General features: G+C 37.0%; 1 long non-coding RNA gene across 1 annotated transcript; it reads right to left on the bottom strand.

Moving 5' to 3' along the window:
• Window positions 1-23,660: 23,660 nt before the first annotated feature.
• LOC116668174 lies at window positions 23,661-38,012 on the bottom strand. The gene is made up of 3 exons (XR_004325242.1): window positions 38,002-38,012; window positions 24,248-24,254; window positions 23,661-23,740 (listed from the first exon to the last, which is right to left on the bottom strand). It is a non-coding gene; the product is annotated as an uncharacterized LOC116668174 (long non-coding RNA).
• Window positions 38,013-72,089: the final 34,077 nt, after the last annotated feature.

The following is a 72,089-nucleotide window of genomic DNA, read 5'->3' as shown; positions in this document are numbered from 1 at the left end:
TGCCAAGAAAATATATTCCCCCGTCTTAAGAGCTGCCTTCTCTGTGAAGTCTTCCCTGTTCACTTCAGTGTTCCTGGCAGAACATTTGACTTGATCTTTTGTATTCCAAAGAGAAGGGAATAGCAAGGTGAGGAGAAAGGTTTCAGTTTCAGGAGCCTGAGAATCCTGTGTTCAAATGATGTCTTTGTCACTTAATAAAGTACACTTTAGCCATCGAACGTAATCTCTCTGAGCTTTAATTGTCTCTTTGGTAAAATGCAGAAAATAACCTATATTTTGTACACTACGTGGTTATGAAGATTAGCAAGATGTGTATATCAGGTGTTTAACAGTATGTGACACACAGAGTCACTTTGTTGATGGCAGGTGTTAGCTCCTGTACTTACCTCTGTATCAGCCTGTCTTGCCAGACCAGGAGTGTCGTGAGAACAGTGATGCGTTTTGAGAATGGAGATCATTTCGCCCACATTGTCTTGTAAAGTGCTCAGAAAGTCATTGTTTAATAGATAATACATCAACTCCGGCTGTTTACAAGTCATGCAGGCTTTCTCTAACATCCGTTACCCACCTGCCAGTAAGCCCTCGGATTTCTCTGCCTGTCACTTCTCATTGAATAGTGACCCAAAGCTTGCAGCCAGTAAAGTGGACTGTTATCTGAATTGGTGTTGGAGGATTAAGGATTTAACTATGGCAAATGAGATACGGACGGAGGATCCTGCGCTCCAGAAGTACAGAAGAAATATCGTTATATTCAACCTGGAAGAAATGAATTCAAATCAAACATTTTTAGCAATGACCTCGGAGTGACCCTTAAAATTAGAGTGCATTTATCTTTGCTTTGAATCTGTTCTTGCACGTGGGTGTGTGTAAATAGTTCTCAGCAATATAGCTGTTAAGGAGTAGCGTTTTTTTTCCCCTGTACATAAATGTGTTTGCCCTTTTAGAGAACATGAGGAGAGTGACAGTAAAAGGAATTGTAATATCAGGCTAAATTCAAACGTAAAAGGTGCAGGGTCTTCATTTAATAGTCAATAAATTTAAAGGGACAAAACCCACTTTGGGTACCTTTGTGTTTTAATCAATAAAATGCCTCTTTCCCTTATGAGGCAGTGTCAGTTGCAGTCAGCCATTGTCAACAACTAATTTGCTCTATCAGTGAAGCAAATCATTACTGAGCACATGGCACCCTGTTGCAGTTCTCCGTTCTGTCCTGAGCAACAGACAGACAAGAAGAAAAAAAAAAATCTTTTATTTTATGCTAGGAATTAAAAACCAACAAGATATAAAGGAAAGTGAATTTTCAAGCTAACATAAAAGACTCGTTTTTATCTTTTCCTAAAACCAGAGGACATTATCTATCTATAGTATACACTGTCTCTAATTATGCCTTTTAAAACCCACTCATTATATACAGAAGGCCAATAGATTTGTGACAGCCATCACCTTGGCAAATACAGCGAGCAGAGGCAGAAATGGCAGACATAGCCAACCTAGAAGAAGGAAAGAAAATAAGAGGGTGTTTTCCTTCAAAGCCAGTTAGAATCAAGAAGGTTGGGAAAAAATTGAGAAAGACTGGGAATCTTTCCCCTCATCGCTCGTATAATCAGCATAAAACAGCGCCGGCCACATCATCGGTACTCGATAAACAGTGACTCAGCAACTTATCCGGAGAGAGAAACCTGAAATCTCCAGCTACTGGAAGTCTGTTCTCGAGAACAGAAGGGCTTTTAACTGAGGGCGGAAAGCCCTAGGGTCCATGGGAGGCCAAGAAGGCAGCTGGATGGAGGCCACACAGATTCTTCAAACCGTTGTACTTATTAGTCACCTAGGCAGGGCAGAGCTCAGAAAAGCAGAACTGGGAAAGGCAGTCAGCTGAGAAAAGAGACTGGCCGGCGCTTTTACATTCCTGCATGGAAGGGTTGCTTTCTTGGCGTGAGAATCTTCCAGGTCTGGAGGGCAGGAGACTTCCCAGCTGTCAAAACCCCGTCTTCACTTTCCTGGTGGAGGGCCAAACCAGAAGTGTCAGCCAGGAAGAGCTGGCTGCTACAGGGCAACTGGCGTTACTCCTCGGCTGCCTGGGTCTGGAGCATCCTGGAAAGAACCTGCCTCGGCAAGGTCACTGGGGACCAGCACAAATCCAGGTGGTGTTCTGAAAACCCCGGGAGCTCCAGGCGCCAGAGAGACTGAGCGGCCTCCATGGGCGAGGCAGATGGAGCTGCAGAGATAAGGGGCGAGAAAGAGAAGAAAGCTGGGCTGCTTTTCATGTGCTTTCACTGGCACTGAAAGGAAGGTATTTCTTCTTGGAAGCCAGACCCAGAGCAACCTCTGCTGCTATGGGAACAGCTGTGGTCGCTCTTTGGGGATGGCGAGATTCCAGAATTCAGGGCTGGCAATCCGAGAAACCTCTCTAGTTTCTGGCTCTGATCTGATCATCACACTAAAACTGAATGTTTAACTGGAGTAAATAACACTTCCAAGTCTGTTGTTTCAGGCGCAGCTTGTCCCTACTAAGTTTAAAGCTATAAGACCAACTTCCACGCTCGTAGTTTCCTCATAACCAAAAGCAATACAAATACAGATTTAAAAATCCTTGTGGAGATTTTCATCTCAGCGCACTGGGACTTGGGGATTTACACATATAATTCCCATTAATACTAATAGGCGTTAGAGTCTGCACACCGATTCCCTTGTGTCGCAATGAGAACATAACCATATGGATACTAATAAATACATTTTTAATTCTGATTTTATGCAGATTTAACATAGTATTTTATACAACACTTAGCAAACTCTTTGGAGACAAAGACTGTCTCAATTAATTCTCCCCAACAGAGACAAACACATTCATACAAACTATTATTTCTGTAAGAATATTGATTTCTTTTGTACAGACGAGAAGTTTTGGCTAAATTATTAGTAGCATATAATATGCAGTGCTAAGATTTTTCAAGTGCAAAATATTCTTTGTTTGCAACCATACTTTCTTTACTTGTAACAATGTCATGACCCATCAGAGATTTTTTTTTTCCAGGTGATAGTTTAAAACTGAGTAGTGATTCCTTCTTTTTACAGTGTTTTAGTGCCACCTCCTGGACAAATCTTTAAAAGCACGAGTTTCAGAAATTGAATGAACCTGCTTTTTCCAAGCCAAGAAATGATTAGCTGAAGGACCCTACCAACAGTTACCAAGGAAAGTAAAAGATTTTTTTAATGAAGAAGAATAAACAGAAGAAGAAGAAAAAAAGAGAACTAGTCAAAGATAAAAAGGCTTTTGTTTGTTGTTGGTTTGTAAGGATAAAGGAAGAACAAAATCGGAAGGAATCAACCAGAGGAAGAACGAACAGATGTGAGACTGATGCAAACGTGGGGTTTTTGTTGTTGTTGTCGAACTTAGAATTTCACATATTTTTGATGGACACATTTTTTTAGAAAATCCCAAGATAATTAAAAAAAGTTAAGTTTATTGTGTATCCATAAAAATGATGTATTCAGGATGAATTGCCTCAAAAATCACAGATAAATGGACAAGGTCATTCATTTAGAATTTACAAAGAAGCGTTCTAATGTAAGTAACAAGGAGTTGTAAAATTTAAACAGATTTAAACAATAATCAGACTGACTTTAGAAACAAAATTCTCTCACAGAAATACAATCACAAGAGCACATATGGTGTTTGAGAAAGAAAATTAAATTTTAAAAATTTAATTACCTTGAACTCGATCTAGAATAAAATGCAAAGCCACAGTCCTCAGTAGAAGCAAGAGTTGATTCATCTGAGTTTAACAGCTGCTAACAAAGTGCGTGGAGTATCTAAAGTCACGATTGCTGGAAGGTCACGCCATGTCAGGTGAGTGTTATGAACAAAATAGCGACTCAACATTGGGACATAATGGCTTATAAGGCCTCCCAGCCCCGCCCCCCTACCCACTACTTCCTTAGAGAAAAAAGGATGGAAATCACGTCTTTATTTAGAGATCTCATTTAAGGAAACAGTCTGTTAGAAATACAGCTCTACTTCAAACAAGAAGTGCTTATTAAATTTGAATATTAGGATCTGGGACAGCGGATTTTAAAAATGTAATGGAGCCCACTGAGCCTCATCACACGAAGCTTAATGATAATTGCGGAAAGATAATTAGAATTTTTTTAATCTCCTCATTTTAATCAATCACAGGTTTATTAGGGGTTTTTTTGTTTTTTGTGTTTTTTTTAATACAGTATTTTTCTGTCCCTAGGACCAGAAAGAGGAAATGGAAGAAGATAGGCTTGAAACGTGAAGTGTTTGAATTTTTTTTTCAGCCAATAACCTTGAAAAGACAGTCTCCTTGAGCAAATCAACACTTCGAAAATGAAACATTTCTTATTTGAATCGATCATTGGTTGTTTTACTTCCAGATCTTAACGTGCTATAGAATCATTCCACACATATATACCCAAACACATGCCCAGAGACACACGAAAGGATCTCTTAATTCTGTCCTCAATCTAAGGCAAAGTTTAGGTTGGCGCCCTTGTCTGCTCTTCCAGATTCCAGCCAGATGATTATTTGTGCTTCGCAGTATGTGCAACAATGGCAGGCTAAGGGTTTATATATTCTATTGTATCATATTGAGATGACTTATTTTTGCCACAGTTAGAAAAGCTGTTGGAGAAGAATAAAAGCTGTTTCTATAAATACCACCAAAGAAGATAGTTAAAGTGAATACATTTTTCCCCCTTAAACCAGGATTTCAATCATTTTTATGTCTATTCCACAAGAAGAGCCCTAATGTTATGTAGCTCGTTCCTCATTCTCAGGTGCTATAATAGTATCTTCTTGATGCACATGCCCAGCTCCTATTAAATACTAACGGTGGCTCCACACGGACACCCCGAGGACAGGGCAGCCCTGGGCAGCCTTTGCTCCGCATGTCGGAGTTTGAGGAGATGCTTTTCTCCATGGGCTTTAGCCGTGCATTAAAATGGATTATATTTCCACTAACGCACCTCATGAAAACAGATTGGTCTGTCTTCAAATTATCTGGATGAAGAACAAGGAGTGGGACTTCGGGCCATCGCCGGTTACAGAGAAGATAAGAACAGCTGATGAAACCCAGAGGGTGTGTCCACATTATCCGTTTCTATCACTACGCGTTACGCAGCCCTATTGCGGGTAAGAGAGTGTGATTATATATTTTTGCTTAGCCTTGTGATCCAACAGGTACAAAGAAAGCCGTATGAACAGATAAGGCCTGAATGATAATATCTGAGCTCCATCTCGCTTCCTCTTCCATGTCATCTAGCATATCTTTCCAGTGCTCCCACAAGCATTTCTGAAAATGACTGGCAATGTGGAGATCAAGGAAGATCCTCCCAGCTGTCTCCATATCCACGTGTAAGCAAAATCACAATAGGATGATATTACACTGAATTAAATGAATGATTGATTTTCACTCTATTTTGCTGTATCCGAAGATCATTCTACCTCCAGTGTTGTCTTGAAATTAAAGAAATTCTCCCAAAATATGCTGTTTTATTTCCTTTTAAATAAGTTATATTTAGGATCTCTTTTAAGGTGTATGAAAGACTAATAAAAAGTTATCCCAGCTACAGAAAGGTGGAAGATTCATGAAGAAACAACCCACTGTTTTGAGGACTCTGAATATGAGCTGATTCTTGAAGGAATTTTTTTTATGTGAAAAGAATTACATATGTACTCATACAGGAAGTCTTAAAGGCTTCAAAGGGAAGTAAAGAAACAATATTTTTGATATCATTTGTAACACAGAATATTTACTGTTTTCTCTATATCGGTCCCAAAACACTATCTTAACCTCAAGGGCATTTTGTTCCTACAGAGTCACAAATTGTGAATTATAGTCATGTTGCAAACTGATGAATTTAAAATAGCCTTTCTTTGAAGAGAAAAAAATCGTCATTTTTATACAACTTTATAAAATGCTCGTAAAAAGTGAAAACTTTCCTTTAATTATTCTTCCTATAGTAATATTTCTCAGTGATACTGGATGGAAATTAATAGCACAGAAGTTATACAAAAGAGACTGTCTATTAATTAACAAATCAAAATCTAGAAATAAACCAAATGTCCTTCAGCTGGTGGATGGAATAACAAACCTTGGTACAGAGTATTATACTGTAGAATACTACTCAGACATAAATATGAACAAACTCTTGTTATGTACAGTAAATCAGATGACTCTCAAAGACTGAAAAGAGAAGCCAATCTTAAATGGTTACATGCTGAATGATTACATGGCACTTTTAAAGAGACAAAATGGTAGTGGTGGAGAAAAGATCAGTGGTTGCCAATGGCAACAGATGAAGGGAGGGGATGTCTATAAAGTGAGAGCATGATGGAGGTGTTTGGGATGATGCACCTGTTTTGTATCCAGGTATTGAAACCATACATATCTGAACATTCACATGACTGTAAGCCAAGATAAAAAGTCAATTTTCCTTTACGGTAATTCAAGAACATTACTATATGTACTATTACATAAAGAAAACTGGAATTTAAAATTGATAAGAAACAACAATGCATGTATGTAATTTTGTTTCTAATGACTTTTTCTTCATTTATTTTATCCACTTAATTCATTCCTTCAACAAATGATTATTGAGAATCTGTTGTATCTTATTATTATGCATGTGGATTGGCAAGCTGTCAGTCATAGCTCTCCTTTTGTAGAAATTCACTATTTGTTGATTCTACTTCCTCACCTCTCACTTCTCTTAACCCATCTAATCAAGATATTACCTCCACCATTCCCTTGAAACTGTACTTACGAAAGGCATCAATGACCCTCATATTGTGAAATCCAGGCTTCAACTTTCATTGGCACCTTTTGGCACATTACCCACTCTTCCTTCACTTAGCTTCTGGGACACCACCACTCTTGTTTTTCTCCTATCTCACTGATCACTCTATTTTTCTTCTTTGCTGGATCCTTCCTTTCATCCAGATTCCTAATTATTTCCCTACTTGAGAGCTCAATATTTAAGCTTCTTCTCTATTAATATTTGCTTCATAGGTAATTTCATAAAATGACTCCCAGATTAATATATCTATTGCCACCTCCTTCCTTAATTGCTCAAATTCTCTATCAATTGCCTACCTAACATCTCCATTTGGATGTTTAATAGGTGTCTCCAAAAAATTTCCACTACTACAAACAATAACAACCACCAAAAATTAATAATGATAACCCTGACTCCCTTGTATACTCTTCTCTGTCTCAAGAAATGTCAGGGCCATCCTAGAATTTTCTCAGGCACATCTTTGAGTCAAACTTGACTTGTGCTTTTTGGGAAGACAGGTATACAATAGGGCTGAAAAGGAGGTCCTGGATAGACACATGATACAACTGTAGATTTTAATGAGAGTAAGAGAAAGCCATTGTTTTAAAGAGTGAGTTTCCATAACTGGGTTTATGTGGAAAAAATGTTCGGTGGGATGATTGCAAGACAGAAGAAGGGAGGGAGGTGGTTATGACACCAGAACAGTATTTCTGGAAGGAAATCCTAGATTGTGGGGAGGTTGAAAGTGATAGGATTGCATTATGTGCAGGACTTGGAGTGTTTCTAATTCATACAACTGGACAGATGATGGTGTCACTGGAAGAGGACCTGTGTCATATGCATTTTTGTTTGTTTTCTTGGGGAGATGGGTAGAAATCATCTGTTTAGTTTTGACCGTATTTGGTTTGAGGTGCTTTTCCCACATCCAGAAGAAAGTATTAACTAGCAGCTGCACATACTTGTAAGCAACTTTGGGAGATAACGAAATCTAGAGACATAGATTTCTGAGTCATTTGCATTTTGAGAAAAACTTATCCCATGGGTATTAATGATATGGCCTTGGTAAACTGTGCACAATTAGAAGAGATTACTCAATCCTGACCCTTGGCAATGTCAGTTTTCACTGGGGAGGTAGACAAGAATGAACGCCCCCCAAAAGAAACAGAATAAGTGACCTGAGAAGAATGAAGTAAACATATCATGACATGGAAACCAAAACAAAAAAAAAAAGAGAGAGAGAGAGAGTTATTTCAGGAAGGGTGAGTTTAAAGCACAGCACCCTGATGAAAGTTCGACTAAATTACTGATAATTGTCAGAAAAATTTAGGAAGATGGAGATCATTTGTGGTCTTAACATGCATTGTTTCAGTGGAAGAATGAGGTCAGAATACTGACAGGGCTAAATTAATGAGTAAATTGGAGGGAAGGAAATGGGAAATTTTAGGCAATTATGTTGAAAAATTTGGATAATAAACTTTTAGGATGGAAAGTGGGAGAGGGCACGAAGCTTGAAGCAGCTAATGGCTGATGCAGTGAGAGCAGGAAAAAACGAAACAGTCAAGCTGATCTGAGTTTGGGTCATTTCCAGGTGAATGTGATGGGAAAAAAAAAAAAACAGAAAAAAAAACTTTTAAGACGTTAACAAGAGTGTTCTTGAAATGATGAATTTAAGCCCAATGACGAGGAGTGAAAGGTAGCTATTGACAAGGAATAGGAAAAGGTGAGTAAGACTGGATAAGTGATACAGATGGCACTGAATAGTTGAAAAAAGCATGTTGCTGAATAAATAAGCTGAACATATAAGAGGATATGGTAGAGACTGTGAGGCTTGAGTTACTTATTTTAGAGGAAAAGAAACTGAAGGTGATGGCATGGTGTTAGGGATAACTACTGGAGTAGATTGCTAAAGTGAAGTAAAAGAGAAAGTCATTGGAATTAAAGAGGTCAGGAACACTGAGAAGCTAGAACACCGAAGGGTTCATCCTTTGAGCATCAAAGACACACAAGGCGATGGGGATAAACTAGACGACACAGTTTTCAGTACATTGGCTGGAGGCAAAAGAATATTTTTACGAGAGAGTAGAAGAGTAACAGGCTGGAGATAATAATGGAGTTAAAAGGGGACATCGAAGCTTAATTCCTGGTTATGAGTTATGTTGGGTGAGGGAACGTGAACAGAAAGAGGCAGAGGTGATGTCCGTGGGAAGGAGGCAGTTCTCAGTTAAAGACCAGAAGCTGGAGGGAGCACTGAGATGCCCACGGAGGATGCAGTGGAGTTTGCCACTGGTGGAGGAAGAGCTCCAGAGGATAGCGTGACTGCTTTAGCAGGTGCGGGACTGCAGCCTAAGGGCAAGGTGGTGCAGAGTGTTACAGAGAGCAGGGAGCATGAGAGCACAGATGGGCCAGAGAAGCAGACAGCTGGGATCCTGAACTGATCTAAACCAAGATCAGAAGTGCAGAGTCAGATACAGCAGTCCTGTTGAGGACGATGGGTTTTATTTAGTTATTTGCCCTGGTTAATAGGGATTTTAGATGCCTGGAACACTACATACTATGTGGCTTGGCGGTTAGAAAATTCTAGGAGTGTCAACTATACACGCTCTGTGGGCTGGTTGGCAGCTGATCCACAAACCCTTGACTCAGTTACTGAAACTTCAGAAGGACAATTTTTAATTCAAGTATTTGACAGACTCATGATTTTAACAAAAAACTTCAAAGATTATTGACAGATATAATCTGCCTAGGCTTCTAGGTTAGAAAAGAAAGATGATATAGACATTTAAAAGAATGATATAAAATGAAATCACATTCAACTTTTGGCATGATTAATTACTTTTCAAATTAAAGATGAAGTTGAATTTTTTAACATATGAACTTAGTCTTCAGACTTGAAACTTTTGGCTTATCCCTCAAATGCAGCAAAATCCTACTCCCAGGTAGACATAACAATGTCTAGTTAAAAAGAAAAGGAATGATCCTTCCAAAGCCATGTTCTTTTTGAATACCGGCATTCAAAATGCCATCCTTGAGCTGAACTTAAAACAGTCTGCAATAAAAAAGAATCAGCTTAAGTCATTTAATCATTTCAAGTGCGTTCTGCAGCCTATAAAAATAAGTTTGAGAAATCTAAGAGCATTGTGTTTCATTAAGTTTTGCATTTCTTTTGTTATGCCATGTAAATTCCCTTCTTTTTCATCTGATTAAAGAAAGGTTGTGATAAAATGATTAGTTCATTTACATTCACTTGTAGCAATTACATGAGAATCTGAATTTTGTCATGTTTGAGTTTGTTCATTCCTGTGAATGATAGTACAGTTGGGTGAGATTTTCTGTTATGGTGTCCAAACTCATCATTTGGTCCTCTTTAATCTTTGAGGGTTTCAATAAAAATTGTTCATTCAAAAAAAAAAAAGAAAAGAAGAAGAAGAAAGAAAAGAAAAGAAAAGAAAAGAAAAGGAGTATTTCTTATTCTGAGCCTCTTTTACAGGGACAGACCCAGCAGACATCAGCTCAAATCTCACTGACCATAACTGGGTCACATGATCTTGACTTAGCTGCAGGGATGCTCCAAAGCCTGGTTTGGGAGACAATTCAGTCTCTATGCTGGGAACTTGACTACAGTGACAAAGAGGAAATGAGGGGAGAGAGAGATGACTAACGGAGGGGCCGCCAGTGCCGTCTGCATTAAGAAGGGTCAGCGTGCTCTTACTGAAATGTAAGTGGTGTGTGTGTAAATACATCTCTAAACACATTACAGCTGTTTCATAAATGTTTGCAGTTCGTGAGATGTCTCTTACTTTTGTTTATGACATTATCGTTGCCAATAGAAACTGAATGTTTTTGTAGGCATCTTTGTCAACCGTTTGCTTTCTAGTTTCTGGCTTTATGTCATGCTTAGAAAAGTCATCCTCTCTCAAAGATTCTGAAATAGTCACTTCTATTTTCTTCAACTGTTGTCAAAATTTTACTTTTTAATATTACGTGCATTGCTCTATCTGAAATTGATTTCAGTGAGGTATGGATTTTCATTACATTTTCCCCCTAAAGGCTAACTAGTTTTCTCAGCACCATTTGTTGAATAGGCCAATTCGCTATCCATGAATTTGAAAGACTACATTAACAAAATGCTAAAAATCCATAAAACTCAGACAGGTCCCAAATTCTTATTTTTTTTTTTAAATTCACCTATTTCAGTAATGTTGCTTTGGTCTTTGAATTTTAAAATATGGGTGGAAAGCAGAGAAATGATGGAGATTAACTGCTGAGTTCAGTCCAAACTATATGTGGAGGATTACAGGTTTGCATCTACTTTTCAGATGACCCAAAACCACCTCATGAATAGCCAGGAGACATCTGCAGAAGTGAGAAGACCTGTAGATGCCTTCTTCTGACCGTGTCAGCCCCATTCAGCCACAGGCACTGAAGATATTCTGCCTGTAAATTGCAGCCCCCTTCTGCTGAGCAGCCAGAATATTTTTCATCCATAACAAATAGTTATTGATCTCCTACTGTATGCTGCACACTGTTCCAGAAACAGAAGAAAAATAATGGTTGAGACAAAGTCCATGCTTTTACTACACAAGGAAGCAAGTACACAGTACAATTTTACAGGGCGCTAAGTACAAAGAAGAAAAGAAAACAAGTGGGGAGATTGAAAGTGACGAGAGTCTGCTGGGGACTTTCACATCCGTGTTGAGGGAAAGCTGATCTGAGTGACGGGCTGAAGCCAGCCGAGGAGCCCAGAGGCAGAGCATCTCAGTCAGACGGAGGCAATTTCAAGTGCAAAAGTCTGGGGCTGGAATGAGTTTAGAACTGGGGATACTTGAGGAGAAGGAAAAGCGGGAGTGCAGTGAAAGGGCGTGACGGGGAGAGTGGGAAGCGAGGTCGGAAAGCAGGCAGGCAAGCACATCAAATAGGACATCGGAGACCATGGTAAGGAGACGATTTCAGACCCACCAGCGGGGAAGGCTTGAAGTGAGCCTGCTGCCCCAAAGTCAGCATCTCATACATGTGGGAGGTCCTTGTAACCTCACAGCTGCCATCACGGCCCTTCCGCTAACCTTCCCTGCATCTGGTCCCACCACATCGTTGGTCGTGATGATCATTGGAGAAATGACTCTGCCAACAAAGCTTTTACAGAAAATGCAAACCTGACTTCGTCACTCGCCTGTTACTTCTGTGGAAGTTTTCCTGATGCTGTTTCTTGTTCTGGTGTCTTGTTTGCACTGTTGTCCTGTTAACAGCAGTGCTTACTATCTATTAAGGTCTATGAGGCACCAGGCAATGTTCTGAGGGTTTCCCATTAGTCACACACTGAATCTTCATAACGATGCTGTGGAGCATGAGCTATCATTATTCTCACTGACAGATGATGGACCTGGAGTGTGGACTCTGCCCTCGGTCACACAGCTAATGCGTAGAGGACCTGGGGTTTGAACACTAGGAGAATGTCTCCAGAGCCCGAAAGCCGAGCTGTTATGTTTTGCTGCATCCCACAAGCCCTTGTCAGAGGTGCTGTGTATTTGATGGATGTTGAATGTCTTAGAGAGCCAGCAGAAGAGAAATAGTTAAGAAGTGCAACTTCCTGGTAACAGAAGCCTATTACTAGGCTTTGTACACGTGTTTCTTTCTTTAATACTCACAACGACCCTATGATGCAGGGCTTTCTTCTGTGTGGTGGCATGGCCTGTTTCTGATATCGCTGCGCTACTGCTTCTCAGTACCTAGCCATGCCCTTAGCATCCTCGGACGGGGACTGGGGACAGCGCCTTTATGATCAGTCCTTAGGACAGAGGACTGCATGGTTTCACCTTGATGGGTAAATATTCAGTCTGGTCATCAGTCCAGACAGAGGACTACCAGTCCAGTGGTAATTCTTCTGATTAATGGGAAACAGTAGATGTCCGGCGCCCCTCTCTGATTGGCTCACCTCTTGCTGAAGCTTGTTGTTTGAAGGCAACTGTCTGACACACAGGAGATGTTCGATCACCTTCACTGAGTAGATGAATAGTGCCCCTCAAACGCTAACAAATTCAGGCTCTCAACCTGCTATTGTTATTTTTTTAGAAACCCAAATATAACTGCTCTCGTTCTCTTCCATTTCCTTGGTTGACTCTTGTCTAACTACACGTACAGCACGTGCTGTGGGCCGAGCACTGCGTTAGGTACCTAACACGTAATTAGGGTCCCTGAAACTCACAACAATCTAATGAGGGAGGCACCACTGTGCCGCCCTTTTGTAGATAAGGAAAATGTGGCATGGAGAGGTTAATTTATGTTTCAAAAGAAACAAAGACAAAACTGGTACATAGTGCAGACAGGCTTCCAACACAAGAAGCCTGTTTCCAGCTTCTGAGCTGTCAATCACCTTGGCACTGCATTCATAAGGGCTGTTTTGTCTCTGAGAACCTCCTCGTGCCTCACCAGCCCACAGCAAAAGTGAGAGGCCATTTATAGTTATGCTTAGATTATAGTATCTTGAAGCCACTATCCCTTTACTTGTGGTAATTTCCATTTTTTTCCAGAATTCACTCTCCATGTAAGTATTTACACACATCCTCAGAGTTGCTTACACTCTGTCCATACATCAGTCCTTTTCAGAGCTCCCCATTGCCACCGGCATCTCTCAAGTCTGAACTCCACAACCAACGGTGTCCCACGCTGCCCCTGGTGGTATCAGTTGTCCCAGGCCGGATAGTCGGCCGCCATGACTGCGGGCCATCAGTGCTGACAAGAGAGTCAGATATTTAGATCCCACTTAAAAGTGCCAGCAGTTATCTCAGATGTCAAACATTCTGTCTCCAAGGATTCATAGGTCAAAGGGAAGGGCATGCTCTCCTCACTCACCTCCAATCAGAGACTGATCACAACTTACCTGGACCTGAAATTATTCTCTTTAGTGCATAACATTTTCAATTCAAACACCTGTCCATTTCCTCAGAGAAGAACTTGGATCTGAATAGGCTCCCACATCAGCCACACCCCATGCCCCACACCAGCGCACCACTCTGATGGATCAGACCTCTGATGGGTCATCCCACACTCTTCCTCTCTTGTGACTGGGCCCTTCTTAGAGCCTTCTTTTGTTCTTTTCAATCTTCAGGCATTGTCTGGTTTCACCCTAATAGATCAAACTTTCTACACTAAACTTCAGTGGGGCAAAAGAGGTCAGGGTTCTAGTGATTCCCCATGCTCCACTTTCAGAAGACTTCTTTGACATTTCATGTAAATCAACAGCTGTGTACAGTGGAAAGTGATTCAGCTTTTTATCAAGCAAGTTATTCAGAGAAAACTATTGTCATCCGGAGAAGTACTCTTGAAAATTGTCAAAGTCATCAAAATAAAGAATATCTCAGAAACTCTAACAACCAAAAATGTCCTAAGTAGGCATGGTCACCAAATGTAATGATGTATTTTGAGGGGGATCTTAGAGGAGAAAAAGAGAAAACTATGGAAAAAATGGATTGTGGTTAATAATAATGTATCATCATTGGTTCATTAATTGTGACAATGAGCATGTGTGATATGAGATGGTGATAAGACAAAAAACACTGATCTGGGCCACTTGTGAAATCCTGCACCATCTTTGCACATTCTCTATAAATCTGAAGCAATTTAAAATAAGAATGTATTGAATAATATTTTTATATTTTAATGTATGTTATTTTTAAATTGTCTTGCTAGAAATGACTAACTTCACCTGTCACCTTGTTCTATTTTGTTTTTAAAATATAGGATTATGACATAGAGAATAAATAACCGAGAATAATACATAATTTCCAACTTTATAATAACACTTATTTTACATATTTTGCATTAAATGAAAGCACGTATATACTTACTTATTTTATATTATGTTATTTAGAAGTTTGGGGGCATTTTGTGGTGGTGGTTTCACTGGATGGCTGTGTTTGGAGTTCACTCTCTAAAAAGCTTGTCCCCATAACGTAGGTGAGGATTCAGGCTTTAGTGAGTCTATTTCATTTCATGGTTAAATATATTCAAAACACTGGTTTGTTAAATAATAATAATAATAATAACAACAACAACAACATTGTAACTAATGTTTAAAAAAAAGAAGTTTATTGCTTAACATTATCGCATAACGGACTCACGGCCATGGCCTTGCCCATCTGGAACAATTTACTACTACCTTTTGCTTTGAGATTTCCCTGCTCTGCTGTGGTGACTGTTGTCCATCCTCGCTATATTCCAAAATTCAAGATATCAACCAACACAGATATTTTGAAGTATTATGTTCAAATCTATAATTCAATGTCCATAAATTATAGATCTTTTCCCTCAGCCCCTAAGGAAAATCCTTTATTTTTTCAAAATCTTTTTAAGTTCCGATTGTTCCAAAGCCAGTTTCTTATACTTTACTCTTATTATAGCCAAGAACTAACATGATAAATAAAAGATGTGCAAAGCTACCTTTTGTAGCAGTATATATGTGTTTATTCCACCCCAATTATGAAAAGTATACAAGGCAATATTTCCTATAAATAACACTTAGCATTTTAATTAATCACCAGGAAGAGAAAAACTCATCAACAAGTCTCAATATTACAGTTTCCTCCAACACTCATTGCTTAAGTTTGAGGTTCATATGTACTAGATTCTACATTAAGTCTGAAATTCTAATTATAAATTAACTCTGAAATTATTTCTCTTCCAGCCACATACATAGCTCTAAATCCTACAATCCCTTCTTTAAAAGACAGGAACTTTGAAAGAAGTTAATTTCTTGTTTGTGGAGGAATAGATAGAATTCAGCCGACACCTACAAAACAGCTAATCCAGATGGAGGAAGAGAGAGAGGAGAATGGCTTGCTTACAATTGTCCCTTTCCTGGTCTCTTAAAGGGAAGATTTCATATGTTTTTTTATCTCTATATCTAGGCTTCCTAGAGATCTGGTGATGGGTCAGCTAGGGTCCCTCCAAATTCATGTCCAACCAGAACCTCATAACGTAACCTTATTTGGAAATAGTGTCTTTGCAGATGCAAATAAGTTCAGATAAAGTAATACTGGATTCGGGTGGACCCCAAATCCAATGACTGTTGTCTCAGTGACAAGAGGAGAGGACACACAGAAGAGCATATGAGATCACATGAAGCCAGAGTTATGCGGCTACAAGTCAAGGTCACCAGAAGCTGGAGAAGACAAGGAAGAATTCTTCCCTGGAGCCTTCAGAGGAATCATGGCCCTGGTGACAACTTGATTCCAGACTTCTAGCCTCCAAAAATGTGAGCGAATGCATTTCTTTGATTTTAAGCTACCCAGTTCGTGATGCTCTGTTATGGTGGCCCTGGGAAACTGACACACACGGGAGCGCTCCTTTAACGCTGCTGCCCTGGATGCTGTGGAACACGAGGTTGAGAAGGCTTGGACGAGTCATTATTGCATCTGGAGCTTTTTATCAGTAAGAAGCACAGACTCTGTGCCAGGTTTTCCTGGTGGGCCAGTCAGCTCAGGCTGCCCTAACAGAGCAGAATTCCACAGAATGGGTGGCTTAAGCCACGGAAATGTACCTCTCACAGGATGGAGACTCAGAAGTCTAAGGTGCTGGTGAATTTGGTTCCCGGTGAGAGCGCTCTTCCTGGCTTGCAGAAGACCACCTTCTTGCTATGTCCTCACGTGGCAGAGAGAAAGAGCGAGAGAGAATGCTCTCTGGTGTCTCCTCCTCATGTAAGGACAACCGTCCCATCAGATTAGGGCCCTACTCTTACGATTTCATTGCACCTCAATTACCTCCTAAAGGACTTACATCCAAATATGGTCACATCAGGGGTTAGGGCTGCAACATCTGAATTTGGGGAAGACACAATTCAGTATGGATGTGTACTGAGCCTCAAGGTCTAGTACAAGTCTTCCCCATCTCAGCCATGTAATCCTATATGTATTATTCAACTTCTCTGGCTGTCAGTTTTCTTCTTTGTAAGTGGTAATAATAATAACACCCACTTCACAGGATTGTTGCAATAATTACCTGTATTAATATATCTAATTTATTTTGAATGGTGCCTGACGCACACTAAATGCTGCATAAGAATGAGCTATAATTATAATTATCAGGGCATACATAAACCATGATTTGACTCTGTTTTTTTTGTTTTTTGTTTTTTTTTATTCATCAACCCAATAGAATAAAGTGGTTCTTCTTATACTTACAGCCTTTTAGAAGAACAAGGTATTCAACAAAACCGCATTTTTAGATCTTAAGTATGACGTTTCCTTTGGGCATTTTTTCATAAACTGACTTCTGCTATCCCTGAAGCTCCCACACTTACAAACATTTGTAATATTTGCACAGCAACCCTGCTTTTATTGCTATTCATCAATATTTTCCATCTTCCATGGGGGCCATAATATCACTGACCACAAGAAAATCAGAGGAAAATTCTGCTGGAGATCCTTTCTTTAAAGATAAGTGTTTTTCTTTTCTGAAAAAAAACTACACACAAGATGATGATTTAGTGCTTCTAACTGCAGAAGATTCATTTACATGTCCCTCTAAGTGTGGCTTTTCTTTTAGATCCAAGTTTCTTATAAATTATTTACTTCTCTTGTGCACATATGAAGGGCAGAGGGATAGCTGCTAACGCTTCCTTTAGTAGAGGAATTTGAGGAGTAGTTAAAAGACTCCAGTTTCATGTTAATGTCATCTGATGCTTTGAAAAATTTTAACTCCAACAATGATTTGAATTTTTTGTATAATTCAGGATGTAAAAATAAATTTGTTGAAAGTTGGTTATGTAGAAAATTAAATATCTGACTTTTTTTGTGAATACTTTTCTTAATTCAGTTAGAAAGTTTAGCACTACAGCAACAAAACAAGTACAAATATTGAAGAAGAATAGCATAATTGTACCAATATTCTTACTAAGTTAAAAACAGAGAGATTGTTAAGTTGGTTTATCATGCACAGACAATTTTATTTGCATTTAAACAGACAACAGTGTTCTTCTATAAATAAAAGCAATAGCTATAGTTGGCAAAATTTACAAACATATACACATATACGTACAGAATAACTACAGAATTTTTTTCTGATTAAGTTAACGTTATGTACAACAAAATGTGTTTCTCTCTGAGACTGTGTAACATTATTTTTGCTACCCACATCAATATTTTGGAAGTGATTGAGTCTTTAAAAAACTACTCTGTCAATCAAGCTCAATGTCCTACAATGGTGTTGAACATTTTTTAAAAGACTCTCTAATGTCGATTTTTTTTTCAAAACAAGAAATTAGAAATATGTAAAGTGTTCAACAAGTGGAGCCCCTTCCAAATTTCAGATCTGAAAATTTTAGCAAATTGAAATTATTGACAGCTTGCAAACAAGAACACATTGAAAGTGTCACCACTTTCAAATTAACCATATAGTGCAAATATGAAGAGTTTCTGGAAAAAATTTAAAAATAAAATTAATAAACCTATGGTAAAAGTATATACTTCAAAAAAGTACCAGTAGCATAGTATTAGAAATAAATTTGACTAAACCATATCTAAAGTATGTGAAAATGTATCAAAAATAATTATTCAAGTTATGTTAATTTTTTAAGTAAGATACTTATTTTTTAAATTTTGCTTTAACAAACATTGTTTTGGAAGAAAATTCTGGTTTTGAAATAATTCTTGAATATGATTATCTTATGTCTACAAATAAAATTAATTTAATTTGTTCATTCACAATGCATATTTTAAAGTCATATTATCTTGATTAGTTTGAATGTCCTCCTTCACAGCTCAAAGTGTTTGGTTTGGAAGATAAATGTATGCTCACCTTACTTATAAACCTTGTAAGGCCTTGGCTTTTACTCTGATGAGAATAAAAAAAAAAAAACATATAGAGCTAAGGAGTGATATGATACAGCTTACTGATTATTTAGAGAGAACACACACGTTCTTCTATATTCTATATATATAGGATCATTTTGTCAGCTACAGTGATCGATTTTAGAAGATGAGGTTTGCTCACAGGAGGTGAAAAGATTGTGAGTCCAGTTTGGAACATTAAAGTTGAGATACCTATTAAACATCTTAGTGATACTGGCAAGAAAGTAGTTGAATATGTATGAGTGAGGTACAGAAAAGTACTCATCTGGAGATGTAACTGTGAAAATCATTAGGTATTTAGATATCACTTAAGCCCAGAATATTGGACTAGCTTATCCAGGAATGAATCTATGCAAAGAACAAAAAAAGCTAAGAAACTAAATCTTAAGGCCTCTCCCATTTATAGATAGAAAAGCCAACAAATGAAACTGAAGAGGAGTGACCAGTGTTAACAGCAGGAAAACCAGAGCAGCAGGATGTACTGGAAAGCAAGCGAAGGAAACATTGCAACGAGGCAAGTGATCAACTTTATGAAATGGCACTGATGAGCCAAGTAAGATGGGAAGTGAGAATTGACCTTGGACTTAGCCATGTAAAGGTCATAGTTGACCTTGACAATAGCTATCAGGGTGAAGTAGTGAAGGCAAAAGATTGACTAGAGAAATAAAATAATATGGTGTCTGAAATTTGCTTTTATGCACTTTAGCTAAAAAAAAAAAAAAAGAGAGAGAGAGAGAGAAGAGAATTGATGTAGATAGTATGGCAAGTAATTGTTCAATCTAGGTTATAGGAATATAGGATTTCATTATCCTATTCTCTCTACATTTATGTATGTTTCATTTTTTCAAAATAAAAACCTTAAAAGTGAAGGGTAAAAGCATAGAGTCAGAGAACCAATTATATACAACCTTTCTGTGTGTTTAGTTAGAAGCAGGAGACAAGAAATGGAGTGCTCTGGGGTGCTAGCTGGAGAAGTAGAGTCAGGAGAGATTTCTTTCCTAAAACACATGAAAAAATATTACTTATTTGTATAATGATAATAATGACTCAATAGAGAGAGAAGATTGCTGTTTGCAAAAGAAAAGGGGAAGAAAGGCTGGAAAGATACTAAGTGGATAAGATAGGAGGGGATCCAGTGGAGGGTTTAGCTTTAGATAGACGCACAGGACAGTTGTAGGAGGGATGTAGGACCTATGGACACAGTTTAAACTAACTGGTTATTGGGGTGGAAGACGTGTATCGTCTTTATTCCAGTTGTTTCTCTTTTCCTAGTGAAATAAGCAAGGCTATAGACTGAGAGTGAAGATGATAAGAGTGTTTTAAATTTAAGAAGCAGCGGGAAATAGCTAGGAGAGCAGACAGCTGGAAGGATTATGAGTTCCGGTGGATTGGGCATATAGTCGTGAGCTTTATTTTCTCCACTGTGGACAGGAGCCCCAGTGTAGGGGATGAGCATGGAGAGAGTTGAATTCATTTAGGGTTCAGAGTTTTGGGACTTGCACCCTACAGGGCAAGACAATGAAGGCTACATGCAAGGCATAAGAAGAAGAGACAGTAAAAAACGTTATAGATTAAACAGACTATATGTCTCAGTAGGATGAACAGCATAACAGGGACGAGAATCTGGGTGATGAATGTATTTGTATGTTGACTGCATTACAGTGTAAAAGTCGGTTCATTAAAACATCACAAAAGTGGAAGGAGAGTCTAAAAATTGGAAAAAATATTTAATTTTTGTATTCATGTAGATTTACATACAACACACTGTACATATGTCTAAAAAACCTCCTAAAAACTATAAGAAACAAGCACAATACAGTAGCAATTTATGAGAGGCCAAAAAAGTCACATGAAATGATGGTCCACTTTCCTAGTAATTAAGAAAAAGATTAGAATCACCATAAAATGCCATTTCATAATAGTGAAGTTGGCACAATGTTTAAAGCTGCTATATTAAGCTGTAATATTTCAAACATTGGAAAAGTAGAGAAGCCTCAGGTGCATTTATACATTGCTGTAGAATTGGGAATCGGTGTGCTCTCTTGGAAGGATGTGTAAGATAGCATTTTTTGGAAAGAAAGGAAGGAAGAAAGGGAAGGAACGAAGAAGGGAGGAGGAAGGAAGGAAAGAAAGGAAGGAAGGAAAGAAAGAAGGAAGGAAGGGAAGAGAAAAGAAAATAAGAGAAGAGAAGAGAAGAGAAGAGAGAAAGGAAGGAGGGAAGGAAGGACGGAAGAGAAACCATTTAAATATCTGTAGCAAGAGAATGGATAAACAAATGTTGGTATATTCATACCATAGAGGAAAGGAATGAATATAGGTAAATCTCACAAACATAATGTTGGATAAAAAAATGAAGTTGCACATTGAAACCAATCATATAAAGATTGAATTATTCAAAACAATGCTATGTATTACTTAGGGAGACATACATAGTTGGAAAACTATAAAGAAATTCATCACAGTGCTAAATCACAGTGTTAGGATAATGGTTCCTTCTAGGGGAGAGAAGGGCTGTGAACAGGAAAGATCGGGGAAGGAGATGTAACTGTACTGGGAAAGTGTTTTCCTGAGTTTGGTGGTGCATGGGTACTTGACATAACATTCCTGCTATCTTTTTGGATGTATTAAATGTTAAATTTTAAACCTAAAAATCAATACTGTATTGTCCAGCAACGTCAGAACTACCATAGTAGGAGAGTCTTTTTTCTTTCTGTTCTTTCTGTGTCTTACCCTCATATCCCTTCAGCTTTTCCTTCTTGCTCCCTCACTCCAACATCTATGGCTCATTCTCTGCTGGGTTCCAGGTCCTGTGCTTCAGAAATGCACACATTTCTTTCGTTTTTTTTAAAATTAAAGTTTAATCAGTTTACAACGTTGTGTCAGTTTCTGGTGTACAGCAGAGTGTTTCAGTCATACATGTACATACATATATTCATTTTTTTAATCTTTTTCATTATAGATTGCTACAAGATATTCAATATAGTTCTCTGTGCTATACGGAAGAGTCTTGTTTATCTATTTTACATATAGTAGTTAATATTTGCAAATCTCAAACTCCCAATTTCTCCTTTCCCACCCCTTTTCCCTCCAGTAACTGTAAGTTTGCTTACTATGTCTGTGAGTCTGTTTTTGTTTTGTAAGTAAGTTCATTTATTTTTTCTTTTTTGAATGTGCAGCCTTTCACTAGTGTTCTAAATTTTTTAAAGGACCAGAGTAAGGAACATGTATATATGGGTAGGTAATTTCCTTGATCTTCAGCATTGAAAAGGGTAAAAATATTAGAGCAATTATTCTCCTTCGAATTCATCTATTTCTATGAAATCTCATTAGTGAAACCCAATAGCCCTTCCATTCCCTGAGGCAAGCCAAAACTCTTACCTTAAATCATATATGAAGTTTGACAGACAGACCAATTTTCTAAAAGTTCAAGGTTTTCTATTAAAATTTCTACTCAGGTGTTTTTTTGTTTATTTGTTTATTTCTCTATGAGAAAATGTGCCACTCTAGCTCACAAATATTTGTCATAGGGACCTTAAACTTTCCGTTTCTAATCTCAACTTACCTCCTTCCAAATTATTAGCCAGTGCCTGGGAATCATTTTAGTCACTTCTCTGAGGACCTGCTGGTAATTTTAGCAACCATAATGGACAATAACACCTAGTTTCCACAAATTTCATTTTCACCTCTACTCTCCCTTTACTTAAACCATCTGTAGGGAGTTTTCTTCTCCTCAGATCAAGTTCATGAATGAATTTGCAGTTGTCATTTTGATTGGCAGTAGAGCCAGTGTTAGGTTATAAATGACTCAGAATAAAATAGATCTCAAATTTACAGAACTCAGGTTTACTGCATACCCATGGAAATTTATACAGCACATGTCCTTTGTACTTGATATGCCTCTGTTGCAATTTAAAATGAAAAATAATCATATTGACCTACTAATAAATACATCTTTCTTTGCCCATTTAATCAGGGTAAGAGATCAGTGTTGCCTCTGTGTAATGTCTAGACATAAGTTTAAATAGGTTAGCAAGTGAATATTTTAAAAAAGAAAGTGTTGAGGTTAAAATTGAATCTCATTTAAGCCATGGAGACAGAGAAGTTTATTGAGAAAGTGCATGTTTTTTCATGAAATAAAATAATAAGATTAGGGCATGAAATCTATGCATAGTGTTCAGGTACAAAGCAATTTTAAACTTGATACTGTTGTGTTCCCGCACTGTGTATCCGCAGGGATTTTCGCAATAATGGTAGTAAATGCTAATGGCAAAGACATAAAGTTTCAAAATACTTTTTAATTGTAAACCAACTATACTTCATTAAAAAACAAACAAAAAACAAAACAAACAAAAATTCTTTTAATAAACTGGAATGAGCAAAAGACTAGAAGCCTAGATTCTAATTTCTTATTTATTTATTCATCGACTCATCAATCATTAATTGCACATCTACCATGTGCCAGGAACTTGCTAGGCATTGGGGTGATCAAGGTAAGCAAGACACAGTTGTTGCCGGAAATTGCTGTCATTCGAGTCGAATAAATAAGGTTGCATGACTTTGCCCAGAGCAATCCTTCAATGCCTTCTTTTGTAAAACAGAGAAAATGTAGGCCCTAAACTAATCTCATTCGTGTGAGGATCACACATGCATGTGAAAGTTCTGCTTAAACTGTTAATCACAAATAGAAACTTCCTGGAAAGGCGACCATGACTTTTTGGATGCCTCCTACGTGGGCAATCCCTTGTAAGCAAAGTAGCTTCCTGCAAGTTAAGAAACTCTTCCTGAGAAGGGCCACATGCATGCATAATCAATGCATTGCTGCTATTATTATTTTGAATAAACTGTTACTTTATAAATCAATTAAGTATGAGAAAAATCAAAATGTTTATTCTTTTTCCTATGCTCTTTCTTTATGTAGTTATAAATTTTTAACCTATATCATTTTCCTTTTATCTAAATAACTTATTTTAACATTTCCTGCGATGTCTACTAGCAACAAATTTCCTTAAGTTTTTATCTGACAAAGTCTTTATTTATCCTTTACTTTTGAAGGATGATTTCACAGAGTACAGAATTCTAGATTGTATTTTTTCCTCTCAACACTTTCAATATTCCACCCCACTCTCTCCTTGCTTGCGTGATTTCTGAGGAGAAGTCAGTAAGTCTCATCTTTGCTCCTCTGTAGGGAAGGTTTCTCCTCTGGCTTCTTTCAGGGTTTTTTCTTTATCTTTGATTTTCCACCGTTTGAAAATCTTGTGCCTATGTTTAGTTCTTCTGGCATTCATCCTGTTTGGTGATATCTGTATTTCCTGGATTTGCGGTTTTTTGTCTGATGTTAATTTTGAGAAATTCTGTTATTATTATTTTAAATATTTCTTCTTCTCCTATTGGGAAAGGCAGTCTCATGTGCCCAGTCTTCTGACTCCCACTTAGGCACATAAGCTTGGACCTGGGACCTGGAACACTTCCTGGCCGAGAGATAAAGAGCCCCCACGGGCTGTGTTAGGCTTAACAGCTCATAGAAGAGTATGTTTCCCTGTTTTATGTCAATGTGTGAGTACTTTGAAGTGCGTGAGTCTTACGGCATCTGGTCAACCCCACTGTTATACCTGTCTACTGTAAAAAAACAGGGGTCCCTCTACTGTGTCATGAGAAGGGTGTGTGTAGGCAAATTGCCCTGAATCCGCTGACAGGAGAGACCAGCTGGTCATGGGGTACTGAAGCTCACTATTGAATCTTGTGCTGTGTCTTCTCTGTGTAAGCAAAGCTTTGTTCCATCCAGTGCTTAAGTGTGTTGTGTCTTTCTCAGTGATTCTGATATCAAGATGCAGTGGGCAAAAGTGTTTAGACTTCTACTCCTTGGCATAGTGATGATCTTTGCTGTTCCCCGTGTAGTTCGAATCCTCTCCTTGGATTAGTAATTGGTTCATGGTGTTCTGCTCAACACATTCTTTCTCTGTTAAAACAGACACAGCTAAAATGGAGTAGAATTCTATTTTAAAGGAATATGGGCCTCTGCTAGACAACATTCTATGTGCCTGGCCCTGGACTATGTTATGTGGCATCTCCATGGTCTTATGCATGCCAGTAGCTGCTAGAATGTCTTTCTTTTAAAAGGGAGAAAAAGTTAAATGACAGGCATTTATACAATTTCCAGCCCAAGTTGTCTCTCCAATAATAATAAGCAATAGAAAGGGAAAATGGGAATATAATGTAGGTAACATAGGAAATATAAAATAAAATTTTATTATATACTCTTCATATTATAAAGAGTAATATATATGGTGCTAATGGACTTACTAGAAGACCACAATTTATCATGATATCTAAATTTCTTTCAGCTTTTGTTTGTTTGTTTGTTTTTAAAACAACTTTATTGTGGTATAATTTATGTACAGTAAACTACACATATTTCAAATGTATAATATGATAAATTTTCATAATCAGATGCGTACACCTATGAAATCACCACAATCAAGATATCTATATTCAAATACATAATCTTTCTTGAATTAATTAGGCCTTTATACTTTATTTGGGGGGCTGGTAATTAGGTTTATTTATTTATTTATTTTTAGAGGAGGTCCTGGGGATTGAACCCAGGACCTTGTGTATGCTAAGCATGTGCTCTACCACTTGAGCTATATCCTCCCCCTCTTTTAGCTTTTATTGAATTTTTAAAATCTAGATTTAGCATGGTAAATGTAACTTTTTGCTAACATATAAAAATCCCAAGAGAAGGATAAAGTCAGAATTTGTTATCCTCCTACTGAGAGCATTTTGGAAACACTTTTATTTCCATACAAGTACTAAAATAATTTACTTTCAAGTGAAGATATTTTTTAAAAGAATAATGATGCCTCCATACTCCTGTAGCTGAGTTCTTACTCTCAGTTCTCTGAGAAAAGGTCATAGTTTCTCACTGAACTGTTAAGTCAATTAGAGAAAAGACAATTCTCAATTAGGTCTCCTCAGAAATGTAAAGGTTGCTGGAAGGACAAGGATGGTTGTTGCACAGTAGGGGCTAAAGAGGGAGGGGAGGCTGGAGAGGTTCTCAAAAATTGGCTTAAAGTGTCATGATATACTGCAGTTCTAATACTGTTTTACTCTACGTGGGAGACTGTCATTAGAGAGGTGATTGATTTGTCTTTAGAGATATATTCATAAGGAAGGGGGAGAAAGAGGTAAGAAAGGAAGAACAAAGGGGAGGGAAAGAAGGAGGGAGGGAGGAAGAGATGGAGGGGAGGGAGAAGAAATGGAAGGGGAAACGAGAGGAGGAACACCTGGAAAGGACACACCAGTCTCTGCGCTTACCTTGGAGGCTCTGATAATAAGAATACCTTGCACTCAATTAACTCTCCTTCAATAGATTCTCTATTATCTCATTTTCCAATTTACACAGTAATTCAGACAAATAAACCAGGCAAATATATTCTCTGTGCTGAAGAGTTGCCTTGTTAAGCTATTTGCAAGTTAGGACAGAGTTTAGTCAAAGCCAGACAGAGGTCTAGATCTCCTAATCCTCCTTCATTTTTGCAAATTTTTCAAAGGCTTAATATGTAGCAGTTCAGATACATAAGGATAACTGAATCACTATGCTGCACACCAGAAATGAACACAACACTGTAAGTCAACTATACTTCAAGAAGGAAAGAGGGACTGTGGCAATAATCCAGAAGGAAGATGGTGATGCTCAAACCACAGCAGTAGCAGTGGAGGCAGGGCAGTGCCCAACTTGGAACATATGTTGAAGGTATTTGCCAGAGAAGTCCTGACTGGGCAGAGTATAAACAGTTTTACTTAAAACTGATGTGACTAAAATTTCCGTGAATGAATCAGGAAACAAGGAGATAATTATTGGCTGAATCTAAATCAATACAGTAAAATATCAACATAATATCTTGAGAGCAGATAAGTACATGTTAGCTATTTAATGAGCATCACTGTCTTGCAGATTTGTTGCACAGAGGCAAATCTTCTTCTGTAATTAAATAAGAATTGTCAATGACAAACACAAAATGACTCATTTTCATAAAAATTCAGCATGCACGTCCAGGGAGGGGGCAGTTGGGAAGGATCATTACTTTTCAGAGACATAAAAAATCGGTACAACAATTGTAAACAAGTTAGAGCTATGAAATAAGTGATAAACTGAAAGTTATATTCAAGGTATTATTATTTTGGAGCCATGTAAATTTTTTCATCAAAAAAGTGAATAAAAATTTTTAAAAAACTGTTATGACTCTGATACACTCAAATGATAATGATACTTTAATCAAGCCATCGCTACCTGAAAGATGCTCTTTTTTGTTCCCCTGAATCAGCTAATTTGCTACTGTCTCCCCTGCCCTTTCCCTAATCTTGCGTCACTCAATTACTCTCCTTCAAGGCTATGGTTAGCCGTGTTTTTCTTTAAAAACATGCCCTAAAAAAGGTGATTTTTATTATTGCTAGTGATGTTTCCATGACTACACTTTCCAACACTGCTTGTAATTTCTTTCTTTCTCTAACTGTACCTATTCTCAATCTCATTAGCATTTATTCTTGCATCCAGTTTGGGATCTAAGGGAGAGATTTGAAAGCAGACATCAGTGTCCTTGGTTTAAGAGAAACATCCATAGCATAATTATTTTTCAGAGTCTTAGACAATAATCTTGACCTCAGAGGGTGATATTTAAGTAAAGCTATGTCTATACATATCTCAATTTTCACTGGCAAGTTAAACCTGATGTAAGCCATTAATGGGTCACATAATACAATTGGACAATCACTAGTTCCACTATACTACTTCCAACAGAACTGAATTATTTTCCCAGTTTTAGCGCCAAATACTTACATGATATTTACCCCGATTCTTAAATCCCGTGTGTTTCTGTGAAAAGAAGCTTATAGTGCTCTCCTTAGATTTAAATAATATCATGTCTTTGAAGAAAATTTTAAAGGCTTAAAGTATATTGTTGATGCATTAAAAATTGCCTCTCTGTTTATTGCAAGAAACAATGGCCTACATGCTTTTGTGGGATATTTAATGACATTGAATTTGGGATCGTTATCTGTAGAATGAAGATAATGATTCCTACCTTAAAGTGCTGTGTGATTATAGGAGATGATGTAGATGAAATCCCGTGAATCACAAACATAGAGTAGGTATCATAATAACATGGATTAACTAACAATTGACAGAATAAATATATATACAAACGTTTCTACAGGGATACGTTTTATATAAGGCAGGCATTGGACCAAGCTTAGATGCAACATGAAAGCAGATTGAAATAATGAAACAGGCAAAAATGTATGACAATAAGGATAACTAACAAACAGACTGGATGTCATATAGTCTACCTAACAATATTGAAGTTAAAATGTTTTTTAGTTAACAATGCCTAATTAAGACACATACATGGGTCAAATTTGGCCAAAGACCTAACAGTAATATCCGAATTAGAGAGATGCCTCTAATTTTGGTTTGGATACTGGTTTACATATAAAGAATGGGCATGGTTGGGATAGTTATTACAACACTTCAAGGTTACCAGAGTGGAAACGACTCAGACTCCAGCAGACAGGAGAGAGTGATGGTGGAGCACTAGGGCAGAGATTCAGTTGGGCTCAGCAGGTGTCTTAAACAGAAGAGAGTTAGTAGGAGGGATTAATTGCCCAAGTGTCAGGTAACTAGAAGAGCACCGAGGGAGTGCTGCAGTAATTCGGTGGTTATTACTGCAGAAGCTACCACATTCAGGTCTGAAAGAACAAAAGGGGAGGTGTGGGGTTACAAGATCCCAGAAGTTGGAGGAAAAGTGCCACAGAGGTGATGCTTAGTGTTTTGAGGAAGTAGGAATGTTTCATTCTTGATGGTACATGAGGTCACAAGGCTGTGTCGGAGTGAAGAAGAAGGCTAGAGGCTGGGGGCACCAACTACTGCTAGAGCAACGCTGATAGGGACAGGACAGCATGAAGAAGGCACCTTCCTCCTCTCTCTAACCTCCAGTCTCTCTCTAGCGCCTCCTTCTGCCGAACCTGAGAGAAAGCCAGGTAGCACGGAAGTCTGGAAGTCTAGTTTGCAGAATCTCAGCCCTCCGGTCAGTGAACTTGTGTTGGCTTAGACTGGAACACAGTAGGTAAATAACTGGCCCATGATCTTTTTCTCTGCCGAACTTGATGACTCTTTTTTATGATAGTAGAAACAAATAATCTCACTGGTAAATTGGGTTAAAGGCGACTGCTCACACTAGACCCGGAGTGTTACGAAGCTCTTTCCTCTGGAACAGAAAAGCTCTGGTTGAAGCAAACCTCACTCTTACCCCTGTGGCCTTTTTCAAAGGTCACTTCACCTTGTGGTAAAACTAGAAGGAAACCACATGTATTAGTTTTCCATTGCTTCATAACAAATTACCGCAAAACAAACTTAAAACCTTAGAACAACATGAATTTATTATCTCATAGTTTCCATGGCCCAGAAGTCTGGGTACTAGTTAGCTGGGTCCTCTGCTCAGGAGCTGATGAGGCTGAAATCAAGTTATCAGACACTCTCTGATTCTCACCTGGGGCTCTAGGTCCTCTTCCAAGCTCATTGGTTGTTGGAAAAGCTCATTTTCTTGTGATTATAGAGCTAAGGTTCCTGTTTTCTCGATAGCTATTGGCTAGGAACTTCTCTCCGCTGCCAGAACCTGCTTCTCTCCATCAGCAGGTCACAGCACAGCTGCTTGTTTTCTTTGAGTTAAGCTGGATCGTGTCTTTCTGACATCTTCCTCTAATCTTAGCTGGAGAAAGACTGCCCTTTTGAAGTGCTTTCCTGGTTAGGTCAGGTCTACCCGGGATAATCTCCTTTATGCCATATAATGTTACATAACCAAGATAGTGATGTCTTATCATATTCACAGGTTGTACCCACACTCAAGGGAAGGAGATTATGCAGGACATGTACACCATAGGGTGGGAATCTTGGGGGCCAACTTTGGATTCTCCCATCACACCCTATTATGATCTTAGGCAAAGACTTGTTCTTTTTAGAAAGTCTTATGATGGAACCCTATGTTTTGACTAACAAAGCTCGTATCCACTTTACATCTTGTGTTTGTTTTTTGTTTTTGGTTTTTTTTTTTTTTTGACAGAATAAATTTCTCTTGTTTAAACCACCCAGGTTGTGGTGACTTGTTTGTTTGTTTTTTAATTGAAGTGTAGTCAATTTACAATGCTGTGTCAATTTCTGGTGTACAGCCCAATGTTTTAGTCATACATATACATTCATACATATACCTGTTTTCATATTATTCTTTATTATAGGTTACTACAAGATATTGAACATAGTTCCCTGTGCTATCTTGTATTTGTTCTTAATCGTTCAAAAATATTTAGAAAAGAAGTGGGTGGTTAGACTACCTTGAATAAATGAACCCTACATCCTTAAAATACACCCCAAACTGGTCTTTCAGGACCCAAATACCAGATTAAGATGTTAGAATTACTCATATGGCTAAGACTGAAGATTTCTGTCCTGTGACCAGACTCTGAGCTGTGTAAGATATTAAAGCATTGTTTGTTTCCTCAGACACAAGGCTGTGGCTGTGTTTTCAGTAGAAAAGATTCACCTTAACATTTCTCCACAATGTCAAATTATACAAGCAGACAATTAAGGCTTATAAAGAGTTACATGCTGAGATCAGAAGAGGTGCCCTCAGTTACTACAGAATGGCAGGCAACTTGAATTTATTTAATCTGCTGTTTAATCTTCCATTTATTTTAAATACAATTCATTATACTTTCTCACTTTTAATTCTCTTCTTTAATTCAATATCAAATATTTCTGGTGTTTTTGATAGCATCTTGCACATTGCTATTTTTAACACTTTTTAAAATAATTAGTGTATAATTATTGCATATTCTAAATTTCATAATTCTAATATTGGCAGTCCTTGGATGTCTTTATCTATTGTGTTATTTTGCTGGATCTCGAACATAATGTCTTCTTTCTTGAAGTACCCAGTATTTTTTTTAATCTGAGCTAATATTTGACAGAATTTAATCTGTTGGAATCCTGAGGACATTTTCTTGGGTCTGTTTTTCTCCTGATAGTATTTACATGTCATCAGGGGAACTACTAACTTGGGACCAACTTTAAGTTAATTTCTTGGCTTGATATTCTCAGTTGACATGAGCTATAAGCATCTGAAATCCGAAGTCACCTGGGAGAGACTTATGTTTGTAAATTATCAGACAAGGTTATCATTTTGATGATCATCATTTTTTATATCTTTTTTTGTCCTTTTTGAGATGTAGACAAGTGTCCTTGACAGTTCCTTTTGCTATTCAGAAAATTCTTGGTGATCTACACTTTCACTAACATGGAGCATTTTTATTTTTTTGTAATTGAAGTACAGTCAATTACAATATGTCAATTTCTGGTATACAGCATAATGTCCCAGTCATGCACATACATACAAATATTCATTTTCATATTCTTTTTTATTAAAAGTTATTACAAGATACTGAACACAGTTCCCTGTGCTATATTGAAGAAACTTTTAAAATCTGTTTTTATATATAGTGGCCAACATTTGTAAATCTCAAACTCCTAAATTTATCCTTTTCCCACCCCATTTCTCCAGTAACCATAAGATTGTTTACTATGTCTGTGAGTCTGTTTCTGTTTTGTCTGTTTTGTAGATGAATTCATAGTGTCTTTTTTTTTTTTTTAGATTACACATATGAGTGATATCATATGGTATTTTTCTTTCTCTTTCTGGCTTACTTCGCTAAAAATGACCATCTCTAGGTCCATCCATGTTGCTGCAAATGGCATTATTTTATTCTTTTTTAATGGCTGAGTAGTATTCCATTGTATAAATATACCACAACTTCTTTATCCAGTCATCTGTCAACAGACATTTAGAGTAGGTAGCCCTTTACTCTGGATTTAGGCAGTGGCATCCCTTCATCTCTCTCTAATTCAGTGGGCCTAATTATAATGGCTAATTTCTTACATACTATATCATTTATTTTTAAGATCTACATATTTGATGTGCACATTGCTTTTAGGAACATCCCCAGGATTTTATTGACTTAACACTCACTGCTTTCGTTTCATCAAACTATTCCTATTTGTGGATCCCTGTTAATTTTTCTTACTTCATCACAAGCTCAGCTGCTCATTTAAATACAAGAATGTTAAAATTTACCCAGGATCAAGTTGTACCAAAGAAAAAAGGGGTGTTGATTTGTTTGTTTTTAGAATATCCAATCAATCAGAAAGCTAGAAGCAGGGGTCTCTAGTATAAACGTGGCTCTTTTTCATATTCTTTGATTTTAAATGATTTAAGAGAAGACAGTGTGAGGCCTAAAGCCAAAATTAGGGCAGGGTTTTGTTTTGTTTTGCTTTTTTAATGGAGGTACTGGGGATTGAACCCAGGACCTCCTGCATGCTAAGCATGAGTTCTACCACTGAGTTATAACCCACTCCCCACTGAAGCCAAAATTAGGGATGATCAGGATATAAAACTGAATATTTTCCAAACTTGGCACTATCCATAATTTAAACATGTTTTATTCCACTTTTTGATTTCATGTCTTCATTCAGAACTAAGAGGCATATGATTTGCTAAATTGTTATTCTACCATAATCTGATTTCAAAGGTCACTAGAATAAGTTAATTCTGGCTTTTTAAATATCATTTCTCCTGAAGCTTAGTAATTAGAAATTGCTTCCAATCTTTACATGATTAGTAGCCATCAAAATATTATTTAATAGTTATTATGTGTATGCACACATGTGTGCATATATATAATTTCAACATGATTTGAAACAATGGAAAATTAACCACTTGTCTTGGTTCAGATGATGCTAAATTAGAAACCCTGTCTACAAAATAACCAATGATACTGGAAAACAGGTGAATATTCTGTCTTTGTGTAATCTCTTTCATTTTCTGAAAAACATTTACTCTTGAGATAAACTCATTCAGCTTAAAAACCCTGAGTGTGTAGTAAATATGGGCATGACTGACTGGAATGCCAAGTCAGGGGCTTACATGGGCTTCATTTGCAGTTAATAATGCCCTTCTCCTAGGACTGTACGTAATCTCTCCTAGATCCATAGGAAAACTCTGTCCTGTCTCTAACTCAACATGGATAAAGGCAGAAGCAGATTGCTCTGTCACGTAGACAGTTGAGGTCATTGAAATCGTTGCTCCACTGAAGGATGTCTGAAATAAAAATATGAACAACATTTAACAAAATAGCAAAATAAACAAACTTCACGTTACTTGAGCCAAAGAATACTTCAAACTATATGGAGTAATCAGTGATTGGCATTTTTATAATTATCAGATTAAAGGATGCTTTCACTTCTAAAGACATTTTACTTTTAGACGACTGGGTGATTTTGCACTTTCTAGAGTAAAATCAAGCTCTCTATTTGAGTTAGCACAAAGAGGTTTGATTTAGCACAAAGAAACCTCTGTGCTGTAAATTGCTTATCTCTTCTGACCTAGTGGCATCCCGACCATGGATCACAATGACCTGCAGATGACAAAAATGACATTCTACACATGTCAAATCTAATGACATATTCAACTGCTGCCTTATGTTTCATCCTTATTCCCAGATGTTACGAGGTTTTACAAAATATCAATTCTAGATAGAAAAATAAAATACTTCCAAAATAAAAACTATCTGAAAAGGTAAATCTTTGTGACATATCAAGTCCTTCAGAAAAAGAAAATGTATTTCTCTTTAAAATATACAACCATAGAAAAAGGAATGTTCTTTTTTTATTTAATGAAAATATAGATATGGGATAATTGTAATTAAATTTTAAGAAATAGCCTTGATTTATTACACCAACAAAATATTTATGAGCTCTCATTTTAAAATCACATGGTAATACAAAATTTCATGGTATATTTTCAATTAAATCTCCTACCTACACAAGTTCCTTGTTATAAGATTATGATTTTTCGGAACTAAATAAATCTTATCGATGATCTTACCCAACTCCTTCCTATAAACAAAGGTCTGGAAGCATTAATGTGATTTGACCAAGGTAACAAACTTACAAGGTGGCAAAGTCAAAACTAATATTCCAGTCTCCTGCTTTCCTAATGTCAAAATTTTAATGCAAAATTACTGGAAGAGAAATAAAGCTTCATGTATTCCATATTTCCATAATAGCAAAGGAATTGCACAATATTATAATATTCTAAGAGAAAACTCAGTAGACTATGACTATGGTTTATTTATTCTAGGCTATATTTTGGCCTTTTGACATTAAAACTTGGCCACAAGATGAAATTATTTTTACCGTGAAATTTAAAGCACAATTATTCAGCACGGTCCACTAAGAGAAGAAACCCAGAGAACAGCCTGAGGTGATGAACTTCATGGCAGATTGCAATCAGGACATTCACTGTAGACAAGGCATTTATTTTACCATACACACTTCAAGCCAGTTGATTGTTGTTACAGTTTGGGTTCTGACATGATGATTAGCAATACACTTTTCCTAAAAATATTCTCTCAAATGTTAAATGGATAAAATATGTGTATGGAATTAGTGACACATTTTATACTGAATTGAACTGGGCTTCCTTGTGGTCATGTAATTATTTCTTTACACTGTCAGCTGTCACTTTTAACTACAATTTCTGTTGATGAGTGATGTGGGGGAGTTGAAAAAAATATGGAATTGGCAGAGAACATGCAAAATTAAGTATAGAGATTAAAAATTATGTGTCACCTTTATCCTCACACAATGACAATTTAAATGCTAGCCACTTTATGAGTAAGTCTTTAACTGTGCACCAATGTCACCAAATACCAAAATCAAAAATAGAAGGTGTTAAAATTACTGATTTTTTAAGCTATAGTATACTGTAACAAGATATACTATGCTTAGGAAACATATCTCAGCATCAGAACGTATATTTGAGGACATGACAGTAAGTCATTTCCATTCTAATGAGGTATTCAGAGGTCAAAGTAAAAGTCATCTATGATAGCTGCCTTCTTGATTGTTTTAGTGAAAATTTACTATGGTGGCTGGGAGCAAATTTCCTAATCCCATTTTTTGTCCCTAAACATGTGGTATCACTAAACTATAACTCAGAGTCATGAACGCAGTGAGAGGAGTACCCAGCATTATCTGCTGAATTTTAACAGTCATTAATGTAACTCTATTACCTGAAGAGAAAAAAATATGTCTGCAACAAATAATACCAGCACAAAAGCCACATTTCTAAAGTGATCATTAAAATGCATTTCCATTTCATATCTGGCAAATTTTGCAATTCAAAGCATACTGCTTTCATTCTTACCCATTTATGCTCTGTTCACTCTTATTTTTACTTCTACCACCCCTGCCCAGTACCAGATGCACATTAAATGTATTAAAGTGGGTGATTCACAAATGCTAGCTTCCCTTATCACTAAAGAGAAGGAGCATATTTTCCCTCACAAGTGTTAAAATAACATCTTAACTTCTAAACGTCTCACCTCAAGATCTTTTGTACTTTTATGGAACACGGTGCTTGCTGCCCTAGTGAGTTTCCTACTGAGGGATAGTCTACTGGGGAGGAGGGGTGCAAATTAATTGTTAATTTCATTTTTGTTTTTTGCTTTCGGATATAGCATATTGGAAAAAAAATTAGAAAATATTTACAAAGGCCTACACAGTTTCCCAGAGTTTGAGGAAGGTAGAGAGGACAGAGTAGCATCCAAGATGAAAGAGATACTGTTTTTGCAGTCTAGAGTTTTATGTTGACACGTATCAACATGAGCCATTTGCTGGTTTTTCAAACACCACGGCAAAATGCTAGGACAAATAGGTCCTAATTAATTCTAGATCCATTTGCATAATGTTGCACATATTACTCAATCAAAAATGTTTCTAAATCTGCTCCCTGTAATCACCCCTGAGGTTTTGTAAAATTGAAGAAATTAACAAGTCATTGTTTTCCTGGAAATATAGGAAAATGGGGAATCAGATGTGCCTCTAAGCTTTGGAGTCTCCTGTAGCCCATTAATACATAATAAGTGTGGTGTTTGTTGCATGCAAATCATGGGTTGTTGGATATATTTTAGCCTTATACAATCACCTCATTAAGTCAAATAAACAAGGCAAGACTGCAGTATTCCAAACAAATCCAACATTGCTGTGCCTTTTTACTCAGCTTCAGGTCCTGCTGCCGTATTTTGTGCTCAGGAGTGGTAAGGACTAAACATCTTTAATGCCTAAAATTTGACATGGGTATCTTGCTTCAAAAACTGAGAGTAGATTCAATTCCACTAGAACTCACACTGTAAGAGGAAGATACGAGGTGACAGAAGTAGTCAAAAGGCAAATCATGGAAGTCATTATAGCCATGGTTTTATGGACTGAATGTGTGTCCACAACAAATTCATACGTTGTGATCCTAATGCCCAATGTGATGATGTTTGGAGATATGGCCTTTGAGAGGTGATTAAGTCATGAGGGTGGAGCCCTCCTAGACGAGATAAGTGCCCTTATAAAAGGCCTCATCAAACTCTTACCCCTTTGGCCATCTGGGGACACAGCAAGAAGACTATGAACCAGGAAATGTGCCTTCAATAGACACTGCTTATCTTAATCTTGAACTTCCCAGCCTCCAAAACCATAAGAAATAAACTTCTGCTGTTTATAAACCACCCAGTCTGTGGCATTCTGTTACTGCAGCCTGAATTGGCTAAGACATGGTAAAATGTTTCATTTTATCTATCAATTGAAAGGTTTTAAGTGGGAGTACAGTATTAGATCCTCACTTAGAAAAACTCTTCTCGTTTCAGTGTAAGACAGAGATTTGCGGAAGGCAAGCTCATTGGCAGGGAGATCAGTTAAGTAAACGCAACTATAGGTAAGAGAGATGGTGTCTGGTCAGGTTAGTGACTGTTGTCAAATGGCCAAGCAGCTCCTGACAAGCAGCCTGGTGGCAGCTGCTAGGTTGGCTCACCGCATTGCTGTAGGTTCAGTCAGCAAAACACAATGACCCTAAATAGATTCAGAGAGTTTATTACTTACACAAAGTAAAGCAGAAGTGAGAACAGCATGGTTTCAGCTCCCTCTGAGCCTAATCCCACAGAATGACAGGACTTGAGGGGCCAGATGATAACACAATTAGTACATCACTCTGCTGGGGAGAGCCCCCGATGTTGGGGTCAGGCAGGTCCCGCACCTCACCACCAACAGGAAGGTAAGTGAGAAGTTGCTTCGTGGTAGCCTCCCTCTAGACAGAGAGCCTCCCACAAGGTAGAAAGGTGGGTGGAAATAGTCTTGTGACTGTTCCTCACAAGACTGCATATCTTGCTATACTATAGGGAGGATCACAAGGCATTCACTAAGACTTGGTCAGACTAAAAATGAAAAAAAAAAATCCAATCATAAACGTGCAAAAGACATGACAGAAATTTCACTGAAGAGGACATACAGATAGCAAATAAACACAAAATGTGGTCAACATCATTAGTCATTAGAAAAATACGAATTAAAACCACAATGCGATAGACTACACACCTATCAGAATTGCTAAAATGTTTTTAAAGAAGCAATTTATTCGACATGCATAACGATTATAAATGTGTATTTACCTGGTAATGATTTTAAAATAGAGCAGAATTTTACAGAATTAAGGTAAAATAAAGTTATAATTATAGTTGAAGATTTTAACACCTCTACTTCCTCAGTAATTGATAGAATATATATATAAAAGTATATATAAATACATGTAATTTATAAATTTATATAAATATAAAAATTATAAGTATAAAACTTAACAATTCTTGCTCAAATTTCTCTTTTGGCTAGCCCTAACCAGAAACATAAAGGGAAGGGACTTTTAGAAAATGTTGTTGAGCTTAGTCAAGGTGACACATTACAAAACCCTGTGATTATTGAGATGGCTGCTAAGAGCAGCAATCAGTTTGGGGGAGCATCCTCCTGGAAGCGGGATAAAGTTCATCTCAGGTCAGAACATCTTTGGGGAGAAAGGAAGAGGAATTTATTCCCTGGATCTCACCAAACATTGGTTGAATATTTGCCTCTCAGATAAACCTGTAGCCTCCGTTTTAACTGGCTCCAAAATGCATGATGGGGTTTCCCATTTTGTGAGAATATGGTGATCTTGATTCTTCCCACAAAGAGGTGATGCAAGTTTAATAAATCAGAGTTTCCTTCCAGGTAGAAGCCAGCCACACTCTGAAAAATCTTAATTTCCAGAGGATTAGTGAAACCTGCTACAAGCTCCACTGTTGCCACTGACCTTGAGTCTTAACTGAGTTGCTGTCTCGCTCCTCTACCTCCCACTCGTTCAGCCAAGCTGGTCTTGGACACCTGGCCTAGTAGGATGATATAGACCTTCAGTCCAGAGGGATAACTAAAAGGGCCTTAGTTATCTTATCCTTGTTGGGTTATCACTGCTGAAACTGTCCACTTGCCACCACAATTGGGAATGAAAGTGCCAAGATTCCTGTGGACCCGTATACACTCACCCTACCCGCATTGTATAGCAGTATCCCAACATTTTTACAGTAATCAGAGTTGATTACTTGCACCAGTATTTATTTTTCTACCCTTTGGACTGTTGACGTAAAGAGCTCAAAGTGGCCAAGTGGTAGCTGTAACTTCAAGTTCTATGGGCACATTGACCTTTATTATGTCTCCAAAAGAAATGTTCCCTCCCTGAAAACACAAATTCTGTAAGTGGAACACTTCAAGTGATGGCAAGGGGGTCCAATCATACTTCTGGTTCTTGATTTCCAAACTTGTGCATTTTAACTACTGAAACTCTTTACCATATGGAGGTCTTGTACTGCATCCTAAAGGACAGCTGCCCCTCCTCACATGACATGGACCCCAAGTTGGAATAGTAGCTAAAGTTTCAATGGATATTCGACTGCTCTGGTAGGACCACAGCTCCTGGGTGTTTTTGTTGTCTAGTAAGGCCTTAAATGTACTCTCACTTTGTGCTCATCAATTCCATAAAACATGGTGTCATTAATAGAGAATACTTGGGGAAGTTTTCCAGAAGAATAAAGGCAGTAGAAGTCTCTGAAGACTATTCCATGTTAGAGAGCAAGACTGTTCACATGATTCTAGAGGCCAGACAGCTGCTGTGGTTGATAAGATCCACTGATGAAGGTTGTGCTCCTCTTCTGACTAGAAAAGGCTGCATCCAGTTTTCTTAAGGATGTCAGCTGTCAGAATGATCTTGCCCACCCTTCTCCTGCATCAGCTTGTTCCAAACCATGCCTAGAGTGGTGAGAAACTGACACCTTTAACCCCCCTATTTATCTGAAGGTCCTCCACTTTCTTAGGTCTCAAGAAGATATGAAGCAAAAACCAGTTTTACTTGGCTTAATCCAACTTCATGTCTCTTATTTAGTAGAAAAATGGAGTTTCAAGCTGACAGACATAGAAAATAAGGGTTTAATCAGAGTAACATCAGTAGACCCAGCACGCATGATCTGTCAAGTTGCCTCTGCTGTTGTAAGTGGAAGGAACAGTTTACAGGTGAGCACAAAAAGATCCGAAGTAGCCCATAATCCTGTGCCAAGGAATCACCACTTTGTTATGAGGTTTTTATCTCTTGGCCACAAAATGATCTTCTGTCAAATGCAAATACTTTTTTTTTTAAATTTCTTCAACATAAATAGTTGTGAATTTACCACGCACTGGCCTGGACTAGGTGCTGAAGCTCAAAGAGTATCTTAACTGTCAGCCTTCACATGTGTGGCTACCTGTGGATATCTACACTGAAGTTTTAAGAGTCGAGTCTTATAGATACAATAATATTTATAAATATTCTCCATTATTTCCCACACTCTGCCCCTAACTGGCTGTATGACTTTAAGCAAGTTAATGAACATTCCTGGACTCATTATCTTCCATAAAAGGAGCTTTAAAAAGTACCTCTAATATAGGCTTCTGAGAGTTTAGCATACAGCAGTGTGACTGGCACGTGATATTAGCATTTTCACCCCATAAATAAGGTTGTTGATGCTACTGTCATCCTGGCAAATAACACTTCATCTGGCTTACATAGTCACATTTGTGTGGCAAGATTTGGGAGTCCATTGATATCACTGGCTATAGCGACAGCCATTTTTCTTCTTTTGATTTTCTCTGTAAAGTATATTTATTATATTAAAACCTTGGCCTCATGTAGTTTATTAAATACAAACTAAAAAAGTATAAAGATATGCGACTCTAAACTAAAAATGCATTTCTCATTTCTTTCTACTCAGGGTTCCCATATATATGTATGCAACCCACAAGTGTGGGAACCTTAGAGCCCCACGGGACAATCCTTTGACAGATAAACTACGGGCGCTTGAGTTGAATGACGAAAACAAATAGAACATAAATGATCTTAGCATTCTTAGGGTGAGTTTATGTTTGAAAGTTCTTTTGCCTTTTTTTAAAGTGGAACAAAGCAGCAGAGTGTACATTGGCATCAGAAGTGAAATAACCGAGATTCCTTAGGTTATTGGCAATACTATGTATTTTTAAAGTACGTAATGTTTAAAAGTTGACATTTTTTATTTCAAGTTATTTTGAATTCTGTTGATTTTAGAATCTTTAGAATCTTCATGAATTGTTGTTGAGGTTTGTTTCTGAGTTAGAAAACAAGCTGAGTTTCAGTTATGTCCCTACAATGTATTGTCTATTTGACCCTTAGTTTTTCCAATCTTGGTTTACATTTCTTCATCTGAAATGGACGGTAATTGTACCTTCTTTACGGATTTTTTTATGATCATTAAATAATATATGCAAAGCACTCAGTAGTGTGTGCAGTCATAGGAAATACTCCATAAATGGTAGTTTTAATTTACTGGAGGACGCAAACTTTGATTTATGAATCCTATGAATTTTCATGTATACATAGAAAGAATAAAGAACAGAAGCCATGTGTTATCTTAATTTATGTCAACATTAATTGCAATTCCCTAAGAAATATATATTTAACTTATAAAAGCATCAGAACATGTCATTTATTTTCAGACCCAAATTGTGTCGTCTAATGGAAATTGTGTAAGATTCGGAGTTGGAGACCTCCATCCTTGTGTCTGAACTAATGCCTGCTTGCTGAGAGAATTTGCCCAAGCAACTCCTTTTGCCCAAGCAACTCCTTTTGTCCTCAGTTCCTTCATTTTTTCAGTAGAGACAGTGATCAGTGCTTTCATTTTTATCTCTTTGCCATTTATTAACTGAGTAAACTTAATCATAGAGCTTAACTTCTCTGTGCCTCAGTCTCAACATTTGTGAATTGGGGTAATAATTGTATTCATCATCATGTTATTGAAAGAATTCATTAGACAAAACAGTTGAACTCTTGGCACAGTGTCTGGAGGAAAGCGAGTGTTGCACGTGAGCCATTCTGTTTTTTTTTTTTTATTACCTATTAACACCCCCCAGGATTTCTGTGAGAATCAAATGTAGTTTGTAGGCTAGAAAGCATCTAAACAAATTTTGTTCCTATTTCAATGACACCTAGATCTCAATAATCTTTTGCTGGAATATTAAACAATCTAACTTTACATTAAAACCACTTTTGGAATAAAAGTATAATTTCCTTATTTTTTTATAAGTAGTATAGCCTTTACTTTCCAATTCATACTAATAATTGTAGCATCAGAAAACTGTGACTGGAAATTTGTTTAAAAATGTATACATTACAGGTATATTTAATATTCAGAAAAAATGGAAATAATTTGGCTAAAGCAAATAGATAACTGCTTTCCTTGTAACTGTAAAAATATACTGACTTTTAAAAGATTCATATTTATTATAGTTAAGTTTCAAAATAATCATTTGACTGAATATTTCTTTTTTAAAGTAAATTTAGAGTATTCACAGTAAACTTCACTTTAAAGTAAGGTGATCTGTTTTATTTCTTCTTGTTCTTCTCTTGCTCTTCTGAGTAAACGTAAAATTGTTACAGTATCCTGAGAAGTGCATGACAGATAACACATTAGAAAGACTGCTGGGTTTTGGAACATTTATAAACATAAAACCTTCAGCATCTTATATGAAAAACTAATAATAGATCTTTAGGAAATTCTTCATGGTAATAAAAATAATGAAATAAGAAACTCTTCTGATATGCTTCTTAAAGTAGAGACTATCAATTAATGGAAGACAGAACTGACAAAATGGATGTATTACAAAAAATAAATGGCATTGCAATGTAGTGGAAAAGTGATTCTTTTTAATCTTAATTGCAGTATTTTCTACTTTTTGGGGGTGTCCACAGAACCAAAAATTATATTAGAGTAAATACTATTTTATCTCTCTTAATTATTATAGCTCAGTATATCAGAATATATGATATATAATGTTTTCATTATTGAATCTAAAGTATAATGTATGTGGGCATTTTAATATAAGTATGGTTTTCACATTTGCATGTGCTCTTCGGGGAAACAAAAGCACATCCATTATTTAAATCTATTCCTCATATTTCATTAAACAGAACTGAACATGCTTGTAATTCTGGAGTTGTATTTTATTTTTGAGAACTTAACTTCCAGAAAGGGACAATTTATGGTTGTAAATATGAAAAGATATTTCTAGTGGACTGCCTCAATAGTATTTGGAAAAGATGGGATGTAAATGAAAAGCAAAGTAGAAATCACTGGCACAGATCTAAAAGCCAGTCTTATTAGGGTGAGAAAACTCATTCAATTTGAAAACTGAAATTACCTTCCTGTACAACTTTTTCAAGCTTTGGAGAAATAATTAAGTTTCATCATACGTTTTGCTAACTCATGCAGCCTAAATTCCATTTCACACTTTTGCCAGGTAATTCTCAGCTCAAGCCAAATTTGGGCTTGAGGGATTTCTTCTGCTTTGTGCTCAGGGAGACAGTAGAGCATAATTTTGAATGCACAGCAGTTCGTTTCAAGATCCATTCAGTTGTACAAAAACCATGTAACCTCCGATTATTTAATCAACGCATTTCATAAGCAGAAAACAAACACACACAAAAGCAAATAGTTTAGCGCTACTTGATATTTAACATAATTAATATAGTTTTCTGGTTTTGCATTTCAAGGATTGATACTACATATATATATTCAACAAAGAACAATGATATTCTTATTGCATACTGATACCGATGTGTCCCATCTCTCATTTGCATACGTCTTCACTCACAATTCTGTACTGCAGAGAAATATATGAAAATAGCCCCCTCAGTTTTTGCATCACGAAAGCATTACTTGACTCTGGGAGATATGGAGGATCACAGAGTACTGGTGCCTTATGAACAGAATGTTTCGTGTCTCTAACTGCTTCTGTATCTGTATACAACTACAAGAATAGATCCTTCACTAAATCTTTAAAGAAGTGTGTCCAGAGCTCAGGGTTCAATATTTTTCTATTATCCATAAGTCCTTGATGTGAAATAGGTCAGAGTTCCAATCAAGACCGGATCTTTAGAGATTACCTCTTGGGTTAATATTCGCCTTCACTTGAACTGCTTTTTCTTCTTCTCTTACATCATTGCTATAAGATGAAGTGAAATTGTTCAGTGAGTGCATAAACAAAGTACTCAATTAGAACCTAAAAGACCACTTGAAATTCCCTTCCCCCTTATTGAGGCCAGAAGGATCTACACGGGCAGCAGTTTGGTGGATACTCAGGGTTCTCAGGAAAAATTGTGTCAATGCTGCTGTACCACTCTGCAACCTCCAACTTTTATTTTATCGTTTTCCAACAGTATTGTCTTCTTCCTGACAATGCTTCACTTATAAATATCAGTTAATTACTAAATCTTCTATTTCCTGGTAGCAGTAGGGGGTCTGGTTGATCTCAATGATAGGTTGAGGTGAAGTATCTGCTGAAATAATGGAACGTTGCAGTATTCCACATGGGAATGTCAGTTGTAGCCACAAGGGTTGCATGTATTTCTTGTTTTTCTTCAAAAATTTAATGTAAATTGGACAGTTTCCCACCAATCTCTCGCTAAAGTGCCACAATCAGCAATTTCGAGTTCCCGTTGGTTTTCTCAAAAGGGCATATTAATAATAATTTCCTCACCTGCTTATAATTCTATAAATTAGTCTGGAAAGGTCTGTTACAGTAAGCTGTATTTAAATATATTTTAAAATCTTTATATGTGTCATTCCAGAATTCTTTCTAGAACTATATAAATTCACACCTTATTATTCACATAACTAGAGTCTTAAAAATCTAAGTTAATAGAGAATCCATTTTTCACTTATTGTATTTGAAGACATTATTAGAGTTTACGGATTTTAGAAAGTAAAATACGCATGTGGTCAGGAAATTCAAAATCTAAAAAAAGGTCTCAAATTAAAAGGACAAGACTTTTTACCTCATTATCAATTCCAGATTTTTTTCCAAAAGACAGCTACAGGTAGTTACTGTATGCCTCTCCAGATAAAGTAAAATGTAAATCTTCCATACACATACACGTCTTTGTTTATCCATGTTTATATCCATGTAATTATATTTTTAACAAATTTTATGAAATAGCTCACTCATGTACATTGTTCTATTCCTTAATTTTTTATATACTAACATTCTTTAGAGAGATGTCGTTCCAGCAAATGCACCACTTCTATCCCATTATCTACGCCCTTTTATGGCTCGCATCAATGGGCTGCCTTACCCTTTGGGTTTAGGTTGGATTTGGCCAATAGGGAACATGGAGAGGGAATCAGAGGGAGAAAGGAGAGTGAAGGGGAGGTATTTAATCTCCCAGACTCTCTGTGCATGGCTGCTTCAGGCTGGCTTTGCCTCTATGCTGAAGGTTGTGGGTTCGTCACCAGTTGTGGGTTCTGGCCAGCAGAAGTCCCACCGAAACGGAGTGAATTACTCAAGACTCTGTGGAAAAGTCAAGAGCAGCGAGAGGGAGTGGGGAGCCAACTCCAGGAGCCTCTCAAATCTCCCACATTTATTGAGTACAGTCAAAGGAGGAATGCAGAAATTTAGGGAAGGACAGGGTGGGATCACAGTGAGTACAAAGGCTTTGTTTGTTTAGTGTTTGGCTCAAGGTCAGAAGACCCTTTTTGGTGAATCATGTTCCTGCTGAGCCTTTCAGCTTATCAGGGTGGAACGTATGAGAATCAGCTGCTTAACAGCTTGGACTCAGGCGGCTGTGCCTGTCCTAGGTTGCCCCCCTCTGGGGTTCTTACCCGTCCTTGGCTCACCAGCCTTCTCACCTCTGAGTCTGCAGCTTTTTATAAGTTGTTTACCATTCCAGCCCAAGGCTGTTTTGGGGATAGAAGACTAAGAGCAGGCACGCCCAGCGTTTATAGCCGGGGGCCTGGGTCATTGCTAAAACCTCAAGGCAGTTACTAAGCACATCTTCTTTAAGGAGATAAGCAGCTGGGATCTGTTACAATTTGTTAACCCAATCATGGGCTCCCACAGAAGGTCACAGCTCCTGACAGGTAGTCCTCTGTCTCCAGGTTCCAATAAGAGTTTCCTTCCCTCATTCCTTCAGGCTTAGGTATGTTACTGGCCTCTGTTGTCCTTAATCCCATGGGTTCGCTCTGTTCCCACTACACCTTGAAGTTTCTTTTTTACCTTGCCCACATCTTTGTAAACAGACCCTTGATCATTTTCAAAAGTCACAAATTTGAATAAGTCATTTGTTTTTCTGTTGCTGCTGTATTCTACAAAGTAAGAATTTGGTTTTTATATGGGTGGCCATGGAGCCTCTAGAGAATTTTGAGTATTTAGGTACTCAATTTTTAACAGCTGTACGGAGAATAAATGAGAGAGAGAGACAAGGTTGGTAGCAGAGAAAGTATCTAGGACGGTATTACAACAGTCTAGATAAGGGATGATGGGGGCTTATATAAAATGGTAGCAGGAGACGTAGGGAAGTGCTTGAACACTAGACACATTTTGAACAAGTCTGATAGGATCTGATGGATTGATTTTAGGATCTGAGAGAGAGAGAACTCCCCCCCCCAAAAAAAAACCCAAAAAACTTCAGTGTTTTTGTCTGAGCAACTAGAAGAATGGAGGTACCTTTTACCAAAATGAAAAGCAGTAGGTTGTAGGAGAAAATCAAGAATTTGTATTTGGAAAAATTCAAATTGCAGTTATCAGCTAGGCAGCCTGCTAGAGAAATAGAAATCTGGGCTTCTAAGAAGAAAATATGTGGATCATCAATACAGAGATGGTATTTGCTGTAAAAGACAGGATAAGACTGATAACATTGTGTACAAAGAGGGAGAGAACTAAGTCTTGGGACAACGAGGTTTGGGGGCGAAGATTGGAGGAAAAGTAAAATCTGGGAAAGAACAAAAAGTCAGAATTCAGTGGAGTGAGAGAATAATCAACAGATTTTAATAAGCTATGTAAAGAAAGTGCTTTGAGAGAGAGAATGATGATGGATTTTGTCAGATGCCGCTTAGAAGGCAAATTAGAATGGACCAATGAATTGGGTTGAAAAGAAGTCATCACTGGACTTGACAAAAAAATGTTGTTACTGAAATACTTAACTACAAAATGGAAGAAGTAGAAATGTAGACAGTAAACGTAAATAGTTCTTTCAAGGGATTCTCATCAAGATCAAAAGGGAACAGAAATAGGAAATTGGATAGTGGCTGAAGGAAGATACATACTTGATGTTAGAAGAATGTGAAATTTTTCCTATGCATTTTTCTACTCTGTTTCCGAAATAAAAAGCAAGATTTTCAGCTGAAAGTAAAGAGGGGAAGGAGTGTTGAAGTTTTGCAGACAGAGAAGAATGTACATAAGAGTTATCTAAGACAGAGGTCAGCAAACTTTTGTCACAAAGAGCCAGGTATTAAATATTTTAGGCTTTGTGAAGCATACAGTGTCTATCACAGCCCCTCAAATTCTGTGTTCCAGTGTAAAAGTAGTCATAGACAACACATAGCAAACAAGCATGTCCATGTTTCAATACAATTCTACTTACAATTGCAGGCAGAGCTGTATTTGTCTCCCAGGAGATAGTTTACTGATCCCCAGTCTAGGAGAGTGAAAAAAAAGTGAATGGACTAGAGTAATACAGTAGAGTTTCCAGGAAGCCCTCAGGGCTGATTTGAGGGTATAATCATAAATACAGAGTGGAACACAGTATGCACCCAAAACTACTTTGTTGTTTGTGTCTGTATTTTCAAAACTACTTTTTGAATAAATGAATGAGTTGCATCTGTATTCAGCGCTTTATCTTCCAGAGGAATCCCAATATTTGTGTGCTCCAACTAATTACACTGTCTTACGGGAAACATAATAATCCTTTGAAGACTTTTCACAGAAAGTCAATTTGGAGATTGAAAAAAAAATTAAAAATTAAAATACAAAAGAGGAAGGGTACTATAGTTTATAAGTCTTAACATAGAAGCGAGATGTGTAAAGCTTGTTTTGATAACTGATTTGAACAAAACCATAAAGCAGAAATTGGGGACAATAGGAGAAATGGCAACACAGACTGGATATTAGATGGTATGAAGGATTTCAATTTTGTTAGGTCCATGAAAATGGCATCGTTTTTTTTCTTAAGTCCTTAGTTGTTAGAGAGAAGGTACTGAAGTATTTATGAGTAAAATGATATGAGATATAATACCTGGGATTTACTTAAAATATTCCAGGGGAAAAAAAGTAGAGAGAGACCCAATGAGATAAGCAAAGTGCTCCTATTTGTTGAAGCTGGGTGATGATTCATTTATACTTTTCTTTCTCATTTTTATGCTTAAAATTTCTATAATAAAATTTTTTAAAAACCAATGAAATGAAAGAAGTGCCATGCACAAACTTGTTCACTTTTAAAAAAAATTTTCCATGCAAAATCAAAGCTATAATAATTTGAAGGGGTAGTTAATTCAGTCATGGTGAGGAAGCATAATGGCAACTGGCCAAAAACTAACTGTTCTCTCGTGTAAACTCATCAAGTCGCTGACAACACAACTTGGAGTCCCTGTCAATTTTCAGTATCCTGGGGGTCAAAAAAGAAACAATGTATGTCCCATATTAAAAATCAAATTGTGTCCTGAATACATAAAAAGGCAATTTGGAAATTTTCTGAAAATACCATCAAGAGCAAATACTTACAGTTTGAAAAATTATGATGCTTTATACCGATTGTTGAAATTGCATGAAAGGGTGTAAAATCACCCCACTCGTTCTTGAAGAGCAAGCTGTCTTGAAATCTGCCATGAAATAGAGGCCCTGTTGAATTGAGGAATTAATCTCTCAAATGACTGAGGTAATTGCAGTAGTAACATTGAGACAGCAAGACTCCTCCTTATGACGTCATGTTGAGCCATTTTATATTATCATTCATATTTTGTAGCTATAGTTTAGAAATGCTCAGAAATGCACCAGCCACAGGGGTCACATTCGTTGTGCTATAAGCATAATTATTTAAAAATAAACTAGTAACCTGAGAGATAGAATAAAGGGAAGATATTTCTTATGGAGTGTCGACTTTTTAATATTAACTAATCAAGGGTAATATTCATTCTTTTATTTAATCTACAAATAATTTATTTACATTATAATCTATTAAGCAGAAATTATCCTATAGATAAATTGAGAACCAGAGTGTTTCAGGCAATTCTCCCTAGGTTGCACAGTTAATAAGAGAAGGGCTCTGATTAAAGCCCAGATGTATATGACTGCAAATCTGCTTTCTTAACCACTGGTGCACATTATGCTACTACACTTATGGAATATCCACTGAGCACTGGAAGAGTTGTACATGTTTAGACAAAGCTGTAGCTTGAGGTTTTAAAAACAAATTTGATTTAGGAATGCTAGCTGTTTGTGTAAGCAAAAATCTCAGTACTTTGGGGTATGATAACAAAAATACCATAGATGGGTGATTTAAACAACGAACACCTACTTCTCACAGTTCTGGAGGCTGGGACATCCATGACCAAGGTGCCAGCAGACTCAGTGTCCAGCGAGAACCTGCTTTCTGACTTGCAGACATTACCTTCTCACTGGGTCCTCATGTGGCAGAGGGGCTAGAGAGAGAGCTGTCTGGGGTCTCTTTTATAAAAGCCTTCATCCTATTCGTGAGAACGCCACACTCACAGCCGAGTCATCTCCCAAAGGCCCGTCTCCTAACATCATCGTATGGGGCACTGGGATTTCAACATGAAATCTGGAAAAACACAAATATTCAGCCCATAACATAGAGTCAGACCTCATAATGATTCAAGGTTTAGCCCTTCATTGGAAGGTTCATAAAACTATTTTGTCCCAGCCACCAGAGTTTGTGTGACTCAGGAATCTGACTCACTGCTTCATGACCACAGACTCAATACCAGTTGGTCCTAGGTTAGCAAATAACTAAAAGATTTCAGACACATAAAATTCCCCAACACCAGTTTACACGAATTTAAATAATAGGAGCAGGGAATCAGAACACAGCCAAATAGCAGTCGACTCATCACATGTAAGGCCCCATTTCCAGACCCCCCACCCCAACCCCCACCGCCACCCAGGCTATGCTCATTGCAAGAGATAAGGTCCAAGTGGCTGAGGAGCACTTCAGTGTGGAAAAAAACGCCCTCTCTGGTCTCCGTCTAGCATTTGTTCTATACTTGTCCCCAGATCCCTTTAAGTGTATTAAAGACAGAATATCTAACTCTTTAGAAGAAAGATATTGCCACAGTCTCTGGATGGGTTCTAAGCTTGTGTTTATACTGAGCTTCATCTTTCCAGAATGAAAAAAACACTCTCCAATCTCTGCTTCAATTTTATAATAAATTGTGTACATTTTTCTAAAATTTTGTATATCACATGACTGAAGATGTGCATGTATGAATGTGTATTATATGTGTGTATATATGTGTGTGTGTATGTGTGTGTGTGTGTGTATATACATATATATGAAAACCTGTGCCCTGCTGCAATGTAAACTATGGACCTTGGCTGATAATAATGTGTCAGTGTAGGTTCATTGATTTTAACAAAGGTATCTCTATGGTGTGAGATGTCCATAGTGGGGAAGGTTGTGGGTGTGTGAAAGTAGGAAATACATGAATTCTCTGTACTTCCATTCAATTTTGTTGTAAACTTAAAACTATTCTAAAAAAAAGCTTATTAATTTAAAAAAATCTGTCAATGGATTTTAATCTTTAAAACATAAATAATTAATTGTTAACTTTATTATTCTTCCCCTATATTTAATGAACTATTTGTGTATAGATCTGGTCATAACAATAAATTAAAACGGAGTTTAAGGCACTTTACCAAATATTTCTCATCTTTATCAGAAGAAAATATTAATTCCTAAGCTTATGTTGGTGACTTTTTGTTTCAGAGATAAATACAAATTTTTGTTCTTTGCAGCATAAAGAAACCACTAAAGGAGATGTTTTGACAGTTTTCAACTTTCCTATTGTCTCCATAGATTCTATCCAGATGAACTTGTGTAATTCAGAGCAAACCAATTATTTCAGTCTTTTCGTACGCTTCTAGTTTAGAAGCAGATCAGTGAACTGAACTGATTAATGGGTAAGTTCAAAAAGAGATCAAAGTCTTTAATAGATTTCCCAATGAAGAAAACTTCCAGTGGGGTAGACCAAAGAGCTAGGTTGAATGCAATTCTGTTGAAGTTAGTCAAATGCAACTGCAGTCAGTTTAAATAATAACACATCTACTAAACTATAGTGCACAGAACAGGTTTATTTTAGCCTCTGTGAAGATAACAAAATTTTATTTAAACCACTTTGTACTTTTAAGAAATATGAACAATATTGAAACTTTTAAAACATAGAAATTTGAAATGGGTAGACCTAAGAGTTGCCACCCTCCAGTTTCAAAATGTATTATTTTTATAACTATTGGTTGGTTTATTTTTCTTAACTAATGAACTGGAGGGCTCTTTGCCATAATCCTTCACCCACAATGGGAATTACTAACCTGTGGGGAACAGGGGTGAGCTGGTGGCAGGGAAGGGAATAGAAGTAAAGTACATGATTAATTTCTTCTCCCTCCCCATTTCCATGATAGAAGGTGGCGAGAATTGTGACTTTGCGTCTAAGCAGAACTAAATTTCAAATATGTCACATTTCTTGTGATTTTCAGGGCAATATTGGAGATTATGAAGGATGTGAGTAACGGCCAAGATTCCTGGTTTTGTGTTCAAGTTCCAAAATCTTTGAATATCAGTAAGCCCTAAAAGCACAAATCCTGGAATGTCTGATATATAGATTTTTGAGTTATCTCTTAGGTTAAAAAAATACATGTTGGGTACTTATATTTTTTCTGGGTCAAATAACCGTTTGATTTCCATGATCTCTGTGCCCACAGAAAACCAGCATCGGAATCAGTATTGTCTCTGAGATGAACAATTTTATAAATTTTTATTAAGTATTTAATTCCACAGGTAAGCTACTTTATTTTTCACATACTTTTTAAGATATTGATATGTACATCATACAATTGAGTGATTATTATTCTCTACCCATTTAAGGTGCCATTCTTGGGAGTGAGCATATGGACTTCGTAAATTGTTTTCCTTATCAACACTGCCAGTTCCAGCGTGTTTTCCAATATTGCAGTAATTTAACAGCTGAGCTGGCAGCAAGACATGGGCCGGAGCTATAAGGAAAGTGAGAGCCATGGTTTTTCTAGTGGAAGCTAAAATGCTGTCTTTGCATCTCACAATGGTTTTGCAGCTGCCATTCATCTAATCCCAGCAGGATACCTGTGACCAATTCAGCTATTGTCTATTTTTATACATAATCTGGAGCCTTTTAACAAAATAAACAAGACTTTCCGATAAGGAGCCAACAATTTAATCTCGTGCTAATGGCTCATCCTACACCTATGTGTGTTCATTGGAATTAGGTAAAGTTATTCTGTAGCTTACATAACAATCATTGTCTTAATGAGGCTGAAATAAGTATAGAGTAATCGTGGAGAATGCAAACCAAACAGGGATCTTAGGTTGTCAAGATATTCCTTCTCCCCCATATCCAGTGTAACCTTGTTTGACTGATTGATTTCTTTAAATTGATTTATACAACATAAAATCCACACAACAGGTATTTTCCAACATTGGTATGTTGTTCACAACATATTGCTAAAGAGATCATGAAAACAAAATTAAGTGGAAAGACATTGGATGTGGCCAACTCTTGATACATTAAATTGCTTCCAAATGGAAAACGATTCAGAATATCTTAAAACACAGTAATTCCAATTAAACAGTCTACAGAGCTGTGCCAACTCCAGTAAAAAAAGAATAACTTCCACCTGCAAATGTACGCATTTATTCTGTCTCAAAATATTGTTGGCTAGACATTAGACGTACTCTTGGAAGGGTATATTAGTTATCAGATCACGTAGATCTTATAAACAGGCTACATCTTTGGACTTCATATTTTACGTTTATAATCTATTGCTGCATAACCAATTATCTCAAAACCAACTGCTTAAAACAGAAAACATTTACAGTTGTTTCTCATTATTTACAGTAGTTATGTTTTATAAAGTCACTGCAAACACATGCATAGTGAACACTGAACCACTGCTTCCAGGGGAACCACAGGCTTAGACGCCTGTGAGCCTCAGGTCACAAACTTTTCATCAACCAATCAATATATAACTTTGTTTCATGTGTGTCATTGCTTAAAAACACCTTGTTTAATATATATATATATGTGTGTGTGTGTGTGTGTGTGTGTATATATATATATGTATTTTTATTGAAGTATAGTTAGTTATAATGTGTCAGTTTCTGCTGTACAGCACAATGTTCCAGTCATGCATATACATACATACATTCACTTTCATATTCTTTTTCATTAAAGATTATTACAAGATATTGAATATAGTTCCCTGTGCTGTATTGATTCATTAACACTGAACTCGTGGCCAACAGCACTATAATACATGCCTGAAAGAAGCATATCTAACACATGTATTTCCTCCATAAAGCACATCACAGCCTTCTTGTGCTTAGGAACACTAGACAGCACACTTGAGGCCATTTAAACAGTGAAATCCTCATCAAAAAGCACCAAAATCCAAAAAATGCAGTACCAGGAAGACCATGAAAAGGACACTTGTTTACAGCACAAGAGCTGATACAGGTGGCAGAGCATCGTCTTGTTTGGTCTCAACTGGGAACAGGCACCTTGGGCCACTCAAAGATTTTGCCGCTCTACACGTGTCTGTGAATGACTGTAAAAGGGCCATGAGAACTGGTTTTGTGGTTATGAATAATATTTTAGCAAGTAGGCGAGTTTGCAAGTACAGAATCTGTGAATAATGAGGGTAGATTGTATTTCTGCAGTCTCTGAGGGACAGAAATCTGGGAGCAGCTCAGTTAACTTTTATTCCTCAGAACTGAGTTTATATGACACATTCTCTTAGAAGCCTGTCCTAAATAAGCCTGGGATAAGTCCCCTCTTTATGCCTCTTATGTCTACTTTTATCATCACTTATTAGACTAACCATAATGTGGTAGTAGCTCATCTCCCTCAATACTCAATTGTAAGCTCCTTCAGGCAAGAACTGTCTCTTACTCATCACTGTGTTTCCAGCATCTTCCACAAGAGTTGGCTTAATGGGGTTCTCAATAATTCTTGAACAGCTCAATAAATTAAAATCTAGTCTTATGTAATAGTGCAGGTAATGTCAACATGGAAATACCAAAGTACCTCTCAATTAAAAAGAGATATTTAATTTTTAGTTATCATTGAAATTAACACACTATCCTCCTTTAAATGCTTGCTCTGAAGATGAATTTGCAGCAAGCAATTTAAAAATACTGTACATGTATTAATAGACTGAGATAGCTGGAAAAGAAAAAAAGCTGGTAAAATAGAAAATGAAGCATTATTAATTTTAAATCAATCAAATTTTGAACTGCTGAAAAATTTGTCCAAGCAACTGTCAAGGGCTGTGAGAGTTTTTACCCTCCTTGAAAGCTAACAAGTTAGCCTGCCATAGTTTCATGAAAGGACAACACAAATTAACAGAAGGAATAAAAAGGAGGAAATCGTTAGAGATACTATAACCATTAAAATGTTTATAAAATAATATTTTGAACAACTTTCTGCCAATAAATTTGACAACTTAGATGAGTGGACAATTTCTGACACATATACAAGAAAATAGACAATACAAATGTTAAGGAAATTAATATCAGTTTTATTTTTTCCCGTAATGGACTGTAGACTCAGATAGCTTCACTGCTGAATTCTGTCAAGTATTTAAGGGAGAGATAATACCTATTATACACAACCTTTCAGAAATTAGCGGAAGGGAGAATGCTTCCCAATACATTTTATAAAACCAGAATTACCTTATGGTGAAAATATTCATAAGAAAAAAAAAAACAAGCCAATATGTCTCACCAATACAGATGCAAAAATCTATAACAAAATATTAATGAATACAATCTACCCAAATATAGAAAAGATAATATGTTATGGTAAATATAATGTAGTCCAGAAATTTGGTTTGGTGTTTCATTCAAAGATCAATGTAACTCAATCTATTGACAGAATAAAAGAGAAAGCCACATGACTTCCTCAAGCAAGGCAAAAAAAAAATTGACGAAATTTAATACCCATTCATGATTAAAAAGAAAAAAAGAACACATCAAACTAAGAATGGAAGGAAACTTCCTTAATCCAGTAAGGGACATTTATGAAAAGTCTAATGCTAATGTTATATGTAATGATGAAATATCAAGTCCCTTTCCTCTAAGATAGCAGAAAAGGTAAAGATACTCACTCTCATCGCTTTTATCCAGCATTGTATTGGATGTCCTAGCAAGTGCAATAAAGCAAATATGTTTAAAAATAAATAAAACACATTAAAAACTAGAAGTAAGTAAAACTGTCCTAATTTTGAAAATGTCATGATTATGTATGTATAAAACTCTATATAGCCTACCAAAAATGATTAAGATTAATAAGTGAATTGGTAGGGTCACAGGGTTCAAAGTAAATATATAAAAATAATTTGTATTCCTATCTACTAGAATAAACAATGCCATTAAAAGTGGCATTTAAAGTATTAGGATTAACTCTACACTCTGTTTTTCCAATGAAAGATACGCATATCCTGTACTCTGAAAAGTAGAAAACATTGTCTTAAGAAATTAATGAAGACCTAAAAGAACAGATTTGCCACATTTTGAATTGGAAGGTTGAATACTTTTAAGATGTTCATTCTCTCTAAATTGCCCTTTGGTTTCAATACAAACCCTAAAAAATTCTCAACAGGGTTTCTAGTAGACATTGGTGAGAAAATTCTAAAAGTCATATGAAAATGTAAGGAACCTAGAAAATCACCTTGAAAAAAAATGCAAGGTTGAAGAAATGACAAGAACTGATTCCAAAACTTGCAATAACGGAGACAGAGAGATTCATGAGCAGAACAGAATCCAGAATGACCCACATATCTAGCCATTTGCTTAAAAAATGAAAAGATAAACCACCAGCAGGGAGAAATATTCATAAGATATGAATATGTCAAAAGTACTGATGGTCAGATTATTTAAAAACTCCTACAATAAACAGTAAAGTTATGAATAATCTAATTTTTAAATGGATAAATTATCATAACAATTTCCAAAATAAGATATTCAAATGGACACTAAGCACATGAAAAGACAATCAAAATCATTTGTGATAAGGGAAATACAAATTAAAGTGAAAAGCACAAAGAGATATCTTTTCATATATAGTACAATGGCAAGTAAACAAACTATACTCAATGTAGGGCAGAATTTGGAGCAATTGAAACTCACATTCTTTACTATTGAGAATACAAGTTGGAAACCACTTTGGAGAATTGTTTGCCAATTTCTTATTAAAATTAATATCTACTTTACAACCCATCAATTCCATTCTTTGGCATTTACATGAAAGAAATGAAAATATATATCTGCAAAAAGGCTTGCATAAGAATATTCATAGCAGTGTTATTCATAATACTCAAAACTAGGTAACAACCCAAAAGTCTATCTACAGGAGAGTGGATAAATGAGACAGTTTCATACAATGGAATACTATTCAGCAATGTAAAAGAATGTACTATCAATACACACAATATTCTAAAAAATATTTTGTTAAAGTGTAAACCTCAGACACAGATGAATATGTTTGGGCTGAGTCCATTTATATATAATCTGAGGATTCACAAAACTAACCTAAAGTTATAGAAGTCAGAAAATCATGATCTAGGGAAGGGAAGTTGAAATCAACTAGAAAGGGACATGAGGGAACTCCCTGAGGTGATAAAAATGCCCCACATACTGTTTTGTGCTGTGAATGCACCTGTGCATAAAATAGCCAAAACATGTCAAATTGAACATTTAAGATTTGTGCATGTTATTATATGCCAATTATGTATCAGTTTAAAAAACACTGAATTTACTTTATCTTTGAACCTGGTTTTACTCTATTTATAGTTTTTCTTCCTTAGTTAATGACCCAACATTCGCTTCAGCCAAAAACCTAGGACTTTTCTTTGAATTTACCTTCCACAACCCTATTCCTAGCATGAAATCTTCCTGAATCAGTCTTATAAATTGTCATCACCATCATTTGGACTAGTAGCCTCCTAGCTGCCCCCATGCTTTCACTTTTGCCTTGCAGTCTGCTCACCACAATTTATATGATATTTTAGAAATACAGGTATACATATACAGAAGCTTTTAAGATTTTCACATCAACCTTATGAAAAGTAAAAAATATTTAATATTTCTAATATTTTCTACAAAGTCACGTATACCTAGAGATTAAACTTGTGTCATAATACTTAATTCTTTGAAGATCAAGTAATAGCCTGACCTCACAAATATATAACAAAAAAGTCAGCTTAACACTGACAATTTACTGTCAAAGATGTGTCAGGAGCTCTCCTAGGAGGCATGTACATAATCTCTAATTTCATCAACCTCCAATGAAGCAATGGAAGTTGAGACAGGTTAGTAACTTCCAGAAGGTTAAGTTCACATGTGGTGAAGCTGGAATTTAAACACAGGTCTGTCTGGTTCCAAAGACTGTCTGCTGAATTTCAATGATGTTACTGGGACTTGTGTTCATGGATCTTTGGCTGCATTTAGCTGTGATTTATATGGCTGAGAATGATAATTACAGGATAATTACAGTACTATCTGGGTCAATACCAACCAGTTTTCTTATGATTCTTAGTGATCAGTTCCCAGTAAATAACATGGGCACAGGAACTTCCCAATAACAGGGTCTCCAAGTGTGTCAATTTATATGTTCTCTTTTGGAAATCAGCATAATAGTAGAAGCAGTAATGTAGGGAGGTTGCCAAAGGACAGCAGTTCCACATAATTTATTAGAAGACCACAAAGGATTTTCTTTTCTAAAGTCAAGAAAGAGAGTATAGAAATAGTCCTAATGACCAATTTCTAAGAGAACAATGGGAAAATATTTTTAAAACCCTAAATGAGAATGTAGCATTTTGAGATCATTGGCAGATAAGCATCTGTAGTCCTTCTCTTTAATTCCATAAACTCTACAATAGCATTTAATCCCCACTTCAAGAAAAACAAACAAACAAACAAATAGAAAAGAGACCACAACAACAACAGTAATATCCGATACCCATACTATTAGCAACGTGAGGACATTTGGCAAAACGTGCTGAAAGAAATGCAGTCGGCACCGTGCACTAAAAGTATAGAGAATGGTTTTATTTTTTAGAACGTACTGAAGGTAAGAAGTAATTTTCCAATAATAGCCAAATACATCTCCATTATTCAGGGCTTGGAAGGGGGCTTACTTCTTTTTCTCATTTATCTTTAATGTAAATCTTTGTGAAACATGAAGTACGGGAAGGAAGAAGGTTAGTGAGATGAGGCTTGAGTTGAGTTGTTGCGTTTCATGTCGTGGCCAAGAGAACGTAGTCAGTCAGGAGACACCGAGGTGTAGAGGGTAATGATGATTCAGTGGATCCATGTGCAAACCCTGGAGAGAAATTCAATGTAATACATGTGAAAATAAATCCATTGATACAATCTCACTTTGGCAGACACATAGCCTATAATATCACCTACAATAACTGCATCTCTACCAGTCCTGATGAGCAAATATTTTAAAGGGTAGATCACAGTAAATCAACACATGTCTATTGGCACTAAGTTCCTGCCTAACTTCTTCCTTGCTATAATACCTTCAGCTGTGCTATTAGAGTCTTATGCTGGTTATCACCAAAAAGTATTCTTCAAAGGGTTTTGTGACAAAAATGAGGAAATATCAACATATATATTTTTTTCAAAAAAAAACTGTAATGTAAATGAATATTATGTTTTTGCTCAAATGTGAGGTTCTATTTCAAGCTGAAGAAATAATTGGTCAGAATTCACCAATCGCATTCCACTGTGAAAGTATATTTCATTAATAGGATGTAAATATGTCTAATTTTGCACTAAAGATGGTTTCACGAAGCTAGGGACTTTCTCTGTAAGGTGTAAGTGTACTAGTATAAGCAAATACCATCCAAATTGAATAAACCATTCTCTAATTTACAGCAAAATGTGTATACACACAGAGTCAAATGTTTTCAACAAGGTTGAACTATACGGTCTGTTATGGGCTGAATGTTTTTATCCCCCTAAAATCATGTGTTGAGGTCCTAACTCCCAATGTGACTGTATTTGGTGATGGGGCCTCTAAGGAGAAAATGAAGGTTAATGAAGACATAAGGGTGAGGCCTTGATCCCATAGGATTAGTGTCCTTATAAGAAGAGACACCAGAGTTCACACTCTTTCTCTGCACCCCCACACACACTCCTTGCACACCAAGGAAAGGCCTTCCGAGGACATAGTGAGAAGAGAGTTGCCTATACAAGCCAGGAGAGACTCACCAGAAACTGAATTTACCAGCACCTTGATCTGGGACTTTGCAGCATCCCAAATGGTGAGAAAATAAACTCCAGTTGTTTAAACCAACCAGTCCGTGGGGTTTCGTTACAGCAGCCCCAACTGACTAAGACACGGTCCTCAATTTCAAGGTGCCACAGCGTTACGTATGCAAGAGAAGGTGCTTTCCTAGGAAAGTCATAAGAAATTCCTTAGTGATGTAGGTCTTTTAAAAGTATTTATTCATTGTTTATATTTAGTCAAGTAATTATGAATATAAGCACTTCTTAAAAAGATTTTCAAACAATTGCAATTGAGCATGAAAAATATCACCTCAATTAGACGCCTGCATATGTAGTCTTCCCTTCCTAAATGTAGTAACTGGAATGCATCATTTCACTATGTCAACATGTTTTCCACTGGTAAATATTTTCTCTTCATTGTGCATAACTCCTTGGTGCTAATGAGGGCTTCAGGGACTGGCATGATCAGCTGTAAAATATCTAAGCTATAGGTAAAAACCAATTTATTTTTTGTAAGAAGGGACTGCTTTCTGGAAATACCCAGGAAAAATACTGATAATTGATCATCGCTTATATACAAATCTGAAAAGTACCCTGTGATGATGAAATAGTTTCCCACAAGCATCTCAGAAAACTACACAAAATACATGTAATTTAGATAACAAGAATTTTTTTTAATTTAAAGCACCTCTTAGACACTTACAGTAGAGACATGTTGATGTGAATTGAACTAAGTTGATTTGAATTAAATTGAATATCTTATTTCTTCCTGTAAAAAATAAGGTACAGCGAGAACAAGAGAGTCACCAAATGTGGTAATTATGTAGTTTTCTTTTTCATGTAATAAATGCCCCCTATAAACCAAATATTTAGTTTTTATCCTAAAAACTAAAGCATAATCACCTTAAGAAGTACAGGGGAGAAAATTATAAGAATGGAGCTCTATTACAAGTAATAGAATTTGCCATCATTTTCTTCCTTTTTTTTTTTTTTTTTTTTTTTGGCTTCTGTAATGTGACCCAGCCAGTGGGAGACTGCAACTATCTCTTACTTAAGAAGAGCCTCCAGGTGCTTTTGTGATATTAAATGATCTTAAAAGACCTGCATGTCTAGCATACAAATATCAAATGAACACATGTCAACACATGTTAACTGAGGTAACTGGTAAGATGTTATAACCAGTCCAAAGGAGACACCAAAGAACCACAAATTTATATGGAATAAAGTAGTGTTGAAATAATTGTGCCAATGACTTGAAGCTTGCGTTTTCCAGAGGGGTTACTTGAGGAGCAGAGAGTGAGGGAAATCAATTAAATTGCTATCTGACACAATGTATTTGTATGTTATTGACAAGAATTATTTCTCATTGTTAACTGTCACTTACAACTTGCAGAGTTCTAAACTGGCTCAAAGGCAAAAACAAAAACAAAAAACAAAAAATGAAAGACAAACAAAAAGCTAGAATTAGCAGCCCAGGAAGTATGACAGCCTAAACGATGCAGTTACCCATTGCAGACGCCCAATTATTCTTTGTTGTTTATTTCAAATGTCCTAACTTGGGTCTTCCCTTGCTATTTACCTGCTAAGCTTATTCTGGAGATACGAGTCCAGACTACACCCACGTGCCAGCAATTGTAAGAGTGACTAGAGCAGCTTTGCATACTGGTCAGTGTTTGACCTGTCAGGACGGTAAACTCAATCCTAGAATTTTCCTTTGGAATTTCAGTTAAGGTCTACTGTCCTCATATTACCTAAATCATCAGAGACATGACTACTATCCAGGAGGACAGATGAATCAAGCACATAATGTCTAGACAGTGTAGGAAAAATTTTGTGCTTTGATGGAAAACTACACATTTTCTCTAAGATGTCCTTCGGGGTTACCTGAATTTGATTCTATGGGAGTTATTGTACAAAACAGTTCTTACCTATCAACATGCAGATGAATTCTGGGAAGAGACAACCCTCTCCTGTGAAAACATAGTCTTCTCTGAAAAGCCAACTTTGCTTCCATTTGTCCATTCATTTCAACATTCCAAATTCCACATAAATTTGTGTTTCTTTGACTTCTCTGAACAGGGTGTAACATCTTCTTTTCCTTACTATTGAGTTAAGTAAAATCTTTACTATGTACTCATTCTTACATCTGTATGAGAATCCTGATTTTACTTTCCTTTGAAAATTATTCTTTGACAACAGCAGTGGCAAAAATATATAGCATGATAGCCAACTGAAAACAATGCCTTAATTACAGTCAAAATATACCATATTGTCTTGTATTCATTTCAACGAAGTCTAATAAATCACCATTCTCTTTAAAGATAAGAGAGTTGAGTTGGACACTGTCCAGGGATGTTGACATAAACCTCTTTCTTTGAAATCAGACAACAGTCATAAGACATCTGTACATCTCAATAACTTTTTGAGATGTATAAATTATGTACTTCACCCAGTGTAATGAGGAAATTAACTCTAATTCACTCTATTATATGGGTTGGTAAAAATAAGTTTGCATCTGGATGATAGGGACAGAAGAACAAGAACATACACCAAAAGAAAAAGTTCGCTATTTTAGGAAGTGTGGTTTGTAAAGTATAGATTCAGAAGAAATAATGATGCAATAATAAATTAATTGCCTTTAAACTCTAGTTAATGCCACTATTAAAAATACTAATAACTACATATAATAATTAAGATTTTTAAATACAGCATCTGTTTCAGCGCAGGTTTTATGCACAGACAGTGGAATGCTGACTGCTTAATGGAATTAAATGACTGCTACTTGGTTCCCCAAGTCCAGAGAATTCCCCAACTAAGGCTTAAAATACTATTACGATTTAATATTTTATTCTTTTAATTAGCCTTCTCCTTAGAACTTTTAAAAATCTATTATTTAACTATAATTCTAAAAGAATAATATCTCAAGTCCTCTACGTATCATTACAAATGTATTTATCAGGTCATTTTCCTTCAGTACCAACAGATACTGGAATAATGTTGATAACATTACACCCCAATGGTGAAGGTGAGAGAGGAGAAAATGTATCTATGGGGCACTCCAAGAGAGATTAAGGTGTCTGAATCAGAAACAAATGTAAATTAAAAAGTTCTGACACCAATCAATACCAGCCAAATTTGAACAATTTGAAAATCTGTGTATTTATTTTTTAACCTGTTCTGTCAAGTGAAAACCCTTTTCTTGATATTCTATATACTCACAATGTTAAAGAAAATCAGAGCTGGTTGATCATTAAGTAGAAACAGATTTCATTCAAGAGTTACTACAATAGGGGAAAAAAGATCTCAGTATAGAACTGGGCTCACTTACAAATACAGCACAGAAAAACTAAGAATTTATAGCTCAGGAGTAGGTTCGAGGTCAGTGGATGGGAAATTACGAGAAGGAAACTCAGGGATAATGGGGATTCTGGCTAACTCGACTTGATAGGATTCTTGCTGAGGTCAGACCAGGCTGATCAGGTACTAGGAATGGGACGTAAGGAATCTGACCAGATACTGAGAGTGGCTGGATATCAAGGACAGACATGGAAAGTGGAGGGCTAGAGAGGGACTAAAGGAGCCTGACCACCATTAGGTCAAGAAGACAGTCTGTGTCGACAAAGATGCATCCAATGCTCGTCTTTAAATGGAATATTATAATTGGGTCAAGAGAAAGGGGAGTGGGTGGGAGTTTCTCCAAATGGAACTTATACATGCTTTTAAATGATTCAGTTTAAATAAACAATTCCATATGGCCAGGAAGTTCTTTCTATAAAGCTTGAGCAGAGGAGTCACTCACTAAGATGCTTAAGTCTGCTTCTGCCACATAGTCTCTCTAGAGAATAGGGGTTTTTTTTTCTTTCTTTTTTTTTTTTTTTTTGGAATATGATACTGGTAAATTCTACTTCTACTGCCAATCCTGATGGAACTAGCTATTAATCTAACTCAAAGTGCAATGAGGGACATGTAAAGCCATATCTCATTCCTCAATTCTACCAGAGCAGAAAGAAATAAGTTGAAAGAACATCCAACCTGAGGACAGGCAAGTGTTTATGAGGTTAGATGTGATTTTATTGCATTTCACTTTAATGTTTTAGCAGCTATTACTGCATTACTGAATATCATCTCATTGTAACTTAGTCTCTGATAAAACACTTCACCATCTGCCCTAGTTCTTCCCAACACCTTTACCACTTTTGCCAAACTGAGAGCAGAAGAGAGTCACTGGTTTCATTTATTGATCTCCTTTTTCACATCACATTGAGTGATTCCCATTTAATACAGCTCATGAGCTGTTACTACAGAGTGTGAAGGAATGCAAATGATCTGGCTGGTACTGTCAGAGAAAACATTATAATTGCCATGAAATGAACAAAGGGCCTCTAATTATACACGTTAATAGGACAAAGATGCACAGTGTTCTGTTTAATGATATCAGTTTTATGGTTGAGATTTCCAGCACTTCTCATATTATGCTGTATGTCTTATTAGGCAATTAGTAAATTGATTCAAACTGCACAGGGTGGTTTTAAAATCCAACAATACTTGTGCTTATATATGTTTCCTTTTCTTTTTACACTTTCTCATGACAGGAGTTGCCCTTCAATACTTAGTAAATTAGTAAGACAGACAGGTATCAGTTTTCCATCAGAACACTCCTAACATCTTGGTATTGATGTGTTTCTCCTCAGATGACACTGGATTTAAAATGTGGATTAAATCTTTTTGTTGCAGTCCACCCTCTAAAATAAATAGAGATACACACTTAACAAAGGCTAGAGATGCTTATGAAAATGTATCCAATCAAATGTGACATTTACAAGACACATATGAGAAATAATATCAAAAAATAGTAGGAAAAAAGTAAAGCAGGAAAATTTGTTTTGAGCTATTTATACTTAAAGCAAGAACAGTGTTATGCCACTGCTATAACTAAGAAGCAATATGACTGAAATGTAATATCTACAAATAATAATTTCACAGCTGTATATGCAAAGTTATTTGGACAAAACCTTTTCTTTATTGTATTTGATAAATATTTATTCCAGAAGGAATAGAAATTTGAAAAACACATACAGTAATTTTTTCTGTCCATTTTTAGATAGTTTGAGTCATGGCATAAGTTTTCTTTATGGTTTTTTTCCCCAAATAAAATTGTTTTATCTGCAAAACCAAGTGATTTTATGACCCCTAGAAGCATTTTTCTCCAGGTGCAGTTTATAAAATAATCTCAGTATTTTGGATTTTTCTTTTTTTATAATTTCAGGCATTTGGAGAACCTGAGGGGAATCTCTTAACAGTCAAGAAGGTCATTAGGAGTTGGCAGTACAGCTTTATAGTCCAGTGATATAAACTATTATTCTTTTCAAGCATTCAAAAATCATGCCAACCTCCACTGGACTGCCATTGGAAAGGAGTGTCTGTTACACTTTTGCAAATTGGACACTGTAAGTGTAGCTTACATGATTGTATCTTGTGGTACAGCATTTAAAGCACTGAATCATTGTGATTACTTTATTATAACTGAAGCCCAGATTTCGCCAGTACTTGTGAGGTATTAGACTAAGTGCTGTGATGGACACAATGAATAAGGAGTGTCTCTTTAGGATGGCATGTGGAAAGATAGCTGATGGTGGGAGGGAGAAAAAGACTTGAAATGGATTGGTGCTCTGCCACTAGCTGTGTGACATTGGCCAAATCCTCAACATTTCTGAATCCGAATTCCCCAGGTTAAGGGAAAACCAAGTGCAACCAAGCAGGACACTATGGGACCTTCCCAGGACAGACCCCTCCCCCATACCCTCTGCTGCAGCTCTCCTGTGAAGTACACAGATAATAGTATCTCATGCATATTTCCTGACTTCTTTAGATGCTAAAAAACACCACCAAAGTTAAGAAATTAACTACTTGATGATCATGAGCACATAGCCCCCCAGACCTTCTAGTGCCTAGGGGTTGACAGTGTTGATGCCCTGTTACCTCAGCATCAACCAGCCAGGGAACTGTGCACGAGCTGATCACGTACCCTATGACCCCCACCTCACCTGGACCTTAAATGTGCTTTGCTGAAGCCCGCTGGGGAGTTCGGGGTTTTTCTTGGCACCGCATACCCCTTGCTCGGCCCCCCAATAAACCTTTCTCTGCTCCAAACTCTGACGTTTCGGTTTGTTTGGCCTCGTGGTGCCTCGGGCACACAAACTTTCATGAGGTAACACAGGGACCCACACAGGGCTGTGGCAAAGATAAACTAATGCTATATAAGGTAGTGTGCTATCTGGGGACACATTTTTGGGTTTTGTTTGCTTTTAATATGATGGAAAGGGTTAATGTAAAGAGGCTGAAGAAACAAGAAATAAGAGAATGGATGAATCAACATTAAGGAAAGTCTTAGAAAGGGTAGGCTTTAAGAACAAATTGGGGATTAGTCTCAGCCAAAGAGACTGAGGAAAAGAAAACGACTCTAGAAGCAAACACAGACATGCTTATAGGCAGACAGGGACTAGTATAAAAGTTCACGCTCGGCACTGGTGTATACAGTTCTCTCTTTGAAACAAAAATCGAGGTTATCTCTAAAGTTGCAGGAGAACACAGGCAGGTGCATGATGCACAGCGGAAGAACTGATGCAGGAAAAACCAATGTGGGGCGTGAGGAGGGCTGTGCCCCAGGCCTTGGCTGAGCCCCCGGCACGTGTCCTGCCGTGTGGGTCCTTGGCTTCGCACAGGAAAGAATTCAAGAGCGAGCCACAGTTGAGTAAAGATAGATTTATTTAGAGAGACACATCGAAAGGCAAGAGAAAGGCCACAAGGTGTGGGGGTTGGGTGCTCAAATTAGAGTAAAAGTAGGTACACACTCCATAGATGCGGGTCTTCTCCAAAAAGGAGGGAGCTAGAGAGGCAGCCATGAGGTGGGCACCCTGTTGCCAGTGTTTATGAGTTCCTTAGCTTCCTATGCTAATAAATGGAAGGACCAGTCTAACTAGCCTGGGGAAGGGGCTGGGATTCCCAGGAAGTTGGCCATTTCCCACTCTTTGACCTTTTGTGGCTAGCCTTGGAGTTGTCATGGAGCCTGCGGGCATGTTATTCACCATGCTGATATGTTACAGTGAGCATATAATGAAGCTCAAAGAAGTTAAATCTCCCACCATCTTGAGCCTCAAGGCCTACTGGGGGTTGAATCTTTCGCCATTCTGGTGTTAATTGCTGTGTTATTCCTTGAATGGCTGTGCCCTGCCCCCTTCCTGTCTCAGAATCAGGAGAGTTGTTGAAATGATCAGAGAACAGCTGTTGAATTGTGTGATGGCCTCCAGTCACACAGACATGTAGTGAAGGAGAAGGCAATTTTTACTGTTTTTAATTTACAAGAGGATTATAGTGGACCACAGAGGTCAGTCAGGCAAAGGAATTGAGGCTGTTAGCCAAAGGAGCCTGGATGTGAACTGAGTGTTTAGAAAAGGAAGGACCACCTCAAGAAGCCCAGAGACTAGAAGAGTTGGATGTCAAGAAAATGGAAGTTTCAACAAGATCAAAAAGCAAGAGTGTGGAGAATACTGGCACAACGACTGAAAAGAAATGATGCTGGAATCAGAACGGAAGACCATGGAGCCTAAGCTTTTGAAAAGGTTCAGAATAAGCCTCCCCAAAATGTGCCACCTTGACGTGCAGATTATTTTGAGCTAAAAGCAGTCAAGACCCTGCGGACCCAAGAGAAACTTCTGCTCCTCCCGTAACTACCTAGAAGAATTTAAATTGAGGCTCTTTCCAGAATGAAAATTATTATCAGAGAGAAATTTTATCTGAGTGACCCATCGGTATTGCAGAGCAAACATGTAATTACCGAACATCTGCTCTTCTTCTGGACGCCCCTGGCCCCTTTCCCAGTCCTCAGCGCTGGATGGCATCTCTGCCTCCCTTCAGCCTTCTGTCTTTGAACCTCTCATGTATGTGGGAGTTCCTGTACAACAGAATTAAAATTTGATTTTCTCCTATTAATCTGGTCTCACGTCTGTTTGATTAAACCATCCAAAGAACTGTTAAAGGGTAAAGGAAAAAGCTTCCTTCCTGACACTGTCTAATCCTAGGGTGTGGAGGCTCATTTCAGATGACAGCAAAGTCCAGGGTACAGTAATGGACATAAGTTACTCAAAAGAAATACAAGAGAAAGACATGGACGTAGAGGACATAAGGGGCCAGGAGATTCAGGATATTTGGGGTGATTTAAACAGTGAAATCACAGGATAATAGAAGGTGAATGGGAGAGGATGACTGTGAGAGGAGCCATTGTCCCCAGTCAGTGTCTGAAATGTGAATGAAAACTGACATTTTTATATTTATGTAAATTTATGCAACTTTATATAAATGTAAATGAAAAGTAAATGAGGAAAAGAAGTACACCCGACAGGAGAGCAAATGGTTCCACTTTCATGTTGAAAGGTCTCTGAGTATTAAAGTCTTAGGAAAATGACAACAGTCACAGTCTTGGAAAACGTGAGAAGCCCTGGAGAATGAGACGTTCCACTGAACAGACCTACAGAAGACATTATGTTTTCTGGGGAATAAGCAGTTTTCTGATCGTTCCCAGAAATGACAGTCCTTTTACAATAAAATATAGGTTATATAGATAACCTTCTATAGTATAATATAATATAATATAACATAATATAATATAATATAATATAATATAATATAATATTTGTAATTCTCAAAATGTTATTTCTAGTCATAGATAATTAAATATTATAGAGCCTGATAAACTGTTTGTTGACTTAGGAGTTCAAATAAGTATTGAATCTCATCAAATTACAGTAACTAAACATTAATTGCATTAATTTTTAGCACTAATATTTGCCTTTTTTCAATTCCCCCCCTTTGTCTAGTTGAGACATTTGTTCCATGAACTAAATTAATTCTTGAGTAATATTTTTTTTTGTTTTGCATTAAGGCCCTTGTCAAACAGTTTTGCCTCTATTGTCCATCATGTTTTTGACATTTGGATTTGAAATGTACATTAGTATGATAGACTGTTGCCCCTGCCATTTTCCCATGAGCTGCTTCTCATTTGGTTAAATACCTCTTCAGAGGGCTGAGACTCCATTGATTTCAAAGTGAGATCAGCATGCAGATGAGAATTTTTTCAGACCATACTGAATAATGAAAAATTGGACTCTACATTATCTTCCCCAAGAGGGGAAGGCTGTATTCAGCAGAGCCAAGGAAAGAAAACACAAATGAGAAAATATAGAAAGCAAGGGAACAGCAGGTAGGAAAATTAGTCATGGTTGCTCTGGAGTAAAAAATTTTACCTTCAATATACTGCCAAAAATACTGAATGATTTCATGCAACATGTTATTCTAGCTTTTACAAAAAAAGGGTTTCTGAGATTTTCTTTCTTTTATGCCTTTATACTTTCTTGACTTTTTTTTTTTACCTGGTTCCAGTTTCCTTGGATATTTTCAGAGGATAGCCTTCTTAGAGCAGTTGCCAAAACTTACCTACATTGACCTACTGACCTATTGACCTATTGACCTTGATCAAGGCCACAAGGCAAAATCCCCAGTCTTCAACTTTGCAGATTAACTTGGTATTTTTAGGCTTACTTTCATCTGGTTTTGCTATTCCACAGATGAGAATTATTTCTATGAGAGGTTTGATTTACTTCTATTAATTATTATTCCAAAATATACTCTGTGAAACAATTGCAACCAAATACCAGACAAATGAAAACAGATGGCAGTGTAATAATCTAGAGAAAGAATTTTGCCCAGATGTGGGGGGAGGAGTGGGGAGAAAGTTACAGTGTAGACAGACTTTCTTACATTGCCCTCAGAAAGGTAGCCTTAAAAGTGACTAAAACTAGTTTTACTGGTATCTCTTTCCATTTTAGACATGTTTATATTTCTAAGATAAAGATCTGTCAGAACAATCCAGACCTTAAACAGCTAAAATAAATTACTTTGTTTCATGGTCCCTCAATTACAACTTTTGAGTTCATGTTAGATGAAAGACAAGATTTACCAACTAAATTTAGAAAATACCACGTCTGAATGATAAAAGTCAGTTTGAGAATTACACAATAATTTGAATAACATTAAAAATTTCCCTCAGTCTTTAGGAAGTTTATGTCTCTTGTTGTTCTATTGTTATCTTTGTAGACTTTATCCACCCAAGATCTAAATAGTTGGTCAGTTTCATCAGCTCCTTTAAACAGTGCTTCTGCACAGCGACCAGGGGTCTGAACATCTGAAGACAATACCTTTCACCAGGTGAGGAGGAGGTCCTTTGATCTCATTAACATCCACAAAAGGATGCTGAAGTGAGAGTCTGCTCTGGAAAAGCAGGCTTCCGGGGCACAAGATGAAGATGTGAAGTCAGGTTTACCAGACATTAATCAGCCAAAAGTGCTTCTGCCTGAAAAGCCTAGTCCAGGATCCCCATGAGGTGATGTACTTAGCACCTCCCAAACTCCCTTTTCAGCACAGACTACCCACTACACTTACAGCGCCAGATGGAACCTTGAAAAAGTGTTGCAATGTAATCAGGCGTCAAAGTTAAAATGAATTTTACGAACAGCACTGAGGCTAACTACGTTTCCAAACCACTTTTGGCATGTTTCTTTGGTCTCCTCCATTCATTTTGCCAGCAGCTGTTGATTTAAAAGGTTATATGAATGTCTGTATTTTTTTTTTCTTAATGTAACATTTACAGAGAAAGCACTTATGTAAATAAACCTTTGGAAAATGAGGCTGTTATGATTAAAGCACAAATGTAGGCATATGCCATGGAAAATACTGTTCTTTTTCTTTAATACTATGTTAAGGAAAAGTTATTTAAATACATTTCAAGTAAACACTTTACACATACATTCACTATTAGAGACACTCAATTTTCCACAATATTATAAAAGTGTATATGAGTGCTTTTAAACTGGAAACATCTATCATACTTCTCCTGGTGCTAAGACCGTAAGAAGCATGTGCGCTCATATCTGTGTGTTATAAATATATATATATGTTTTAATATATATATTAAAGCACCAGAGCCAACTCCGGCTGCCTGTTTTTGCTATTCTGTATAATTCCACAGGTATGGACATGTATCGCCTGTGATGTGGCTACGTCTGGCCAACGTTGCTCTCACCAGGGAAGAATCAATCTCCAGCTTTCATTAAGTGGTAGAAATAGACCATTGGCATAAAAAAATTGTTTTTAAAAATAAATAAGAGAATTTTCTGCCTAGGGACTACCCTACTACTGTTCTCCAGTAATTTGAATTATTGAATGGACTAAATAAAAGCCATTTCTATTCTTCTTCTTTTACCAGACGAACCACCTGAAATGCAAATTGATTTTTTTTTTTTAATTCTTTCATCCCCTCAGCTTGGTAGGATTTATCCTTGAATGTTCTGTTCTGCACACTCTGCATGGGGTGCTGCCACGTACTTATCCAGCAATCTCTAAAAAAATAGAGAGCTTTAAAGAAAATAAAGACTATAAAGCCCATAATATTCACCAAACTATTAACCATGATGTGCAATTGTGAGATTGCTTGACAGGGAACTTCACAGAAAGCTGAAACTTTTCATTTCTATTAAATCCTTTTTAATCAATGGCTTCAAAGTTGTTCTCGCTGCATCTGCGTGAACACAGGAAAAATGCATGTAGCGATTTTAATCTGATTGAATTCTACCGATGTTTCTTAAGCATCTACTATGTGCAGGAACATGGTTTGGTGGGACTGTGAACTACAATATCCATTTGCTCATCAGCCAGTGAGGTTTAGTCTCAACACTAAAACCTCAGCTCAGCATCAAGAATTCCTAAAAGTTTTTCTTGTCTCCCACCTTACCCGTCACCAAGTAGATTCAGTACACTTTCTGGTTCTATGATGTTTGCTTCCATGTCATTGCACTGACCCCACAGGATTGTAATAGTTTGTTGTAATCATCTCCCACCCTAGAAGGTTTTTCCTGCGGTCAAGAACTCTCTTATCCAATGTTGTGCAGAGATTCGCACAACGCCAGTGAGTTGAGTGAACAAATGAGAGAATTAAGAAACAGTCAAGCAGTTGATAATCCCATAATGAAGATAAGTACAAAGATTATAATAATATAAGGTAGAATTTAATAAATAGCTGAAAAGAGTGAACGTGCTATAGAGTAGTTTAGAGGAGTAAAAAAGGCCAACCTATAGTTCTGTGACCTGGGGCAAGTTGCCTAACATTTCCATTACTTGCTTTTTTTTTTTTTTCTTTTCTTCTGGTTATAAAATGAGGATAATATCTCGTAGAGTTATTGTGAAAATTAAATGGGTCCATAAATGTGAAATGCTTGACACATGATAGACATTCAAAAAACATACTAATTTTAACTCATCACAAAGAGCCCCACCTCACTGTTGTGAAAACTTTCTGCAGGGAAACAATGGGCAGCAGACCTTGAAGTGGCTGTGGCCACACTATGGAGAGTGTAAAACCCCAGAATTGAGTTTGCACTTCGTTTGTAACACAACAGGGAGAGAAGTGGTTTTACTATGTCTCAATTTAGTGCAGTTACACATGCACACCTGACTCACAGATCTGTGTCTTGTCTTTCAAATAAATAAGGAATCCCTGAAGACACAGACTACGTACTTTGTGCACTACACAGCACAGCATCTAGAATTTTTTAAATGCCAAATAAATCATTAAGTAATCGATTCCCGGAACAAAGAGATATCTTTAGACTGCCACTCTGGAGAGTTAAACAGCTGATAAAACATTTCCATCCCTTATTCAGAGGTATTAATAAAAAACACTCCCAGACTCAGACTTCTTTCTTTTTGCACTGGGAATTGACCAGGGCACTGGTAGAATCAAAAGACAAAACAAGAATTATCAGAGAAATGCAAATCAAAACTACAATGAGGTATCACCTCACACCAGTCAGAATGGCCATCATTCAAAAGTCCACAAATGACAAATGCTGGGGAGGCTGTGGAGAAAGGGGAACCCTCCTACACTGCTGGTGGGAATGCAGTTTGGTGCAGCCACTGTGGAAAACAGTATGGAGACTCCTCAAAAGACTAGGAATAGAATTACTGTATGACCCAGGAATCCAGCTCCTGGGCATGTATCCAGAAGGAACCCTACTTCAAAAAGACACCTGCACCCCAATGTTCATAGCAGCACTATTTACAATAGCCAAGACATGGAGACAGCCTAAATGTCCATCAACAGATGACTGGATAAAGAAGAGGTGGTATATTTATACAATGGAATACTATTCAGCCATAAAAACCAACAACATAACGCCATTTGCAGCAACATGGATGCTCCTGGAGAATGTCATTCTAAGTGAAGTAAGCCAGAAAGAGAAAGAAAAATACCATATGAGATCGCTCATATGTGGAATCTAAAAAACAAAAACAACAAAAACAGCATAAATATAAAACAGAAATAGACTCATAGACATAGAATACAAACTTGTGGTTGCCAAGGGTGTAGAGGTTGGGAAGGGATAGACGGGATTTCAAAATTGTAGAATAGGTAAACAAGATTATACTGTATAGCACAGGGAAATGTGTACAAGATCTTGTGGTAGCTCACAGAGAAAAAAATGTGACAATGAAT

The sequence above is a fragment of the Camelus ferus genome, chromosome 13, assembly GCF_009834535.1.
Source record: "Camelus ferus isolate YT-003-E chromosome 13, BCGSAC_Cfer_1.0, whole genome shotgun sequence".
In the NCBI taxonomy this organism is placed as follows: Eukaryota; Metazoa; Chordata; class Mammalia; order Artiodactyla; family Camelidae; genus Camelus; species Camelus ferus.
Note: the sequence above shows the minus strand (reverse complement) of the source record. Positions and strands in the feature narration are given on the sequence as shown.